General features: G+C 42.5%; 3 protein-coding genes and 1 long non-coding RNA gene across 4 annotated transcripts in view; 2 read left to right on the top strand and 2 right to left on the bottom strand.

Moving 5' to 3' along the window:
* fam151a (family with sequence similarity 151 member A) overlaps positions 1 to 9,094 on the bottom strand; it is a 21,042-nt gene extending 11,948 nt beyond the window's left edge. Inside the window, 10 exon segments of the mRNA XM_047342124.1 lie at positions 3,483 to 3,589; positions 3,849 to 4,013; positions 4,603 to 4,739; positions 4,989 to 5,065; positions 6,009 to 6,098; positions 6,521 to 6,578; positions 7,045 to 7,092; positions 7,202 to 7,439; positions 7,519 to 7,668; positions 9,058 to 9,094. Of these exon segments, the coding sequence (XP_047198080.1) occupies positions 3,483 to 3,589; positions 3,849 to 4,013; positions 4,603 to 4,739; positions 4,989 to 5,065; positions 6,009 to 6,098; positions 6,521 to 6,578; positions 7,045 to 7,092; positions 7,202 to 7,439; positions 7,519 to 7,668; positions 9,058 to 9,094 (1,107 nt within the window).
* A 32,176-nt stretch (positions 9,095 to 41,270) lies between these two features.
* On the top strand, positions 41,271 to 50,001 carry dnai4 (dynein axonemal intermediate chain 4). The gene is made up of 14 exons (XM_047342122.1): positions 41,271 to 41,376; positions 42,803 to 42,955; positions 43,236 to 43,392; positions 43,635 to 43,762; positions 44,208 to 44,372; positions 45,756 to 45,941; positions 46,071 to 46,225; positions 47,059 to 47,145; positions 47,267 to 47,421; positions 47,545 to 47,705; positions 48,177 to 48,295; positions 48,487 to 48,585; positions 49,527 to 49,753; positions 49,836 to 50,001. Exons 1-14 carry the CDS (start codon positions 41,271 to 41,273, stop codon positions 49,999 to 50,001), a joined length of 2,064 nt encoding a protein of 687 aa, XP_047198078.1.
* A 4,296-nt stretch (positions 50,002 to 54,297) lies between these two features.
* Positions 54,298 to 70,427, bottom strand: LOC118118291 (dual specificity protein phosphatase CDC14AB). The gene is made up of 14 exons (XM_035171348.1): positions 69,954 to 70,427; positions 68,812 to 68,902; positions 62,347 to 62,422; positions 62,104 to 62,196; positions 61,924 to 62,003; positions 61,518 to 61,584; positions 61,090 to 61,152; positions 59,075 to 59,162; positions 58,676 to 58,906; positions 58,341 to 58,479; positions 56,031 to 56,238; positions 55,821 to 55,903; positions 55,215 to 55,352; positions 54,298 to 55,129 (listed from the first exon to the last, which is right to left on the bottom strand). The coding sequence occupies exons 1-14, from the start codon at positions 69,997 to 69,999 to the stop codon at positions 55,081 to 55,083; spliced, it is 1,452 nt and encodes a 483-aa protein (XP_035027239.1). The 5' UTR covers positions 70,000 to 70,427; the 3' UTR covers positions 54,298 to 55,080.
* On the top strand, positions 56,913 to 60,310 carry LOC124854446. Its single transcript, XR_007034687.1, has 3 exons — positions 56,913 to 57,045; positions 59,520 to 59,711; positions 59,810 to 60,310. It is a non-coding gene; the product is annotated as an uncharacterized LOC124854446 (long non-coding RNA).
* Positions 70,428 to 72,089: the final 1,662 nt, after the last annotated feature.

The following is a 72,089-nucleotide window of genomic DNA, read 5'->3' as shown; positions in this document are numbered from 1 at the left end:
TCAGATCATACATGTAGGTGAGCATAAGTGGTTTACACTTTAATCTGCAAAACTTCTGCTTTGTAGAAATGGAGGAAGCGAGGCGGTGTGTAACGTACAGTGGAAGTGACAGCAGGAATAAAGACGAAAAGGACAAGAATACTTGTATTGTAAATTCATTATTATTTCTAACCCAAATGGTCGAAGCACGAGGGGAAATTAACTTTTGTGCTCAAAGGTTGCAGGAAAGCTTTACGAAAAATTAGAAAGTGGTGAAAATGTCTGTATTCTGGGTAATTTTGGAATGGGCGTGTAAATGTCACTCATGGCGCCTGGGCGCAACTAAGTTCCCTTTGACGATCTTCTAGCGTGGCTTAATTGTATTGTGGCCGGGTGCACAAAAGAACGCAAAGGAGCACGTATAAGAAAAACGCAACAGGAAGCCGCCATTTTTGCATTTAGTAGCCATTTGGCGCATGATACATTTTCACTTTGTGAACTTATCCCAGAGGCTTTGCCATCTGATCAGCTTCAAATTAGGAATATTAGTGTAAATACAACAGAGACGGAGATAAAGCTAACTCAAAGATCGATTTTTCGTCACGGATGTGACAAGTAGGCGTGGCGTCAAGGTTTGGTCTAGCAAAATAAAAATTTACAAAGGTTCTGTATCTCGGACTATTACAGCAAGTACAAATGAAGGTCAAACTAGACATGTAAGACAAGAGTCTGGCCTGATGACATCTACACAGAAATCATGTGCTTGTTTTTGCATGTCTTACCTTGAAATTATTCCTCCTCATACACTGTTCCACAACCATGTCAAACTTCACTTGTCAAATAGATTCTCCAAGACATTGATAATGAAGAGCATAAGATTACTGTGACTTTTAAATCTGACACCATAATAGTGTGATCTAGTGGAAATTCAATTCAACTTTCTTCCACTTGTAAACTTTACTAGTATAACGGTGTTCATGCTTCGGTCTCTACCTCAAACTTCACATTTGTGTATCAACATACCCCCTGAAAATATTCATATGGTTTAAGAATGAGGCATGAAAAATAACTGACTTCATACCTAAGTACAGCCCGTCCTCGGTTAGCTGACATGTTAAAAATGAAGTAGGGACATGTAATCGTTTCATAACAAACAAATAAGTCTCTTGGATAGATATGCTAGACCAAACAGGAAGTCGCCATTTGCATTTAGTGGCCATTTGTACATTTGGCCATATTCCCACATTTTACTTTGACGTACTTGTCCCAGGGCTTTTATCAGTCAGCCAAATTAGAGATAAGTGCTCTAAATCACAACAGACGGAGATAAAAACTAATGGTCGATGTGGCATTAAATCAAAGAAGTTTGATTACACGCCGTCAAAACCACGAGGTTCTGTTTCTCGGACATCATAGATTGTCAGTCCAAACTAAACATAAGGGCAAGTGTCGACCTGATCAAGCATCTGCACAGAGAATCATGACTTAAAATCACGGCTTTGCCTGCGCTTTGATGACATGTTTATGTACTGATGAACTGCACTCCTGTTTGCTTACAATAAAGCAGCTCAAATAAACTCCAGTCAAGAATCATTGGATCATAGTCAAATTATAACCATTTCCTCAAACACGTGTAAACATTGGGGAGTGCGGCGAAGATATCTTGCGCCCAAAGGAGTTTTGATGTTTTCATAACTCCATATGCATTGTCCTATCACTGCCAGCTTCTGTCTGTTGGTCAGGACAAGCCTAGACAACGCTCTGTCAATATTTCCTCAGTGTCATAAGCGCCACCTACTGGTCGCCATGAAACAGTACTGAAATCACTCTGCATTTATTCAACAAGCTAAGTGTGACTTTCCTGTCACAATCTGTTTGTTTCACATCCATAATAATGAAAATGATGGTTCGGTCTTCAGCATGCACCTACTGATCAGTGTGATAATTAAGTTTATTGAGTAACGTTGTCCAAATGACGCAAAATTGCTCACGCTTTCATCCCAGAACCTAACCGAACAGATATATATTAGTCATGAGTAATAATAATTAAACACCTACTGGCGGCGGCAGGAAGTGGCTTTGTTTTACAACTGCTCCTACGATTTATATAAAATTTACCGCAGTGTGATGTGCAGGTGATAGCATGAATGATAACGAGCAGTTGCTCAGGCAAGGATGCGACACATCGCGTGGCGGACGCTGAAGTGGCGTTTGTCCTTGCTGCAGTCATAAGCTGTACGAGCAGCGAACGTCGCCCGTCATTCGTAGCCCTAGTTATTATTATTATAGGGAGTTTTTTCTCTCTACAGTCGCTTGCTCTTTGTGGGAACTGTTGGGTTTTTCTATAAATTTTAAGGCACCTTACACCTTCTATGTAGAGTGCCTTGAGATAATGTATATTATTTGGCGCTATACAAATAAAATTGAATTCAATTGAAATAATTTACTATGTAATCCAAACGAAATGTCACAATCTATTCCATCTATCCATCATCTATGCTGCTTATCCTTTAAGGGTCTCAAGAAACCAATCCCAGCTGACATTTGGAAGAGGTGGGGACAGGGGGCCAGCTTATCACAAGACTGACATATAGAGACAAACAACCATTCAACATATCAGCTTAACACTTGGCATGTGTAGTCTTAGAGGTCCTGGGAAGTACAGTGTTGAATGTCATGTCAAGACATGTGATACGTTTAATAATAATGAAAACTGAATGAACAGACGAGCAGCGCTCTGTAGCAGTCAGTGGGGGAGGGGCAGTGTGCCGTCAATTGGACATGTCTTCTTTGCCCTTAGATAATCTACTGCAATGGCCAAAAATTAAGTCAAACTGCAGGTTAAAATCACAGCGAGATCATTTTGATAATTTGATTGTTTTTGATTCCACCATATCAGACTGACAGACTCACACGCAGCACAGGTGCTGATCTCCAAAAGCACAGGGTTTGTTTTGTTGCTGCAATGCTTAATATATCGACCTGAATTACAGAGCTTTTATTTGGAAAAGTTGTGAACTTGGGTCTGAAGATTGAAGATTTTGTTGATTGCTTAAGTCGTCTGAAATGGCCCACATGTAATATATAAAAATATAACACCAGTTAAGTCAATCATTCAAAATTATATAAAGGCTATACAATTTTTTTATGAAAAACATCCGCTATAAAATCTTCTTGGCAGATAAACCAGGTAGGATGAATGCAAATATTTCAAACTTCACTCTGCACCATAGACTGTTTATAAAAAGCTCTGCTCACAAAGTCCAGCACGCAAACAATAAAAAAGTGAAAGTGTATTGTAGAACTGTTTGAGGAGGAGTCACTAATGACAGTGAATAATTCTGGAGTAGCTCTAGAGCATTAACACAGGCCAAATAACCAGCTCATTCCGAAGAGACAGGTTTAGAACGGGCACTGCACTAGTTTATCTAAAAAACTAAAGAAATACAACAACAACAAAAACTTTGCTTTACCCGTCTTTACCATCTTTTGTGTGGATTTACCTGCAGTGTGAGGGGCTCTGAACTCTTTCCAGAACTCTCCACCAGAGGCACTCCCAGTTGGCTGCTGTCAGAACTCACCTGAACAACCAACATTCCCCCAGCCCCATCTAGACACAAACACACATTATAAACCAGACAGAAAGGGTGAACAGAATTACATCTTCATCACTGTCACATTAATGGAAATGTGATTCAACAGCAGCAGTCCACACAGGTTTAAACTTGAACATGCACTTAAGGTCATGTTAACAGAAGCTATGGGATGTTAGAGCATATCAGAGGCCAAAGCCACCCTTTCAAATTATGGTATTCTGATAACATATGTGTAAGTAACAATTTTTTCCATTAGAAATCTACCCACTGTACCTGAGAGCTGAGCCATCAGGGAGGTCTGGTCAGTGACAGTGAACCAGTGGACAGCCACGCTGCTGCATTGTGTGGACAGGAATTTGGTGTTTGAGTTGTGAGTTTGACAGAGGAAATCCATCAGGTTTCCCCCGGGGTAGAATCTCCTCAGACTGCCCTGCTGCCCTGTAAACACATTCAACACATCAGTTAGTAAACAGTAAACAAAAAAAGTAAGTTATTTCTCTTCTGATCAAAGCATTCATACTTTAATATTTCCACTCACTATTCATAGCTCACAATTTTTTTCTGCATTCTTTTATATTTTTTAGTCCAAATCTCGGCTTACATAATTTCTTTCAATATTTACTTAGTAATACTAAATTAATAAATAATTCATTATTCATTATTTTTCAAATTTTTATCCACACAAACCAGTCCCTTTTTAAGCTTTTTGCACATAAACAAAATGTAAATGCCACAAACAACGTAACTTATGTTTTATGAAAGTGCAGATATAATTATGTGAAATCTGTTTGGATGCCTTCATGATAAATGAAGAGACCACCTTGTGATTTTTAAATCCTGAGAGTAACACACAAGTAGTTAGGCCTACGTATGTTTAAATCGGTAAGTATAGGAGGAAGTTTTATTCATTAACAATTGTAACCCATAAAGAATGTTGACAGACATTCTTCTCTGTTCCAGCTCTTCATATCAAACTACATGTCCATTGAAAACTGGGTGACTGCTCCTGTCTTACTTCCTGTCTTACTTGCGGCTTGTTTAAATGCAGACAGTGTTGGTTCATATATATCATAGTAGACTCTGGCAGGGTGGGTGTTGTCGCGGATGAACAGCAGGTCACTGATGTTTGGATGGATTGAACCCTGCCACAAGGTCAGACTGAACCTAGAGACAAAGTCACAGCACCAACAACACAAGCTCAGTGTCACAGACCTGTGGACTGTCACTGGCAACTGAACATTCATAATTTGTTATGTCCTACCATCCATGAACATTTTTTGTTTACTTCTGAGAGTCAGAAGAACAAGTGTTGAAGCTTTCTTGAACAAAGAGCAATTTTTTCTTTATTTGAAAATGGAATCACTTTAAATGATTGATTTCAGACGTTGGCATACTACAGATTGAAACTGTTACCGTGGTGACTGGCTGAGGAGCCAGCTGATGTGCTGCCAGCCACTGCGGACCAACAAGGCATGGACTGGGAATGTCACCTGAAGAGAGTTCAGAGAACTATCACTGACTTTCAGCTGTACATACAGTGAGCCATTGTCACATATGATACCTTGTTGTTACTCCGGTGAACAAATCAGACCATGGTGCTGATGTTGCTACATGTCCTTCCTACCAGCGACCACTGGAAGAAACATCATCTTTATAATATAAACATTGTATATTGAACAGTTTTTCTTATATACAGTAGGTTTTTGTAACTACGTGTAATATGTATTAGTTTGTAATTAATTTGTGGTAATTCCATTCAGCACAGATTTATCTGTGAATGTGCATCATATAAGTACAATGCAAGCCAAAGGCCCCTCTACAAAACGAGACGTCTAGATTAGGAGATAATATAGGTGTTACCTATTGGCCTGTATCATTTTAGTTTATATCATGTTTAAGGGGTCCCCAAAAATATTAACAAACAAAACTGATAGTAATCAAACGACCACAACCTACTTGCCACACAGTGACACTGAAGTCTTAGGCCCCCTGAAGGTCTGGGGCCCATTTACCTTCCATCCACATGCTTTCAATCCACATGCAGAGGATGGCAGATGACAATTATTACTGTATGACACATACAGAAATGTGATGTGACAAGATTGTGTCTCTACTTGAATTCAGTGAGAATTTCTAAGTTTCTCTGTAAACAATATGTCCCCAACAGCAGAGGAATGTACACAGGTGAGCTCGGTCATTAGAATGAAAGTTCACATTGGCTGACAGAGGTCAAGCCTAGTTTTATAGAAATACTTGAATGAAGTATGGTAAAAAATATAGTAGTGAAGTTCATGTCTAAGTTAGCAAGCCCTGCAAGTAGCCACTACGTCTTTGTGGACATGCTCTCAGTGTCTGATCTGAAGGACTGACCAGGACTTCAGCAGCCTTTGATCGTTGATAATACTGGATGATCTCACTTCTATGCATCCTCACCTTTTGTGGGACTTCTCTCATCAAATTATTCATATCCTCCACCATGGACCTTGTGTAGGTTTCAGTGAAAAGTGGCGGACCATAGGCTACCTGTCAGAAACAATGTATCATAAGCTGTAAATCACAACCATTCATGTTAACTATACAGAAGAAAGAAACCTTGCTACTCTTAGGTTCACACCCCAAGTGGTGCAAAAGATGTTAAACTTGTGCTCTGAGGGTGGTGTGAACTTAAAGACCATATTGATGATGACATCAAACCAGTTTATCCTCTGGAGACTTGAGGTTGCCTATCAATAAAACCTAACTACGAGTCAGAGTGAGCTGCTGCACAGACAACTTTTCATCTCAGTTCTCCACCATGAAGTTGACATTTTGGAGTTTTAGTGAATATTTCAACAATTCAACAACCAGCCCATTCCACATTGGACTAACTCACTGACATCACAAGCTTGTCTAAGTTGGTCTAAGTAAATACGTTGAATTCTAATCAGATTGTGAACATGTGACACCTTCCATCCAGGAGACAAAGTCACGTCTGAAAACTTCTCCTCAATCAACTGCAGAAATCTGGAAAAGAAGGACGAAAAGAGATGAGAGGTGAGAAATGTACTGCAAGTTATGATGGGCTAGTGAATTAATGAAACCATCGAGCTTTATGTTGTTTGGCCCGTACACTGCTCACTACTTTAGACTCCATAATACTCGTTATTCCCTGCAGCATTACAGTAGATAATTAATACTCCACTTTTAATAATCTACAATTGAGAGTGTTTCTTATTTGGCAGTGTGGCAATAATTGATGTAATTTATGTACAAAGTTGTGAATAGCACAGTCCTGAAGATTACAAACAGATAAACAGCAGGCGTGGGGTTTCTGGTGTTTAGTACATACCACAAAACCACACCACATACCACATGTCACACGTTTCATGTCACCCTCCCCCTCCTCCTCTCTTTGCCAATGTTTCCTATATGAAACTGTTTACCATCAAATAGAGGTAATTGTGCCAAAAAAGAAAAAAAAATGTCTTACCTGGTTCCATTAACTGGAGGCGAAGCAGGTCTAATGACAAACCCACGCCTGCAGAAAGACTCTAAGCATCAAAACTGTACTTTCTACAGTTTTCAGTTGTAAATTAAACCACAGAGAGATTTATGGTATGTATCAAATCTGAAATGTATCAAACCACAGATTATTGAAATTATTTTTTATTCTAATCTAGAAGACTGAATGACTGGTTCTGGTCTACAGCACTCTGTGATATCTGAGTCCACAACCTTTTTTTGATGCCAACACCGCATCCAGTCATTGGTTAAGGGTGTTATCACTAAAGATGTCAGGGGGGTGGGCCATTATAGGGATTGGCTTTTCACTGGGTGTCCCATAACCCTCCAGAGTGACGTCAGCCTCCAGGATCATGGCATCATCTTAGGGGGTGAGATAAAATGTAAGATAAAATGGTACATTCTTTTCAAATCATGTATTTCATGTTGTGTGTGTGTTTACTTGCTCAAGCTTTGTTCATTTCCTCCTTGTTATTGGCTCTGTGAAACCAGGTGGCCATCAATCCGTCAGGTTTGCTAATTTCACCAGTCTGAACTAGAAATTCCAGCATGTCTCCACCAGTAGAAAAGGAGGGATGAAGAGCTGAGGAACCTGATTGGACACACATATGTGTATGAACTGTTCATCATTTGGCTTAGAGTCATTCATAAAAAATCTGATATATTTTCTACAAACAACATAGTCTGTAAATTAAAATAAGGGAATTTATACAATATGAAACTTTAAGCAACTACAGTTATATTTGTTGTTTTGATTTTGGTTTGTTTGTGTAGATCAGTTCTTAAGGGAATCCCATTTTGGAACAACTCAACCAACTAAAATAAGACTGTATTATTCGGGTTTCAGAAAAAGGTTTGAGAGTAGTGATTGCACAGTTTCTCTAGAGAGCATTTCATGTGTCATATAGCAGCTTCCACATTCCTTTCTGAGCTTCTTCAGAGGGATTCATTCTGCCATTGAACAATGCATACTGCAGGTCACATGGTTAGATAATTGCTATTGGACCCAGTGTGACCTTGATGAGTCTTAATTGATACCACAAGCTAAGAGATGGGTGCTTCTGTCCTACTAACTCTTTCTGTGCTGCATGTGAGACTCTTCTGTGAACAGGTTCATTTTAAATCAGATTTATTACTGTTATTATAGGAGTTTGTATTGTGAATTACTTTTACAGACATTTAGGCAATAAAAATGTCAGATAAATTAATAAACTGTGTTTATTGCTAGTGCACCATTGGAGAAATCAGCTGCTGTCAACAGTCCACAACTACTATTATGAGACCTGCTATGTCAGCATTGAGAAAGCGAGAGACCTCTCAACCGCTCATCTTTAAACAAAAAAATAAATACAACTCAACTCATTTCTATCTTATAACAGCTTTGAAATCTTTGTCATGTTCAAGGCCTCTTTGACAGACATCATTATGAGACATATGGCTAATTTCAATGTAAATGCAAATGAGTCCAATGTTATACAAAACCTGTTGCATTTAGTCATAGATCAAAGAGTGAACTATTAACCTATAATTAATAGCTATTTAGTAATTAGATCAAATGAATGTCGACATTTACAGTGTTTAGTCTTAACTAGTTAATATGAAATTACCTAAAATGCCAGAAATTTAACATAAGAAATAAAATAAACATAAGCAACCTTGGAAATGTTTATTGTAGCAGAACATGGTTAGGGTTTGGCGTCTTGGCTCCGACTTCATTATTCCCCCAGATATGATTACATAGACATAACTAATCATTGATCTAGTCACTTTGATTTGAATGATTATAGGCAATAACATCTTATCTCATTCTGCCATTTGCCTCAATGACTGCTAGTTCACACAGACACACACTCTCTCTCGCTTTCTTTCAATGTTTCTCTCCCTCTTTTATTTTCCTTTATTTGTTAATCGTTAATATCAATGCTGAGTTTTGTACAGTCAGTAGCTGTTGGTACACACTATCAGGGGCGGGTCTTCTAACCTTTCGAACCTAACTCTAACCAATCATCACTCTTCATGCTGTAATCTAATCAATCAGAGGTACAAAAGGGGCGGGTGTTCACACACCTCGGGTAGGGAAAGAAATCGGAAGTATCGTGTGGCCTCACGTTGTTATGGCAACGTAGTGGGGCAGATATTCAACACTACAACAATGTCTTCGTCGGTGGCAAACGAAGAAAGAAAGAAGAGACGCACTCTGGTGCTGAGGCCGTAAGTTGACATGTTTTCACAACAGGACAGTCATTGCAATCTAACGGTAGTTTTAATCAGTTATTTGAACGTGTTTCAGCTCTTCTCGAGCAGTAAATGTCTTCGCGTCGGGAATATATGGAGTCAACCAAGGTCCCAGACACACGAGCAGCGTGCTGGGTTCGTCCAGCAGGAGAAGTTTCAGTCTTGGCGGCGGAAGCAAAGTTCTGGAGAAAAGCGCCACCCACACTCCGAGACAAGATGCTCGGGTAAGTTCACACATGTTTGTAGCAGCAGGCTACTGTAGAGGCAGTGATGTCGGAGCTAACTGGGTGGCTAACTGTCTGCAGGTGTTGGATGAAGAGAACAATGATGTCACTCCTCAGCCACTGTACAAGGCTGATCCTGGAGCAGTTCAGGTTAAAGGCAGCAGGTTCTTTGTGGAGGAAATCTGTGCTGAATCAGCATCAGACCAGATAACAGCCACAGGCAGCTTCACCAGGCCCTTCTCCAGGTATCACAACAACATGATATGTGAATATTTATCACAGGCATCAACAATGAATCAATCAATGTGTAGTGGTCAAAAGTTTGGGGTGACAGTTGAATGCCAATCGGGTTCACCACATATATCCAGAATAAACGGGACAGGAGGCTGATGATTCCAGAATTAGACAATTTATTCAAGTCTGACACCTGATTTAAAAAGACTGATCAAACAGCACAGGATCATGTGCAAAGTATGGAGTACTGGCATGTACCTGATATAAATAACAGATTAAACAGAGAAGTTAAAGGCTCAAGATCCAATTTAACAAAGCTAAATTATCATGCATAAAACAAGCACAGCACACTTTAAGAATCCTAACACTGGTGTGATTGCGACAGTGGATTATCACTGCAAGCGATATTATACAATGAAATAACAGAAGAGGGCCTCTAGTTTACGGAGCCAATAACCAATATTCAAGCCATTACACCAGGATTGCACAGTACCCGTCAACCATATTGCACGTTGCCCATAAAACATGAACAGAATAAAATAAAACTAAGAAACCAGAAATCAAACAAATTAATCAGAAAGAAAACTAATTCTAAACAAGGCCAAATAATCTAAATGAAATCTTCAGGTGGGAAAAAACAGTGACCGTAAATATTCTGCCTGAAGGCAGCCCTACGAAACAAACATGTCGTATTAGGTCACACAATGTTATCAAAATGTTTCAAAACATTAACAAACATAAAACACATCATTATGCCATACCTTCAATTCATTACAATAAAGCAGAGACCCACACCGTCCTTATTGTCTTGACGACAAGTACTAAAGCAGGAAAAGAGAATTACACTCAATGTCACAGACATATAATAGTATAAACTCTAGATACATGTCCGGCGCATCACTTACAAGTATCATTCCCATTAGTTTGTGTGTACACGCTGACTGGAGGAGATTACAGCGTGCATGGATGGCGATGCTTATACCGTCTCTCAAACACACACACACACACACAGCTGTACTCTGGGCTCTATGAACAGAAATGCGCTTAATGTTTACAGAACGTTTTCTGCGTGATCTCCATTTACTTTAGTGACTCAAGTGACTTTGAGTTAACAAAACTTACCGCAACAAACAATTTGCGTCCACACCTGCTGTGCCCACGCTACACTTCCTCACTGGACCGGCAGTGGAGAGGGAGAGAGCTACTACGGTGTCCCTAAATAAACTTCGCCGACTCCCCGCATCCTATAGGCATCGCCGTCCTGTCAGGTAAATTAGAGCTGTGATTTTATATCTACAATGACATATTAGCATAACTGGGAAAGTAACACTGCTGAGACTATCCTGTTTTAGCTAAAGCTTTTTTTAAGGATTAACCTCATTACAATGGCTCCAATTTTAAAAGGTCACCGTCCCGGTGACAAATTACAACCAGGGTCTTAACACTGTCTCAACAACGTGATGATTTGCAGCGTGGCTCACCTGCAAGGTTCTAACTTAGGTATCAAACGTTTCATTTGCTGACCTCGGAAGGTTAAAGGGGTTAGTGTGACGCCCAACTGTGTTCCTTTTGGGCCTACTTTGTGATATGTTTGGCTGCCCTGTTGCCACTATATTAACATTGTTAGAGCCATTTTCTTGGCTGTGATCTGAACTGGATAGTGGGGTGCCAGAGCTATGTGATTCTGTGCCCATGGTTTGACCATTTAGCTCAAGGGGAGTGAGGGAGGGGGCCTGAACTCGGCACCACTCGGGTTCCATGGTGATTATGACCCCATCTGAGTTACTGTCTTCGTCGTCTTTATTAAAATCCGGTGGATCATCGAGCAGGCCTGGATCAGGTACCGGTTGGTTTTGGGTCATGGGCCTGTTGATGGTGGCGGTCGGTAAAACCCTAAGTTCTGACCTGTTAAGATTCTTTTCTGGGCCAGCACCATCTCTAGGGCATATTTTATATACCCTTCCTTCTTTATCCATGTTTTTCACCACCATATACACAGCTGGATCCCAGGGGTCCTGAATTTTGTGGCGTCCTATAGGGTGACTTTTCCTGTAGACCAGGGTTCCAGGAGTGATAAGGGAAGTTGTGTTTGGCTGATAGTGTCTGTTCCTCTGTTCTGCTGCTTGCCGGAGTCGTTCCTTAACATGAAGATAGACTGAACTCAGATGATTTTGATGTTCATCCATCCAATCCTCTGCCGACCTAGACGTGGGTTCCTCCTGTGATGCGCCCAACAGGAAATCCACAGGTAGTTGTGCCTTCTGACCAAACATAAGCTCATATGGTGAATAACCAGTTGATTGGTGGTCTGTGGTATTATATGCTAAAGAACCTGAGGTAGGTATTTTGGCAATTTTTTCTTCTTTTCCTGGGGGAGGGTGCGCAACAAGTCATGCAATGTTCGATTTTCCATTGCCCTCGGGGTGGTAAGGTGGGGTTCTAATTTTCTCTCTTCCATACAGTTGACACAGTCTTTTCAAAAGGTCCCCTTCAAAACACTTTCCCTGATCACTGTGGATGCGTTTGGGTACGCCATAAATGTAGAACCACTTTTCTGTCAACACCCGGGCCACTGTACTGGCCCGTTGGTCTGGTGTCGGGAATGCTTGGGAGAACTTTGAAAACACATCCGTGACCACCAGCACGTTCTCTCTTCCATCACTGGCTTTATCCAATACAGTGAAATCGATGGCAATGACTTCCAATGGTTTAGAGCAGGGGTCGGCAACCTTTTTGACAATAAGTGCCAATGTGAAATGTTCTTGTTAATTAGTGTGCCATATCAACATTTTTTTATATTAAGTTTTATTATTGAACCACATTAATATTTCCAACAGACGTCATTTTATTCCATCCATATTGGCTATATATAGAACAACACTTTAAAGAAACATGTTTATCTCATTATGATTGCAATAATAAGTTTGTCATTAACCCCACCAACCACAATCATATTCAGAATTGCAAAAGCTTGTTTCAGTCGCATGGTTTTTGGCAGTGGCAAAGACTTTGAGAGAGTTGGCTTCCCATACCTGGACGTTTGATTGATTCTCCCTTGTCTGCCTGATCTTTGAAACTTCTTTCGTACCTTGTTTCAAAGTGGCGCTTAACACTGGACGTTCGGCACGCAACATTTTCAAAACATAGCGTGCACACAGCACGGTCCTTATGAAAAACAAAGCCATAGTCTTCTGCCCATGAGGGCTGAAATGCCCGTGTCTTCGTTTTTTTAGCTAGCGGGCATGCCATCACCAATACACCTGAACGGCTGCACTTCACGGAGATTCATGTGGGAAAATGCGAGCAGCGCCAGCTGGGAGGCTTCTTATTATTATTATTATATAATGGCGATTGGCATCCAGCCTATGGCGCATTACTGGCACCTAGTGGCTGGGAGGTGTTAACATCAATCAAGCTAAATAATACAGGCTGCGTGACGGCAAAACCTTTGAACATTTCTTTAATAAGAAATCGCCTGTGTGCCAATGATAATGGCGCCGCGTGCCAATGATGGCTCGCGTGCCTTAGGTTGCTGACCCCTGGTTTAGAGGCTACCGGACTCCCCCTGAATGTACAGACTTTTGGTTGTACTACTTTGGCCAGTGTGCACCGGTTACACTCCCGACAGTATCTGTCAATGTCACTTCCCATAAATGGGCAAAAACACCTCTGCCTCACAAGACTGTTGGTACGCTCAATGCCTTGGTGGCCCTGGTCATCGTGAAGGCTTTTAAGGACCTCTCCATGCAGGCATTGAGGCAGCAGGAGTTGGAACACAACTTGTCCTTCCCTTGGTAGCTGTATTTGATGGTATAGGACACCATCCTTTGATTTTATTTTGGACCACTGCTGCACCAGCTTCTTTACGCCTCTACCAGCATTGGCCATTTCTTGTTTAGTTGGAGGTGTGCCCCTCTTCCAATATTGTAGGAAGGTACCAATTACTGGATCTGTGGCCTGTAGAGCAATTAGGTCAGCTTTGGGCCGTTATGGGAAAGCAGCTATAGCTTGGCAGGTTGCAGCCATGGCGTGGGCACTTTCAAGTAAGACTTTTGCTGGTTCATGGACTTCCGGCAGCACCTTCAAGCCGGGGAATAAAGTGATGTGCTCTGAGAGTGCAACTGGTGTGACAAAGCATCTGCATTGCGATTAGTTGGTCCTGGGCGGTACTTGATCTCAAAATCAAAAACTGCCAACTCCGATGCCCACCTTTGCTCCACCGTCCCCAGTTTAGCTTACTGCAGGTAGCTGAGGGGGTTGTTATCAGTGAACACTACAAATTGCTGTCCCAGCAGATACTCTCGAAATTTTTGGGTCACCACCCATTTAAGGGCCAGGAATTCTAGCTTTCTGGAGCTGTAGCTGTAGTCTTTCCGTGGGCCTAAGGCCTCTGCTTGCAAAAGCAATTGGTCGCCGTTTTTGATCATGGTCCTGGGATGACACAGCACCACATCCAGCATGGCTAGCATCGATTTCAAGGACAAAGGGTTTGGTGAAGTCAGCATATCCCAAAACTGGCGCTGTCACAAGCAGTCTCTTGAGTGTTTGGAAAGCATTTTCACACTCATTACTCCAACGGTTGCCTATAACGGCTTTCCCAAGGGTTCTGCGTTTCTTCTTGGTGCCATCCATTTCGGCCACCAAACGGTGGAGGGGAGCAGCATACCTCGCAAAACCTTCCACAAAGCCGCGATAATAGGATGCAAATCCCAAAAATGATTGAAGCTCTGTACAAGTAGTGGGTTGTGCCCATTCAACCACTGCACTAATCTTAAAAGGGTCAGTGGCAACGCCAGATGCTGAGATTACATGACCCAGGTATTTGACCTCAGATTGAAAAAAAAGTGACATTTACTTAGCTTCAATTTCAGATGGTGCTCTTTGAGACGAGTTAGTACCAACTCGAGACGTTGGAGATGCTGGTCAAAAGTTTGTGAAAAAATAACAATATCGTCCAGATATAAAAGCAAGGACTGAAAACTTTGGTCTCCAAAGATCCTCTCCTGTCAGAGTGCGCAAAATGGCAAACGTGAACCCAAAAGCACGACACTTGAGCAGTCTTAGGAATAGCAAGAGTTCTGGTTTAATGGATGATCAGGGGTCAAAAACCAGGCAGACAGTCAGAGATAGCAAACAAATCCAAAAGGGAGCAGGCAAAACGGGAATCCAGGGTCCAGAAGGTAGGTCAGAGCGGAGATCAGGCAGAGCAATGAAACAGGGGATAACGCTGGAAAGCTAGGAAAAACACACTAGACGATCTGGCAGAGAACAGAGGAAATGGGCCGGTATATATACTGGGTGACTAATGACTGATGGAAAGTAGGTGAGTCTGGGGGTGGGGCAGGTAATGGGATCCGTGAGAAGAGGTGATGCAGAGCAGGGGGGAGTGGTTGAATTCTGAAATGACATGAGAGTTAGTACATGAAAAATAAGATAACAGAAAATGAAAATGTTATGAGCTGACTGAAGTTGTGACATCTCCATCAACCTTTGAAACGTACTAGGGGCATTACATAACCCAAACGGCATCCGATTAAACTCAAAGAGTCCGAAAGGGCTGCAAAAAGCAGTCTTTGCTTTGTCCTTTTCTGCCATGGGTACTTGGTTGTACCCGCTTGCAAGATCCAATGTTGAAAACCACTGAGCGCCTGTGAGGGCATCCACAGATTCTTTGATTCAGGGCAACGGATAAGCATCCTTCCTTGTTTTGGCATTGAGCAACCTATAGTCCACACACAAGCAAATTTCTCCAGTTTTTTTTAAAACAACCATGATCGGCAAGGAGTATGGGCTGCAGCTTGCACGTACAACCCCTCTGTCCAACAACTCCTGAATGTGAGCTTTGACTTGCTCATACTGTGACGGCGGGAGCCTGCGATAGCGTTGCCTTACTGGGGCGTCATCCACTATAGGAATTTCATGCTCTACCAGTGTGGTACATAAAAACTGTGATATGCTTCTGCAAAAGCTCTATACATTGTTTCGTCTGCTCAGAGGAAAGGTTAGGCCATGACAGCCTACACAGATCAATGAATGGGGGGCTCACTGCAGTCACCTCCTGAATCACTGCTATCGTGTTCTGGTCGTCTATTTCCCTGATAAGGATAGAGCTCTTTGATTTTGGCAGGTCAACCATGTGCAGCTCACCCAGCTGTGTATGAGGTTGCAGCCAAACATCTTCAGTGCCCACATTGACTACAGGAACTTGCCCTGGTGGACAGAAAGAAGGGCTGCAGATACAAGGGCCCCTGCTGGGAGAGGATTTCCCTTTGCTAGGGACTCCAGGAGCACTGATGGGAGGGTGGTGTTGACAGTGCAGGGACAGGAAGTGCGTATCCATTTGAGGGAACCAGCAGGAACGCGAACAGCTCGACCATGGACTTTGGCTATACCCAAGCACCCCTGTGTGTTTAAAGCCTCAATGCGCTGACACATGGAAAGAGTTTCTTTCCACTCCTTACTAGCAGCTTGTAGGACAGGTGACTCAAAAAGACAAGGTCCATACTGTTCAAAAAGCAGACGGTAACAGTGGCGAATGATGTTCATTCCCAAGAGGCCAGATACTGCCTGCTGCTGTGGTGTGGGCTCATCTAGGGGGTCCTCTACAACTAGCACGCCCATTTGTGAGAGGGTTTTACCCAAAACAGTGACATTGAGCTCCATATATCCTATATAAGGGATTTTTAGTCCATTGGCTGCCTTAAGACGTAACCAGTGACATTTCTTTAGAAGCCCGACACCCTGTGACCTGAAGCGTTTCTCAAAGAAGCTTTCTCTGATCGTGGTTACCATTGACCCGGTATCCAAGAGGCAGGGCACCACCACACCCCCCATGTTGATTTTCACAACTGGGCAATCTCCTTTAAGTCGAGAGTGATCATCCATTTGGTCTTCAGGTGAGCCCACAAAACCCTTTTCTGATGCCTGGCTCTCTACACCAGAGGGGTCTAGTTTCCCGATGGGTGAGAGTCAGAACCCCCTCCCCCTACCTGTCTGTGCACCCCCACTTCAGAAACAGATCCTTCACGGGTTGTAGTAGCAGTTAGGTTTACCCTACAGAACCTGGCTATGTGGTCTGCTCTATTACAACGGTGACAAATTAGTTTGCCATCTGTTGGAAATCGTAACTGCTTAGCTGGGGTCAGGGCTACATCGCTCTGAGTAGGCTGAGAGGACTGGGCAGTGACATGCTTCATAATAGTATCTAATTGAGCTTGTTGTTTGCGAAGGCACTCTTTTATCTCTGCAATTTCATCATTAGAGCCAGCAGTGACCGCATTTGTGCTACCCTCAGAACTATCCACTGCCTGGGAGTATGTGTCACAAGAGTAGACCCGAGGTCTAATTTGACCTCCCTGTCTACTTGTTTCTGCCCACCTAATAGCAATAGCCCGAAGGTTTACGAAAGGAATACTTGGTTGTTGGACCACATGCTGCTTCAACTCTCTACGCAACATATCATCAAGCACATGTTCGACAAATTGATCACGCAACAGGACATCTGAGTTGGGGATACCACCAGGCGTTTTTCGTATCGCTAAATCCATTAAGGACTTAAGCCTTAATGGATACCCCATCTCTGAGTACGTTGGAAAAACTGTAACATAGAACTGACATAGTTTTCTCTTGAAATCCGAAAGATTTTTTCAGGAGTATCTCTGTCGGCACAAGGGTTAAAAATTATCTCTGACTTGGCACCTCCATCTAAATGGTCTGTGATAAACAGCAACAGTTCAGGTACAGGCATATGCCTAACCTCCAGACATCTACGTACCTTTTCAATCCATTGTTCAACTGTTAACAGATCAACTGACATTTTACCAGTGAACTTGGGACATTTACGCTCTCTAGGTACATACACATAATGGAGGTTGGTTGCATCACAGGCTAGGCTGCCTGCTGGAACCACATTAGGATAAGTAGTGGATGACCCTGGAACTGGTTCAGGTAACTGTGATTGGTTCTGCAACTGCTCTCTCAACTGTTCATTGGCTGTTTTCAGCTGTTGCAGCTGCTCCATAAGGGCCTGTACTTCTTCCATCCTCCCAATGGACAGTATGTTGAAGAAGATCTTCGAATCAGCCAGTGGCCCTCTTCACCTGTAGACCAGCCATTGTTTTTTCCCACTCTGGCCTAGTTTCTACTAATTAATAGGGCCAAAAAACAAAACACATATTCAGCCTCCGACCCTGCCAACAACACCAATTCTGTAGTGGTCTGCATGTCGAAGTGTCCATGGGCAAGATACTGAACCCCTCAATTGCCCCTCATAGATGTCGTATGCACTAATTGTAAGTCGCTTTGGATAAAAGCGTCCGCCAAATGACATGTAATGTAATGTAATGTCAAAAGTTTGGGGTGACAGTTGAATGCCAATCGGGTTCACCACATATATCCAGAATAAACGGGACGGGAGAATGATGATTCCAGAAATAGACAATTTATTCGAGTCTGACACATGATTTAAAAAGACTGATCAAACAGCACAGGATCATGTCCCGAGTTTCACCTATGTTACTCCATAGTAACTTAGACGTTACCCTGTACCGCTGCATGTAGAGCATTCAGTGTGCAGTGTGGAACAGCTGTGTCCTTGAGGAGTTGAGAGTTTGTGGTGAAATGAGCCGAGCACACCGACACGGCACGTCAGAAGAAATAAAGTGTAACCGCTGGTCTCGAATAGTAATGTTCTGAGGAGGAATGTGCACGGACACATTCTCTTCCTGGCATCCCTCCACGCTGCAGTGTTTCTTCAGTGTTGTTTGTTGTGGTTAGCCTGTGGTAGCTAACAAGCTGCTAGCTCATTAACATGTCTGCTTGGTGTCGGACAATGCACAGTGGAGTTAAAAACAACTTTATTTTCAAGCTGATCAGTAGGTGGCGCTATGACCCTGAGTTAATATTGACACAGGGAGCTGTTCAGGCCCGGACTCTAATCATGTGACAGACTTTTGGGGCTCATTGGACAATGCACAGTGGAGTTATGACAACTTTGTCTTCTTTGGCAAAGGATCAACCGTCACCGCACCTCAATGTTTGCATGGTTTTAGGAAATGTCACAATTCTGACCATGGTCTAATGACTCGTTTGAGCTCAATTTGAGCTGTATATTGTAAAGCAGTCAGGAGCAGTGTAAGTATAAAACATGTCACTTCCTGTCGCCAGCAGTTGGCGCTGTGTTGATGAGTCAATGCACAGAGGAGTTAGTAGTTATAGTTATCTTTTTTGCCGAATCATCAAACTTTGACACCTCGCCACGGTTAGACCGTGTAACGTACACAAAAAATTCAAGGTAGTTTTAATCTCCGTGGAGTTAAGAAGACACTCAGTCAATTTAGAGTTGATCTGATCAAAGCTCTAGGAGGAGTTCGTCAAAATACATAAATGTGTAAATGGTCAAAAATGGCCACTTAATAAAAAGATGGCCGACTTCCTGTTTGGTCTAGTATATTGATCCAAGTGGGTTTTTTGTTCGTAAACACGTCACTACCGATTTTTGTACATGTCGGTCAATTGTGGTGCTAGGGCTGCTCCTTAGGGGGCGCTATTCAGCTATTTGGCCACGCCCATCCCTTAAAGCCATATGAATGTCTTCAGGGGGGGCTGTTGTTACACACATGTAGTTTGAGTGAGATTGAACAAAGTACACTGAAGTTACAGCAATTTCGTGTGTCAGGGCGAATCGTTGAAATTTGAAGCCAAGCCACTAACACGGTGTTTGACAAAAACTCACAGTTTTCATATGACTTCATCATCAATGTCTTGAGGCCCTTCTGACAAAGTTTGACACGGTTGTGGTCAATGGACGAGTACATCAAAGTGTAAGACATTTCCTGTTGCCACCATGGGGCGCTGTGATTTAAATCATGATTTGGATAAAAGCGTCAGCTAAATGAAATGTAATGTAATGTAATGATTTCTGTGTTGATATCAGCAGGCCGAGACTCTTGTCATGCATGTCCAGTTTGGGGTCGATTGGACCATGTATGTCCGAGATACAACAACCTTGTGTTTTGATGGTGATTCATCAAAATTTGACACCACGCCAAGGTCACACCGAGTGACGAAAACTCAAACTTTTAAAAACTTCAAATCTCCATCTTTTTAAGATAACACTCATCGAATTTGAAGTTGATCTGAAGAAAGCTCTAGGAGGAGTTCGTCAAAATACAACATGTATAGTATGGCCAAAATGGCCACTAAATCCAAAATGGCAGACCTCCTGTTGGCGGTTAAACCAGACGGAATTGCTGCAATGTGATGGAGTAGAGCGCATTGATTCGCCGTCTACTATTGTTGGTCAGCAGATGGAGTTGGAACCTTCCTGTAGTGGCTGACATGAACCCAGGTCGCTCTCTCAGCGATTTTGATGGCAGTGTGCGTGGTCAGGAGCACCTGGAACGGTCCGTTCCACCTTTTCGACTCACAACCACGAAGTCACCTGGTTTCAGCGTGTGCAGAGGTTGATCAGCTGGTGTCGGGAAGTTGTCCTTCACCTGAGAATGAATCTGAGACAGGGTGGAGGACAAAACCTTGCAATATTCTAACATGTCATTTTCACAGATACAGTATATGTTTCAGGAAGAGGTCTTTCTGATGGAGACATTCCTAACCCGGTGGGTCTGCCAAAGAGGATCTCAAAAGGCCTAAGATTAGTGCACATTCTATTTGTATTGCACCAAATATCTTATTCAGCGTGGGACTCTTTTCTAAGATCTATGTTGTCTAGGGAGTGAGCCTTTGACCTTGGCCATGCTCTTGCACTCCCCAAACACGACAAGCAGCTGCACTGCGTTTCAAAGAGAGGAGGCAGTGTCTTCGAAAACAAGTGAATAAACCTACTAGATTAAACAACTTCAATCAAAATCAAAAACTTAATCACATTAACCATCATCATAATTAACATATTGCAGCTTCTTCAACCCATGTGCATTACGCACGTAGAGCATCACTCCAAATTTTTCTTCAGTGTAATAAGTATTTGTTTATTATTAATCAATTCCGATTCACAAGGTCTCATTTCGATTTGATTCAGCATCTATTTCAGTTAAGGATATATCATTGTACAGTACTAATTTTGCTTGGATTTGTGTAACTGTGGTGCACTATGCAAAATATTATAGTTGGCCTCGATAGCAAATTTTGTTTGGAGATATTGTCAGAACTCTCAAACCATTTTAAAACACAATAATAATATTATAACATAATCATGCAATCTCACCTTTTCAAAGAGCAATGAGCGTAACTTAATTGTACAGAACGTTTAATCCGATACTTGAATTTAATTTAGAAATATTGAAATATCCTTGATGAATAAAACATAAATAAAAAATACACCACTCATAAAATGGACTCTTTAGCCCCGTTAACAAAAATTGCTCTTGAATAAATATTAAACATTTGGCACAGGATATATGTTACCAGCTCAACTGGACGGGATGTATTATGTTAGTATTCAATCTTTTCCTCTATCGTGTGTTTGTGTTTATGAATTACCTCGCAGGTCGGATCAAACAGTCTTGCCGGACGTTCCCCACCCTTGCTCTAATTGAATCTTTAAAATCTAAACACTAATATTGTATAATTACAAAATTATTAGGACAATTACTAACTGACCCTTTAATAATCACGTCAAATAGGAACACTAAAAGTGATATTGAACAAAAGATATGCTCAAACCTAAATTTAAACTGCGAATTAAATATTTGAATTGAATACAAATTATTATATATAATTAATCACAAAAAGGGTAACAGTCCTGTAAATCATTTAGAATGTCTTAATTATCTATAGAATTAAAGAAACAGAAGCACTAAGTAGACTAAAAATTCACTGTCTGATTACTAGAAATCACACTTGTAACAGCAGTAGGGATTTGTCAACAGATAGAAACAGACATGGATGGCCCCACCCACAGGGGAGAAGTCATGCTATCTCCATCGTATTCTCAGAAAGATTCGCAACATCTGCTTGAGACAAGAAATGGTTCGATGAAGACATTAAAGGTACCAGATGAACGGTTTGCTGCGACGAAAAAAAACACATTTTTATATGCATGCAATTAGGGTGAATAGAGTATGGATTCATCTTTATTACATTTCCAATCAGTGACTTTTTTACCCTTTTTAGCAAAGAGACCTAAATTCTGCCTCTTTTTTTTTTCTTCTTTAGCGAGTGAGATGTGTGGCCTGGAGTCTGAGACTTCAATGTTTCAGACTGTTTTTCTGATAAGCGAACTAAACCCACACATTGGCGTGTATCCGAGCATAAATATGTTATCAAAAGTTTCTCACTTTTGCATTCATCCCTATACCATTGTTTTTCATATGCGATGTCAGGACCCATATAATGTGATGTTTCTCAAAGCATATGTGCTAGTAAGGTCATTTTTCATTTCTAAGCATGTGATTGCTTCTGATATTAGTGTGTGTGTGTGTGTGTGTGTGTGTGTGTGTCAGTGAAAGTGGTGTCATTATCATGTGTGTGTGGTATGTGTGATACCATGCTTAGGACCTAAGGCGTCAAGTGAGTCAGAGTTTTCACCGCTCTCTTTTTTTCATGGTGTAGGCAGATGGAGATGATTTGTGTGCGTATTGACGTGTCTGATGCATGTAATTGCAGCAATGTGGAGGTCTTTTCAGTTTTATCTTTTGTTGTGTCTTTGTTGGGCCTTGTAGTTTTCTTCAGCATGCAGGGCATGTCGTCGAACTTCATTCAGTTTTTCTTCGGACCAGGAGATGCAGCTGTGTCTGACAGCCTGTGCTATTTCAGGATGGAGCTCGATGAAGTTGTTTCTCAGGTGGGCCTCCCAGGCGGAGATTTCTTCGCCTGAATCTCCTGGTGATGGTCAACTACTGCCACCTGTTGCTGAGTTCGTGGAGTCTGGTTGATGGGCGGTTGTTGCTGGTGGGACACAGGGTGGTGGTGAACCGGCTGAGGCTGAAGCCACTTCAGGTCATTGCAGAGGGGCGCAGGTCGAGATTGAAGTCCACTCTGACACACTGAGGCACTGTAGGATACAAAGAAGAATTTTTCTGAGCAGAGTAATCTGTTCGTTCACATTCATTTGTCATTTTATCATCTTCATTTTGACCATACAGCAATTGTTTTGCATTATAGTTCGTTTTTCTATTTAAATCTCCAGTTCTATTTTATGGAAAAAAGAAAAAAAATCATAGAACAAAGAAAAACCATCAGTATAGTGTTGACAGCACATGTAAGGTATAGCAAGTTATCTTAACAGAGATGCATTGAAGGACAAATTGAAATGATAGTTATAATAATAGTAATATAAAATAAAAAAATGAAGGCATATAAAGATGTACCTAAAAGATATAAAGACACATTGATATGTAAGAATAGTCAGAAATTATCTGTATGTGAATAAAGAACTTTGCAAATCGAATGAAAAAGTTCCCAGTTCTATCTTTTCCTCCAACCTTGGAGGGTCAGGGTTAGGGTTCCCCTCTGGTGAAGCCAAATTCCTTTATCCATATTGGTGGTCTGCACTATATGTTTAGTCTGCATTATTTTCACATTTTGAGCCTCAAAATCTGGCAAATTATCCGGATTCAATTTAGTCCCTTTGTTTCCCATCTTGAAGTTTCTGATCCCAAAGGTCCCGGTCCTTAGTTTCCCATGGTGTACACTTCTTCTCTTTAAGACACCGTCGTCACCGCAAATTCAGATTGTTTAGGCTACAAGGCTGATAAAAGCAGTCAAACAGCGGTAAATATTTTTAAAGAAGATCCCTGATCTCTCTTTTTCGCATATGTTCCAAACATATAATATATCACTCTGCCCTGTTATGACAATATTGGCAATCAGATTTTACAGATGGAAACCAAAGGGATAATTTGTTTTCTAAATTAGGTTTGTACGTTATTTGACAAATTATTTCAGTTTATAGAATTATTTCAGAGTCTCACCGTAAGGACGACAAAGGTCCCATTGTGTGGAGATCCCAGTGGTGACTGTCCGGGGCCCCGACGGTCAGCCCTCTCCTGTTTCACTGAGCTAGAGGCTGAAGTATTTTTTTCTCTCAGGATGATCAGTCACCGTCCGTTTGTGGCTCCAGACGAGTCACACAAGGAATCCCACTTCTGACACCAAGTTTGTGATGGAAATTAGCATGCATAAACAGAGATAATCCCTAGTACAGATTGATTATATAATTTTCTATTACAATATAGACTCTGATATATTCTGAAAGATTCTTGATTATATTTCTAGATATATTCTTTTGTTATTAGGGCCCGAAATCTGGACTTGCAGCGAGAGCTTCAACCAAATTTGAGGCGAGCTCAGACTGTGAAAACATAATGATGAAATAGATCAGATAGAGAACGTATTTTATATAGCACAATGTGTCTCTTTTTTAGTCTTACCCTTGCTCCGGTTCATGGCGCCTGCCATTTGCCTCAGAGGTGTGACGACGACAGACAGTTTCCTATAAAGTAGAACATGACAAAAAAGTCACTTTTATGAAAAAACTTAACAAGAACAAACTCTTTATGTTTAAGCAGTTCGTACACATTTAAATGTAAACTAGTTCTGCTCAAGCAGTCATTGCTCTCTTTTTTTTTTACCAACTTTCTCGCTAATCCCACAATTTTTTACACGCTATTCAGATCTGCCTTTTACTTAGCTTAGAAGTTAGCAATGGCTTCTCTCTTTAGCTTAGCTCTTACTGTAATTTTGGGATTGTGGGTACCGTCTTTTCTGCTTCTAATCCTCCACACTGGGCACGCAGCTTTGCTTTCCAATGCAGTCATCCACTCTTCCAGGGAAAGAAGTGTGGTGTTCACTTCAGACAGTTTCTTCACACCGAAAACAGCGTCATTCATCGCCGGTATCTTCTTGTCTGCGGTAGCAGGACTTCAATCATGAGGCTGTGATTGGACAAGCCCTCTAATGTGATGGCGCTGACGACTGACGTGGCATCTTCATATATATGTATGTAACATGGACGTAGCTTCTGGCTCCAAACGAAGAAGTCTATGCGGAAGTGCTTAAAAGTGTAATACCGCCCGAGATCCAGCAGGGGCTGGCTCAACTGAAAATAATATAGTAATTAATTAGATATTAGAATATAAAAAGCCGTAGATTTAGGGGCGTGTCTGTTTGATTGACACACGGAGACTCCCGGATGATCGACAGGCACTAGCTGAGCGGGTCAGCCCAGAGAGAGACTCACTGGAGAAAAACAGGAGCTGTGTTTACACCGTGTTCACTCACTTCTCTCATATTTACTGTGATTCTGTCGGTATCAGTCGCTGGAGAAGGTTTTTACACCGCCGCATTTACTGTTAGTTTGTCTTTATTAGGGCCCGAGCACAGTGTGAGGACCCTGTTGCTATAGCTTCGGTTATTAGTTTTGAGTTCACAGTTTTGAGTTTAAGGCCTGCTCTTCAGTAACATCAGGCACAGAGGAGCCGATGTCTCCGGTTTGTTCGGTGAGTAAACTCTTGTTTTCTTAAAGTTTTATTTTTTATCTTCACGTGTTCTCTATGCTCAACAAAAGTTACTTTGTGTTTCTATGTGTTCTGACCGGAGAAGAGGAAACTGTTAGCATGCTAGTTACTGTTGCAGTTAAAGGGGACATAGTATGCCCATTTTACCACAAGTTGATATGGTTCCTTGGGGTCTTAATGAAATGTCTGTAACATACTTTGGTCAAAATACCACAAGGATCATTTAAAACAGCACCCTTTTTACCCTGTCTAAAACAGCCCTCCACAGAGTGACCTGTTTTGAGTGCCTGTTCCTTTAAATGCTAATGAGCCAGCTCCCCCCTCCCCCTCTCCCCCCATGATTTTAAACGATATAAATTACATATTTTTTGTTGTGCAATAGTAGATTGATGTTTTACATTTTCAATAATCATAAAATATGATTATTAAAATAAATAAATTATTTAATTAAAATAATAAAATAATTAATTAAAATGATAGAGTTATTTCAATTAAGAATAATGAAATAATTAATGAAAACAATAAAATTATCAATTAAGAATAATAAAGTTGTAATTATAATTTATCAAAGACGGGGCACCACCCGAATCAGGGACCAACAATCAGTCAATAAAGATCAGTTCCATAACTTGAAAAGTTCAATTAGAAATCTCAATATTTTCTATTAATGATTATATAATGAACAGTGAAGGTTTTAAGTTCGAGCACAGGCAGTCATAATCCAGCTGTATTCACATATATATATGCACAAAGAATCACAAAATACCGGTACTTTAAATATAAAAGGGGATTTATTTAGATAATGACATCAATGTAACTCAATGACTTATCACACAAACCCACTATATCAAAAGATGAAACACCACAAGCATCTATTACAATCGTGAACACATATGTAATGCCTCCAATGTGTCTACCCGGAGGCGCGAGTATGTGTGTGCGTGTGTGTCTGTGTGTGTGGGTGGTGTGTGTGTGTATATGTCCGGGGAAGATGGAGGCAAAATGGTGGTGCACCATGTGGTTTGACCACTCAGGAATGGTGGACAAAGGTTACTTGATCTATCTCGTATACTGACCATGCCGAGATGCGATCGCACTATCTAGATTCTAGGTATATAAGACGTGAAGTGCGGGGGATGCAGTTCGACGTGCGTGCAGGCGGATTTAGAGAGAAGAGAGAGAGTGAAGGAAAAGTTATACACCAATTTATCAGAGGACTAAACACCGCCAGAGACAGCTTTATGGATTCTACCACTGGGTACCAAGCGAATCTAACTAAGATCCGCCCCGCTGTGTACCGGCCTTTTTAATAGTTAGAATTTCGCAGTCGGAACGACGTACACAACGCGTGACGTAGAGCCGAAATGCCGGTCACGTCACGACGCACGCGGGCACAATGTGGACAAGATTAGACATGAGCGTCTCACACAAATGTACGCCAAATAGTAACACACTAATAATTAAACTAGTCTCTGCCCAGACATAACTTCCTTACTTGCCGATGTTCCGCTGTTATCTGTAGCCAGCGGGGCGCTGCTCCGGGAAGACGAGGATTTGGTTCGGTCAGCCGGAAACAGTGATCGCTGCTTGTGATGGCAGCGGGCAAGCGAAGGCCGAAAGTGGAGAGAATCGGCCCTGCTTCCGTGGCTAAAAGTCTCAATGCCTTGGCGAATATAAACTTGCTCTTCTGCAGGATGAATGGGCGGAGCAGCTATGATTTAGGAGCTGAGGAAAAGTCTGTGGATAACTCGGCTCATGAGTATTCGACTTTTGCTGCGTCCTTTCAGAGTATAAAGTTCATAACAAAATTAAAAGGAGTTGAATGAACTTAAAGGGGAAAAAATATAAAAACTACAAACGCTTGTGGTTGCTCCTTGCTAAGTCTGATCATCTGAGGAACCTGGAGAGGTCGGTCCTATCTTCAGTGCACGGGGAATGAGCAATGATTTGGGAGCTCTCGGTATTTATTACTCATGAATGTCCGGCCTCCTCCTGGAGAGGGCTGGGGTCTTGCTGGCTCTCGGCCATGAAGCCCAAGTTGACCTCAGGCCCCGGTCAAGACAACATGGCTGCTCTGTCGGTCTCTGGAGTGGCTGTCTCCTGAGAGAGAGCAAAACTCTAGAGAGGCTTTGAAAAGCACATGCGGGCCTCAAGCATCGATCCTTTGTTCAAGCTCGATCCCCAACATCCCCCTTGGTCGGGAGAGGCATTGGCCACAGTTTCCAGGGCAACCCTAGGGTCGAGGGTTCAATTATACCCACCGAGGCAATCCCTGAGTGAGGTTGAAGCAGTTAATGTTAGTTCATTTCATGAGGCATAATTCAGCAGAGAGACTGTAAATGTCTGGGCACAGAGAAACAAAATGTCTGGGCAGACAGAGGAGCAAGAAAATGTCTGGGCAGAGCAGTTATATAATATTTCTAACACGGCACACAATTTCACTTTCACATATGATTTTGTGTCATTGTCACATATCCATGAATTGGATATGAGCGTGAAATGAAAAGAAAGGGAAAAAGGAGCAGCAGGAAAAGTTTGGAGGTAGGCGAGTAGTGGTGGGTGTTTTGAAGGTGAAACATGTGTGTTATCCTACCAAAAACTCCAACCTTGAGAACGGAATTTAGAGGTACATGTTCTGTGGTTCTAATCGGTAAATCTATGATGAACTGCTTCTAGATTCTGCGGACCCACCGATAAATAATTTGCACTGCCAAGACTTAATGTATATCTGAGGGTTGGTAATCAGATGGTAGCAGACTTCACAATTCTCTCAACGAGGTCAAACATTAGGCTCGCTACCTGAACATACGCAAGTCGTCCCTAACGACATTGACAGAGCCTGTAAGGCATGCAACTATTGATGGTGTGAGTGATTCTACTGGTCTCCCTGTTGGAGTTGGGATTGCTCCCTTGGGCATCAGGTGTGGGGGCAGCATCCGTCCTGAGATTGGGGGAATACCATACGGTTTGATCTGGTTTGCATGGACCCATTTGTATGTGGGTGGTCTTCTTTCGGGATCCTGATTCGGTATGCTACCGGTGAGAGTTTTCCCACGATCTCAAGGGACCTATCCAGCTGGGGGAGGAATTTCTTGAAACCCCCACCTGGTCAAGTGAACTTGAAATAGAACACCTTGTCCTTCACTTGGTATTCACGGTGGGATGTTTTCCTATCATAGTAGGCCTTTCAAGCTTTCACACTGGCCTCCTCCAGGTTTTCCTGTGCCAAGGCAAATGTTGCCGAGGTGGTCACGCAGCTCTGCCTATTGGTGGGCAGTGTATGCGGTCATAACACTGAGGTCTTCAGCCTGTACAACAGGTGCAGGGGGAGAGTCATTTGCCTTCCTGTCATCATTTCAAGGGTGTGACCCTGTGGAGCGGTGCGGAGTGGACCTATCACATTAACACTAGGGGGAAGTTTTACATCCCAGTCTGCCATTACCTCCCACGTGATTTCTTTAACATGTGGATAATGGTCCGACAGCACGCTCAACTTGGCCCGATGATTGGGGGTGATGAGAGATGTGGAACTCGACTGACTCCCAGACGTCGCATAGGAGGTCATGACGTTTGAGGTGAAATGTTCCACGACTGAGTCAATGGAGAGTGGCAGGCCCCAGCGACTGAACACATGATTCAACAGTAGGACTGCTGTGGTGACGGCCGCGTCATTGGGCGCTGGGAGGTATTCCACCCATTTAGGAAGGCGAGGTAACCGTGGAGAAGGTACTTGTTACCTCGTGAGGATTTTGGGACTGGTCCAATCCAGTCGAATTGGAGGTGGGACCATGGAAATGTCACCCCTTTCCTTGGAAGTGGGCTCACTCAGTGTCGAAGGTTGGAACTGACAACAGGTGAGACACCCCTGCATATATGCCTGGGTGTTTGTTGCCATTGATGGCCAGTACACGACTCTTGCTGAGTGTAGCTAATGGCTTTGTAACCTCTGTGGCCTCCGACAGGGGAATCGTGAGCTGAGCTAACATTACCCCCTGGTCGGGTAGGGGACCCACCCACCGGTTTGGTTCTTGGTCGCCGCGGGCGATGAGTAAGCCTTTCTCCAGCCTTTTAAATGAGGTAATGCCAGTCGAATGATTTTGTCTCTCTGGATTCATTTCAGTTGAGGGCTGTGCTGCCTTGCTGAGGAGGGTTCATGATTATCTGCCGGATGGCGTTGATAACGGAGTCCTGCTCCTGCATAGCAACCAAGTCTGCTGCCCAGGTTTACGGCCTAGGTGCAGGTGGATTTGTCGCAGGCTTGGGGGTTCTCTGCCTCTCTCTCTTGCGCTTGTCGTCGGGTGATGGCGTTCACTGCACAGGTTTGGGGGACTTTGGAGTCCCCTCGCCCAGCCCTGTGCTCTTGTTCTGCGCCTAGCTTGGCTAGGCGGTCCGCTTGTTGGCTTCATCTTTTTTTCCTGCCCAGCTGATCTGGGAGTGACCCTTGACCTTCTTCCAGTAGACCGTCAGTCCTTTCCTTTGTCTGTTACCAGTTGATCGCAGGTTAGAAAAGCTCTGAGTGTTTGACCTCTTTATTCCTGGCATTTTCATTCCCTTTTCCTCTCATAAAGGAAAATGGGAGATGAAGTTGTGCCGAGCGTAGTTGAGTCTGTGCAGATCACTAACTGTGTTATAGCTAGCGCTTAGCGCTTGTTGCAGAGCAATGAGTATAATGGCAATTTCTGCGTACTGACTCGCCTTGGGCCCTAGTTGGTAGTGGTCTGGTTCGCTGCAGTTATAGTTGACCCAGGGCGATACCCACTCCGGCCCGGAGTTGAGTCTCGTGATGGAATGAGCAGCCATCAACGTAGACCTTGGGGAGATCTTGGCAGACGTTCTCCTCATAGTATCATCGGTGGTGGGAAGGCAGCGATGGAGTGGTTGTTAGAGAGACATGGGAGGCGGCTGCTCGTCCTCATCGCAATGGTGACAGTCAGCCAGGCCTTTACCCAGGGCCATCTTATTGTTTTGGGCGTACCACCTCAATGTCATATCTTTGCAGTGCCATCATCCAGCTATGCGGCTGTTTGTGACTCGCCTTCCCTCGCCTTGGCTGTTTAAGAAGGCTACAGGTTGGTGGCACGCCTCTATGATGACTTTCGTCCTCCAATGTAGCTGTGGAAGTGTTCTACCGCCCAGACTGTGGCCAGGGAGGGCTCTCTCACAGTCGGAGAATTTTATCTCCACACTGCTAAGGGGGTCGACTGGCGTAGGCAACAACACGTTTGTCGGTGTCGACTTCTGTGCCAGGGCCGCACTGAGACAGTGGGGATGAGAAACTTGCTTCAAGATGAAATTTTGTCTTTGTCTGGTGAAGCAGACAGGATGCCGAACAGAGTTTTGCCTTCATCTGACGGAAAGATTGTTCTTGGGGTTCTTCCCACTTGAAGGGTTTGTCTTTGCAAAGGAGTTCGCGAGAGGTCTGGCTATCTCTGCGTAGTCCTCTATGAACTGGCGGGCCACAGGACCCCGAGGAAGCTCCTGGAGCTCTGTCAGGGTTTACTCTGGAGCCTTGATATCCTGGATGGCTTGTATCCGCCCCTGCTTGGGGTTCAATGCCATCCGCGCCGACTGTCAGACCCACGCATTTCACTTTGGTGCGACACCACTGGCCTTTGGTGAGGGGCCAACTTGGCTCCTGCGGCAGACAGTTGAGTGAGCACATGTCGGATCTCAGTGAGGTGTTCCTCAAAGGTTTGCTCCTCATGAGGACGTCGCCCACATAATGAGGTTTCAAGCGGCTGCGGCACGCTTCATGGCCTTATGGAGGAAGATGTTAACCTCGATGGGGGAGTTTGAGTACCCAAACGGGCATCGGTTCCAGGTATACTGGCTGCTGCCGAAGAGAAAGCCAGTTTGTACTGGTCGGCTGGGTCCACTTTCATCGCCCAGAACCCGCTTTGCCACCGCCCACGGTGGGAGAAAACCATATTCTTTTACCTTGGCCAGTTCTTGATCCAGGAATCATGGGCCAGCGGGAAAGGGGAAACTTCTTGTTTGTTCAGGGACGTAATCAATGGTGAGGCGCCACTTCCGGTTGGTTTTAGCACCGGCCAAATGGGTGAATTGTGTTGAATTACACTCCCCTGATTATCCGCCAGCAGGGTGTCGAGGATGTCTTGAATGGACTCGTATGCTGCTAATGGGATTCTGTACTGCTGCATCAAGGTCGGGTAGCCGTTTGGGTCCGGGTGGGGACGCACAGTGTGGAGGCACAGTGACCCCACAGTCCGTAAGAAATCCTTCTCGAGAAGATTGGCTGGGAAGTCGAAACAATTTTCTTAGCATTTCTCTCTGTTCTTCTGATGTCAGAGCGTCTGCCTTTTCAAGCTGTTGCTGTATCTCAGCCTCAAAACCGGGATATAGTTCCTCTGGTTGCGAGTCCTCTGAGATATCCTGTTCTGGATTAGTCGTCAGAGCATATACCATCATGTCCCCTTCGGTTGTCAGAGAGGCTCCGCAAATGGCTTCGTTTTTCAGTGTCTCATGACGCATGACAGCAATCATGTTGGTCGGAAACGTGTAAAGGACTTGGTCCACGTCGTCATCCTTGACTAGAGATGGGGGAAGCTCCCCAATGACCGGTATGGTCAGTTCGAAGTCATGGAAGGAACTGTCTATCAACATTCCTAGCGCTTGGTGTGCTTTCACCTGGACGGGACATTGCGTGGGATTCTTGACCAGCACATATGTTGTTCGCTAATTATCTCCAGCATCGGCGTACTACAGATTTGCAGGTTGAGTTCCTGAAGGAGGGCAACGGTTGAAGAATGCTTGTTGTGTACTCTGTCCCTTGAGGATTTTGAGCCGGATTGAGCTCCTGTCCGCGTGGAGGAATGATTACGCCAATCTCACTGGCGACCTGACATGCCTGAGGGATGGTTTGAACCGAGAGCATCTGGGCTGGTTCAGAAGACAGAGAGCATCTCTCTGCACTGACCTGGGACCACAAGACTTGGTTGACAGGTGTCCAACTGTGTTCCGAAATGACGCGAGAAGATCCCCGCTCCCACCCAGAATGAGGAGTGAGTTGGGGAACCACGCTACTCTAAATGCCTGACTTGTCTTTTCCGATCTGTATGAAGATGGCGCATATTCGATCGCTTGAGGGGGAGTTTGTGGCAACTTCAAGGAGAGGAGGCATGTGACTACGCCGCACGAAAAGAGGGGAAGTTCGAGGCTGCACAAATCAGTGTATAAGTCCATACTGACTGCGGATTTCCGGACCAGAGAGCTGGCCAGGGCGTTGGAGGTTAGGACACTGTCTAGAGAGGATCCCTTCGGTGATAAAGGGGGACTGTACAATGACAGGTTCTCATTGTTGTTCACGAGGCAATAGAATGAACCATGATTTTTAAGCATGCTCTCCGAGTCCTGTAGTGGGGCTGGTCCACTTGCTGTGGTGCAGGTGGGATCCAAGTTGGAGTCGGTCTCGAGGAGAGGCATGTTCATCGGTGAAATTCTGCTGGGTGTCTGGATGACAGCGACTTGTCCGTCTAAGGTGGGAAGACTATCACCAGGTTCGAGAGGTTTGGGGTTTTTGATTTGAGCCCAAATGCGTCCCTGGTGGCAGTCGATGAGCGGAGCAAGTCGGTCCAGCAAGTCCTGACCGATGAGCAGTGGTTCTGTATCGATAGAACAAATGTACATAGGGTGGGCCAGACTCATCTCTTGAAGGTGATATCGATCCAGGCACGTTTAGTGACGGGGACTGTCCTGCGCTGGTGATGTTGATGTTACAGGTTTCTAAATCTGCAGGGTTTTTCCAAGGAGAGCATGGTTCTTCGACTTGGGAAAAGGTGTTGGAGCACATCAGTTGATTTCTCGAGCCTGAATCAAGTAGGCCAGATGAAGCAGCCTCCCATCACCACTGAGGTGTAGATGCGCCAGCGTTGCCTGCAGGACGAGGTCGCCCAAGAAGGTTAAGAAGGAGCGGTGTCTGTGGTGAAAATCTCTGGGGGGTTCTACAACGCTGATCCTTCCCATCCGACAAGGTAAACTCTGGAGATGGGGCGGAGGACACCGGTTCTAGTCACGTTGATGGGGACCAGTGTCTGGTCATGGGCCTGGGGTGTCGAGAGGAGCGGGCAGGGACTCAAGGTTTCTTACTGCCTCTGCCACATATCGGCGTACAAATCATCCATTTGTGGATGCATTTGTCGGTGGGTCTCCGGTTGCCCCCATATTGTCTCTCAGGTTGTATTCCATGAGGCCTTCCAGAGATTGGGGATATTGACCGCCATATTTTCGGGTACTGATGGGTTTCTTTCGTTCGGCCCAGTCCCTACCCCTCTGTTGGGGAATTACTTGATACCGAGGTCTTCCTGATTGTGGGCTGGTTTGAATCTTCACCCCGGCTCTGGGTGGCATTCTGTTGGAAGGGTCGACGCTCCTGGTTCCCGGCTCTGGGGTTCATCTGGCTGGGTATCTCGTTACCTTCCAGCCAGGTCCACATTCGGTTGGGACTTGATCCCAGAACTCTAGTCCTGTTCAGGTGCTCTGTTTGGGCGTGTTCGTCTCCCAGGCTAGCTGAGAATACCTCCTTATCTCCTGCATGAAGTCACCTGCTCTGCAGTGCATGGTGACATCATACCGCACACTCGTGGAGGTTATGCAGGAATAGGGATTTGAAGGCTGTCTCTTCTTCTAACCCAGGCGCCAAGGCGACCTGGAAGTACGCCGCCTCAGGCGTTCGTAATACCCTTCGGAGTGTTCATTCTTTTTAAGTACACCGTAAAGGCACCCAGGGTGGCAGAGGCCTTGTCAGGTGAAGAGTGAGTACTCTTTCTCGCAGGGCCCGACAGAGTGCGGAGTAGCGATCTCTGGTACCGGGGGAAGTGTTTCCATGAATGCGTGGATCGCCCTGGTTGTCGCTTTTCCACACCAGCTTCAAAGCTTCTTCTCTGAATGATGGGTTAGGCAACTAAGAGGCAACGCTCGATCTCCGCAGGTGTCACCATGTTGGACTCTTTGCTGTTTGGGTCGAAGCGCTCAACGCTTTTTGGACAGGGACTCCAGCTGTCGGGTGCGGGATTCCTTTCTCCGAGGGGGTGCGGGACCATCAGAGTCTTCTGACCCGTATTCACCACGGTATTTGATCATCGTAGTCACCATATTCGCCCCTGCACCGAATGGGGGACTCGCCAGGACGCGGTCGTGGAGCTACACGCGCGTACGCCCGAGCGGCAGACGGGGTTCACAGCCATCAGGTCTCTTGCCAACTGGAGAGTATCCTCCAGCCTCCAGGGCGGGAAAGTCCTTCTGTTGCCATAAATTGGAGCAGGGTGGCTCCGGGCTGGGTGTGCTGGAGGTGTTTGGTGTCCCAAGTCACTGCACTCCAGGGGCTGCCTCTTTTCTCCTCCCCTAGACGCTGCGTTGGTCGTGGAATGTGACTGCTCTGCTTGACGTGGGGCGGTTAAATCTCTCCAGAGCACAGCTTCCTCTGCCTGGGAGGGTCACGCAGCTGTGTTCGCAGCTGCCCTCCCAGTGTCTTACTTCTGCCGGGCTCCGTCTGGAAGCGGCGGTCAGCTCCGACCCTGTCGTCCAGGATATCGGTTCCCGGGAGGCCAGCCTCTTGGGCTCTTCCCCTTTCTCCTGATCCTGAGCTTGACTCATGACGAAACCTCGCACTCCCGCTCTGGATTGGCCAGGCCTTCTTCTTGGGTCTGCTCGCACCGTCTTTCGCACTCCTGTGTGTGCCGCAGGTGGGAATTTGACTCTGCTCCTTCCGACATACTGCCTGCATGACCATTAGCTCCTCCGCATGTTCCTGGGTTTGCAGCTTGGCTCTCTGGTTATACAGGAGGGCTTCAGTTGGACCTAGAACTTGGGGTATTGTCTGTGTTGGACCAACAAGTTATCATGTATCTCGCCAGTTCCTCGATCTTTCGACGCAGGTACTCATATCTAACCACTCAAATCACTCACATCATCAACCGACATCTGAGACCGCGACCATTTCTGACAGGTCGCCCTGCCCTGAAGGAGCCCTTGTCTCACGGTGATCTTTGTTACTCATCTTTGTGATTGCAACAAAACACTTGTGGACGTGGATTTAACTTCGCTTTTACACCGAGCGGGTAATGCGCACACGTTGTACAAAACACAGCCAAGGCACAGGTGAGCTTTACCCTGTGTTTTACTGTCTAGGATAGCTCAAGCACTAATCCTAGATAGTTGCAGTTTCCCGAAATCAAAAAAGCATGTAGAATCTCTCCAATAAAAGCTACTAAACGCTTGAACGCGCAGTCAGCAACCAACCACAGTTACAAAGGGTCTGCCTAGGCAAGGATTTTAAACAATACAAATTATCAAAGAAAATTAATTTAAAATTATGTCTTTTCTCTAAAATTAATATTATTTATCGGTCATCAAAATGACACAACCCCTACTATAGCAGTAAGCAGCCAACCACGGCTACACGAAGCACCACAGTATACCTGTTGGCAATGCGCATGGGGAAAAAGTTTTTTTCAAAAAATAAAAATAAAAATTAATTAATTAAATCAAACCAAATTAATCTAAATTAAAAAAATTTAGCAATAAAAATATTTTTAATTTCCAAATATTTTTATTGGATTTTATACAATAAATATTATGACACAGCTGGAATAAGATTGCCTCACACGGCACCAATTATGTTGTGCACAGTAGGTAGACTGGATGTTCTGGTTAATTTCAATAATCATAAAATATGATTAAGCTTAAAATAAATAAAATTATTTAATTAAAATAATAAAATAATTAATTAAAATGATAGAGTTATCAATTAAGAATAATGAATAATAATGAAAAACAATAAAATTATCAATTAAGAATAATAAAAGTTGTAATTACAACTTATCAAAGACGGGCACCACCCTGAATCAGGGATCAACAATCAGTCAATAAAGATCAGTCTCATAATCTGAAAAGTTCAATTAGAAATCTCAATATTTTCTATTAATGATTATATAATGAACAGTAAGGTTTTAAGTTCGAGCACAGGCAGTCATAATCCAGCTGTATTCACATATATATATGCACAAAGAATCACAAAATACCGGGTACTTTAAATATAAAAGGGATTTATTTAGGATAATGACATCAATAATCTCAATGACTTATCACAGCAAACCCACTATATCAAAGATGAAACACCACAAGCATCTATTACAATCGAACATTACATGTAATGCCTCCAATGTGTCTACCCGGAGGCGAGTATGTGTGTGTGTGTGTGTCTGTGTGTGTGTGGGTGGGTGTGTGTGTGTATATGTCCGGGGAAGATGGAGGCAAAATGGCGGTGCACCATGTGGTTTGACCACCAGGGAATGGTGGACAAAGGTTACTTGATCTATCTCGTGGTTCAAAGCGCCGAATGGCGTCAGAGATGCGATCGCACTATCTAGATTCTAGAAGGTATAAGATCGTGAAGTGCGGGGATGAAGTTCGGACGTGCGCGGCAGGCGGGATTTAGGAGAGAAGAGAGAGAGGAAGGAAAAGCGGTACCAATTTATCAGAGGAGATTGTAACACCGCCAGAGACAGCTTTGCGGGATGTTCTACCACTCTGCACCCAAGCGAACGAACTAAGATCCGTCTCCGCTTGTGTACCGATCTTTTAATAGGTTAGAATCTCCGCAAAGTCGGTTCCGACGGTAACACAACGCTGGTGACGTAGCCGGAAATGCCGATGTCACGACGCACGGGCACAATGTGGACAAGATTAGACACAGCGCCACAAATGTACTTTCAAATAGTAACATCACACACTAATAATTAAACTAGTCTCTGCCCAGACATAAGCCTCTTACTTGTCGATGTTCCGCTGGGTTGGTTCGCAGTGCCAGCGGTTGCTCCGGGAAGACGAGTGATTTGGTTCAGGTCGCCGGAAAACAGTGATCAGCTGCTTCTGTGTGATGGCAGCGGGCAAAGCTGCGGTCGTAAAGTGAGAGAATCGGTTCTGCTCTCCTGCGGCGAAAAAAGTCTCAATGCCTTGGCTTAATATAAACTTGCTCTTCTGCAGGGATGAATAGCGGCGGAGCAGCTATGATTTGTGGGGGATGAGGAAAGTCTGTGGATAACTCGGCCTGCGAGTATTCACCTTGCTGCGGTCCTTTCAGAGTAAAGTTCAAGTAACAAAAATTAAAAGGAGTTGAATGAACTTAAAGGGGAAAATATAAAAACTACAAACGCTTTGTGGTTGCTCCTTAAGTGTCTGATCATCTGGAGTGGAACCTGGAGAGGTTCTGGTCCTATCTTCAGTGCACGGGGAATGAGCAATGATTTGGGGAGCTCGCATTTATTACTCATGAATGTCCGGCCTCCTCCTGGAGAGGGTCAGTCTGTTGGCTCTCGGCCAATAGAAGGCCTCAAGTTGACCTCAGGCCCCGGTCAAGACAACATGGCTGCTCTGTCGACCTCTGGAGGGCTGTCTCCTGAGAGAGAGCAAAACTCTAGAGAGGCTTTGAAAAGCACATGCGGGCCTCGTTTACGATCCTTTGTCTAAGCTCGATCCCCATTTTATATGATATAAATTATCAAATATGCATCCCATACTTTGTATTCCCTTCTGTTGTCCTGGAGTTTTAATTTTCCCAATCACATAATTAAATGTCCCCTCTGCCCATCCACTACAAGCACACAAGCAGACAGAGAGAAAAGAGAGGGTGGGGGGGCTATGAAGACCATCATTTACCCCAACCCCGACATTCAACGGTACAACAACAAGCGGAGAAAGCAGAATCGCGGGCTGACCTTATATATACAGTCTGTGGGGCTGACCAGCGGAGAAATGCACGTCCCGTGTGAACAGCCAGGCGGCTGCGCGCTTGAGAACGGCGCTGCGCTGCCTCGCAGCCTCGCTGCGTCCGGTGTAAACCTGGCGTAACGAGTGGGGGGGGAAGAGGTGGGGGGGGTGAGGTGGGGGGTGGGCCAAGGCCATGTAGGGAGACTTCCAGTGCCTTGTTACGACACAAAACCCAGGAAGCTCAATCGAGTAGCTCAAGCATGACGTTTCTGACTTAGAGGAACCATAACAAAACGAGCGAGTGTTTTTTTTCCAGAGTTTTTGGGTTGGTAGACCTGCCAGATACCCACATTAACCTGTAGAAGCACTAACAAAGTGGAATTTGCATGCTATGTCCCCTTTAATGTGAATCACGATGCTAACCAAGCTAGCTAGTTAGCCAATTCCCTCAGGGCTGTTAATCAGGTAAAACGTTGTGTGTAAGTCTATGTAGTTATGCAGTGAAGCTGTCAGATTATACTGACTGTGTAGAAAAAACAGACAGTAAGTTAACTACATTAGATATGTATGATTACTTTCGGTTTTAATGATTTCTCCTGGGCTGTGGATGTTGGATTGGTGCCAGTGTCTTTATTTCCTCATTAATCTGATTATTTAATTCTGATGTGATAATGTCTGATTGTTACCAAATAATTCCTTAAAGGGGACATAGCATGCCCATTTTACCACAAGTTGATATGGTTCCTTGGGGTCTTAATGAAATGTCTGTAACATACTTTGGTCAAAATACCACAAGGATCATATAAAACAGCACCCTTTTTACCCTGTATAAAACAGCCCTCCACAGAGTGACCTGTTTTGAGTGCCTGTTCCTTTAAATGCTAATGAGCCAGCTCCCCCCTCCCCCCTCTCCCCCCACGATTTTAAACGATATAAATTACATATTTTATATGATATAAATTATCAAATTTGCATCCCATACTTTGTATTCCCCTTGTTGTCCTGGAGTTTTAATTTTCCCAATCACATAATTAAATGTCCCCCTCTGCCCATCCACTACAAGCACACAAGCAGACAGACAGAGAGAGAAAGAGAGGTGGGGGCTATGAAGACCATCATTTACCCCCGAACCCCGACATTCAACGGGTGCAACAACAACCGGAGAAAGCAGAATCGCGGGCTGACCTTATATATACAGTCTATGGGGCTGACCAGCGGAGAAATGCACGTCCCGTGTGAACAGCCAGGCGGCTGCGTGCTGGAAAACGGCGCTGCGCTGCTCGCAGCGCGCTCACGCCCGGTGTACCCCGGCGTAACTACTGTAACCCGGCGTAACTACTGTAACCCAGCGTAACTACTGTAACCCGGCATACAGTAGAGCTGAACACTGCGGAAGTCTTCCACACAGCTGGCAGTGTGGAAGATCACTGCGAGGCAGCGCAGCGCGTTTCTCCAGCGGGCAGCCGCCTGGCTGTTCACACGACGAGCATTTCTCCGCGCTGGTCAGCCCCATAGACTGTACATATAAGGTCAGCCCGCGATTCTGCTTTCTCCGCTTGTTGTTGTACCCGTTGAATGTCGGGGTTCGGGGGTTACAGTAGTGCTGAACACTGCGGAAGTCTTCCACACTGCTGGCTGTGTGGCGCTGACACAAATTCCAGCTCACGCACGGGAGAGCGAGCGGTCGCTCCCGAGCAGCTGCTGCAGCCTCCCAGTCCCAACGATCCAGACAAATGCCACATGTGAGTGAATCGCGGGCTGACCAGCGGAGAAATGCTCGTCCCGTGTGAACAGCCCGGCTGCGTGCTTGGGAACGGCGCTGCGCTGCCTCGCAGCCTCCGATGTAAACCCGGAAGTAACGAGTGGGGGGACGGGACGGGGGCCAAGACCATGTAGGAGACTTCCAGTTCCTTGTTACGACACAATACCCAGGAAGCGCAATCGAGTCGCTCAAGCATGACGTTTCTGACTTAGAGGAACTATAACAAAACGCGCGAGTGTTTTTTCCCCAGAGTTTTTGGGTTGGTAGACATGCCAGATACCCACATTAACCTGTAGAAGCACTAACAAAGTGGAATTTGCATGCTATGTCCCCTTTAATTATTTTTCTACTTCTCTCTGCTGACATGCTTTTGTATTTTTTTTTATCATCCATGAATCTACCAGAGGCTAAAGGACTTAAGCTTGAGTTGATGATAGTGACGTAAAACAACTGGACCTCATCCAATGATCACAATGACTAGTGTGAACAGAAGGAAGACCTCATGTATGGAGCAGCATATTGGGTGCCATTCTTCAGGATGTGGAGGAGAGAGACTGGATAACAACATCCTTAATTATTTAATAAGATGTGATGACAACGTCAATAAACCACCTTCAGTTTCCTCTGAAATGACAGACCAACATAACTTTGTGTTTGATTCTCTACATTCTCAGATTGAGTTTTTTACCCTTTACTTTATTTCTGCTGTTTTTAGAGGTGGTAGTAACGTTTTTAAAACATAACTTGCAATTTATTTACCTAGAATTAGTAAATGGATCAACTTTAGCATACACAACCTTCACAGGTAATTGTTTACCAATGTGACATGAAGAGTCCTTTTGGAACTGTACAACCTGAAGTTTACCGGGATTATTTGTGTCTTCTATAACAAATGTTTACTGCTGTTAACACTTTTAAGTATGTATTAGATATACATGATTAAGTCTTTACTTAACCTCTGATATTTATGATTAAACAGTACTGAGTACATTTTCCATTGACTACAGATGACTTGCCTGGTATTTGCACATTTAACCCTTATAATAAATCAAACAGGACTTGGTGGTGAATTAATTGGTGAATTAATGTTTTCATTGTCATAAAATGTTGTCATAAGACACATAATCAAAGTATTAACTCATATCCTAGCTATCAATGATTGATTTGATTAAAACCAAAATATAAAAGGCCTGTGATTAATTTTAAATTCCAACAACACATTCATCAAAGTTTTCTTGTATGATTACAATACTGTGCATGTAAAATAGTTTCATAGATAAATTTATTGCACATTAAACTAGATTAATACATTTATAATCCAACAAAAGATTAAATACAGTTGAGGATCAAGGTAAAGCTGATCGTCACTGTAGGAAGATTCATCTTTAGAGCTTAACATTTAGTGAGAAGAATTTACAGTAGAAAAGTTAGAATTGAGAGTCCAGGAGACATTATTCATCACAGTTCAGGGTTAGACCCAACTCCTCCCTTTGATCCAAATATTGTTATGTCCGCCTCAGCCTGGCTCCAAACTGCCAAGATGGCGCTGATCAAATTCGAAACTCTCGGCTTCAAAACGGGAGTTCACAAACCAATGGGTGATGTCACGCTAGGTTGCCACAACGTGAAGGTGTGTCTTCTTCAAGGCAAGGTCAAAGACATTGCCTTTAATCCATCAATCCACTAATACTTTAACCCCTTTAAGTCACTTCATATAGACTTAGATGGCTATATGGATATATCAAAGACACCGTGACGGTCTTTGATATGTCATTAAGAAAAACAGGGAATGAAGAAGAGGAAGAAGACACAGTAGATGGACATATTATTGGATCAGAGACTTTATATTTGATACGTTTATTGAGGTAAGAATTGGGACAGCTTTATCAGGAAGCTATATGGTGGAAAATGGTACTCCTCAGGGCAGTGTCATTAGTCTAATATTGTTTTCAAATATGATGAATGATGTGTTCTCTCAAGTTCAGGTTGATATTGGGCGGCCCTCTTTGCTGATGATGGAGCCTTGTGGAAAGGGGAAGGAATATTCATCATATTATGGGAGAAAATACAAGACAAAATTCATGTGGTAGAAAATGGTTATATTCCTGCGGTTTTAAGTTCTCAGTGTAAAAAACTAAATCATTAGTGTTCACTAGTAAGAGAGGGTTGATACACAGCTAGGTATGAAAACAGAATAGAGCGTTGCATGCGTTTCACGTACGGTCAACACCATCAAGTGTCATCATGACTCAATATTGACAAATTGATCTGATCAGGGCAGGACTGCGATCATGTGAAAGAGGTTTGAAGCTGATTGGACAATATAATAAATCCCTCTTTTTTGATTAATCATCAAAATTCGACGCCACGGTCAGACCGTGTGACGTACACAAAACATTCGAGGTAGTTTTTCTCTCCATGGAGTTAACATGACACTCACTGAATTTGAAGTTGATCTTCAAAAATATTCTTCAAAATACTTCCTGTTTGGTCTAGCATATCGACCGCAGAGGGTTTTTTGTTCGTAATGAAATGACACATGTCCCTACCAATTTTTGTACATGTTGGTCAATCATGTTGTTAGGGCTGCTCTTTAGGTGGCACTATTCAGCTATTTTGCCCCGCCCATTCCTTAAAATCATATGAATGTCTTCAGGGGGGGACTGTTGTTACACACATGTAGTAAGAGGGAGATTGAACAAAGTACACTGGAGTTTCGGCAATTTCGTGTGTCACGGCGACTTGTTGAAATTTGACGCCAACCCACTAAGATTGTGTTTGACGAAAACTCACAGTTCTAATAAGACTTCATCATCAATGTCTTGAGGCCCTTCTTACAAAGTTTAACATAGTTGCGGTCAAAGGCCGAGGAGAAGTACATCAAAGTTTACGATGTGCAAATAACAAGACATTTCCTGTTGCCACCATGGGGCGCTGTGATTTTAAGTCATGATTTCTGTGTAGACGTTGTCAGGCTGGGACTCTTGTCATACATGTTTAGTTTGGAGTCAATTGGATCACGTATGTCTGAGATACACCACCCTTTGTTTTGATGGCGAATAACAAAAACTTGACGCCACGCCACGGTCACACCTTGTTGTTTTTGTGTTTTTCTTAGGTCACTATTAGGAAGTAGCAGGATATCCAGCCAGTCTACAATAGACTCCATGAATGAGGACATTGAGGAAACATTTTCCAAACGAGACATGCCTATCAACTTCCCAGGTTCAACACAATAATCACCTTTGTCTACCACTAAAACAATTATACACACACAAACATGCATGCTTACAATTTCCTTGCTTTTGTTCTATTGTTTGTTGGTCTTGATTGCTATCACAATTTTTTTAGATTAACCTTTAAAATTGTTACATGACACTACGTTTATTTAAACTAAATGCAGTATAATACAGTTACATGTTATAATGACTGAGTGTCACAGCTATCTATGGAAGCTAGCTTTAACATGCTGTACTTTTTGTCCATGTGTTTTACCCCTTGCCAGATGTCCAAGGGAAGAAAGACACTGTGAAAGAATTGGTGACAGAAGAAATGTTAAAAGAAGTCATAGACGTCTACATCTCTGAGACGGACAGCATTTCACTGCTGGACATACCCTGCTATGTTGTGTCAGTGGATACTGATGATGCAGAAGTTATCATGTAAGCGAAGTAGTCCTTCTTATGAATTTCCTCACCACTTTAAATCTTTTTGGACTGAAGAAGAGAGTTTATACCATGGCCGCATACTAATGCAGTACTGCAGAGACTTATGTATTACAAAGTCCTGATTAGTGATGATTCTCCGGTGATGACACAGATAGCTGTGGCTATGTGAGTCGAATTGATCAGTTTTTATCTTTTGGTTTCAAAAAGTTGGTCTCATATTCACCTTGTTATTACAGAGAGAGAAACAATCAGTATGCTGAAGTTTGCAGGAACAGAATGGGCAATGATCGATCAATGCAGACACTGAATGAAGCAGTGAAAAACAAACATGTCCAGATCGATGGCATGGTAATGGTGGACACAGGTTAGGCTCATTATTTTTTCTCACAGCTTACAATCTTAATGTTATTGATTGTTAATATGATGTGTCTTGTCCAACGTATCACTGCTCTGGTTCACTCAGAGTTCAGTGCATGTCTAAAAGTAGCTATAGTCAGAGAGTAGCTGGTGAACAAAGTCCAACACCCTTTTTCCAGTGTCTAAGATACAGTCATTGCTTTGTACTAAACCCAAAGATCTTCAGTGATCTATAACAGAAAAGTATTAAATCTGTAAATATAAAAACATTTGAGAAGATGAAAGTAGTAAATAATACTCAAACTTATTCTTAAGCAATTACCCAATTATGAATCGAGATATTGAGTAATTGTTGCAGCTTAAGTTTGTGCCTACTAACTTACACTTACAAATAGAGGATGTTCATTGTTTCATCTGTACTGTATATAATCAACACTTTATTGTTTACACAGCCACGACTGTCAGCACCTGGGACATGTATGACACTCTGTGCAGCCCTGAGCAGGATGACACTGTGCGCAGTCCTGAACCAGAGAAACTTAACTATCCAGATGCTGTCTTGGGCATAAGCAGAGGTGCAGAGAGGGGCATGTCATTGGGCAGCACAGCCAGCATAGGTAACAATCAAAGACACTCTGCTTCTGTCTGGGGTTTTTCATGTATAATTCCAGTCCATATATTAATATTACTGTGGATTATTTACTGGTGTACATGTACAGAAAAATGTACACTATATCATTACAAAGCATTAATTAAATCAAATTGTATTTGTGAAATGCTAATTGACAATATAGATCATCTTAAGGCACTTTACATAGTAAGGTTGAGACCTTACAGAATTATAGAGAAACTCAACAGTTCCATTAACAAGGAAACTGTGGAGAGAAAAAAACAGGAAGAAACTTCTAGAACCTCTAGACCAGGGGTCGTCAATCCGCGGCTCTGGAGCCTTCTGCAGTGGCCCCCTGTACACTGTTCATATTTCGATGAACTGAACGAAACAGTTTTTGCATGCTGAACTTGATAGGAGTGACGTTCACTACAGCAACAGTAAACGTCACTCACAAATGTGTGTGTGTGTGTGTGTGTGTGTGTGTGTGCGTGCTCCCAGACAGCGCGCACACTCACAGGGCTCCTCCCCCCGCCCCCACTCACTCGCTCAGAGAGACACACGCAGTGAGATCAGAGCTCGTTCACGTGAATCAGCCTGTCAGTGACTTTGTTGAAGAACAGTGGAAACAGTGAAAACACAGAGTTTCTCTGGTCACAGCTTCTCAGTGATCAGAGCAGAAGCTGCAGGTGGTTTGTACCGAGCTGGAGTTTCTGTGTCCTCCTCCACTCTGCTCTCACTTGAACTAATAAACACTCGTCACTAGTTATCAGGACCTGATCAGTACATGAAGTAACTTAGTGTTTGTTTGATTCGCTCCAGAGTTTATGAGGCTGCATTTAAACACCATGAAAATGACTCGTCATCATTTTGTGCTCAGTACAACAGGACGCTCACAGTCAGGACTCAGTGTTAAAGTGAGCGGAGCGACACGCAGACATGATCCGACACCATCGATTCAGAACCAAACACATGACTGTACGTTTGTCACCTAAATCAGCCCAATAAAAAAAATGAACGTGAACTAGTTAATTTTTGGAAATGTGAAATTTGTTAAATATTTAAAAAAATTAACTATGAACATGAACTAGTTAATTTTCACCTGCATGAACTGAACTTTGAACTAGTTATTTTTAAGTGTGAACTGGCACAACACTGAGTATAGATATATATAAAACATTATAAGCTGTGTTATCAAATATGTTTTGCAGCTCCAGACAAATTTTATTTGGTGGAAGAAGGGGCAAAATGTCTCTTTTGATAGTAAAGGTTGCCAACCCCTGCTCTAGACTCAGTGCCGCCTCGACCAGTTGGAATAATTATCCTGTAATGATTCAGATTAGGATTTGCAACAACTGTTATGTATTCATTTTCTTAAATTTCTCTTCAGCCAGTGCTGCTAGCTCACTGAAGGATGTGGAAGTGTTTGGAAACACCTTGAATTCTGAGTCAGACCTGCAGCTCATCATGCATTCAGAGAAATTCCAATACTGCTTACTGGTAATGGAGAGAGGCATCCTTGGAAATATCTTTCAACCTAACCTGGCTGTATACAGACAGCTGCCTGCACTGGAAGGTAACACACATTTACATACATTCTTCCACTTTAGAATCACTGATGCACAAGCGTGTGTATACAGGTGGCAATGAAGGTAAATCAACCTGCTTAGTTGTCAGACCCATTTGTGATCACTGATTGTTTCAGACCCAGACAGTCCGGTGAAGCCTGGGACCATGGAGCAGAGGAAGGAGGATGCAGAAAGCTGTGGGTCTCCTGCTCTGCAGCGTCTGTGGACTTTCAGCTGTGAGCTCAGCAGAGGACGCAGTGTTAGCAGCATGGCCTGGAACAAGAAGAACCCGGTAAAGGCTAGCTAGCTGTGTAGGAGGATGATGTACCTGTTCTGAGTCCTGCCAGCTAAGCTTTGCTTGGTCAATTGTTTTTTATTCAAGGGCAAACAGCTTTCACTGAGCACAGCAGACCTATTTAATCAGTGAACTAACCTAATAACTGGGTTGTGATCATGTAGTATAGCTAAAGAGGGATGACGTGTCTCCACTTCCTACCACTGTCCAGAAAGATCAGAGTCTGCACAGTAGTAATCGGGGATGGAACGGTGGTAGGGAGGTCCTGTCAATACACATGCTCAACCATTCACGAGTTAGTCTCATGTACATTTTCCATTCATTAATATGGAGGAAGCAGGATTTATGACCTAAACTGCAGCCCGCTATAAGGCGGCGATAGATATGCTTTGGCTTGACTTTTGGGGAGCAGTTATGTCATCCCTCTTTCTATACTGTCTATGGTTGTGATTCCAAAAATATGGTAGCAGGGTAATCCAGCTGTGCAGATAATATGTTATAAATACATCCCACATACAGTGGAGGTAAATTTAATTTTCAATTGTGTTGCACGAAGGATGTAAAAAGTTAGATTTGACAACACTAATGAAATTTTGCAGACATAGTGTACTTGTCATAATTCCCAGAAAACGTTCTCAGTAGTTTTCATTGGATCTCATTGAGGTCTGTGCATTAGCCAGAGTAACTAAGACAGTTTTTCATCATCTGCAGAAACAGCATTCTGTTCAGATGCTATTAAAGAAAGTGAGACAGTAAATCGCATCTGTCCCTGGATGTTAAATATTTGTACTATTCTACTGATTAAGACATATCTTCTTGTGCTCTGTTAGGACCTCCTAGCTGTGGGTTATGGTGAATTGGTTTCCAGTGACCTGAAACCTGGCCTGGTGTGCTGCTGGTCCCTCAAAAACCCCACAGTAAGTGTTTCTTTTGACCTTTATTTACTTTCCATGACTTCCAGGCGTCACACTACCTCAGTCAGCCGCATACAATGTATAATAAATTGATGTGGGAGTTGTGATATGTGCTCATCCGCAGTGGCCGGAGCGTGTTGTCCACTGTGACAGCGCTGTGACCTCTCTGGACTTTTCAGCCAACAACCCCAGTCAGCTGGCTGTGGGGATGCATGATGGCAGCATCGCTATCTACGATGTACAGAGTCAAGACAAAAAGTGGCATGTGATCAGCAGCAGGTGAGAACCGTGTGTGTGTGTGTGTGTGTGTGAGACAGTGCAGCTCTGACATGACGCACAGATAATAAAGCTCTCTTTGATGCTAGGTACAATAGTCCTCTTTGTGTCTTTGTCTCTGTGCAGCGAGTGTCCCAAAAAGCACTTGGGTCCAGTGCGGCAGCTCAGATGGACTCAACAAAAGCTGAGTTTAACAGGAGAGGAGAAGGTGGAGGTGCTCTTCTCTGTGGCTGCTGATGGCAGGATCAGCATCTGGTTTGTCCTCAACAGTGGCCTCGACTGCATAGGTATGTGTAGTGAGCAGCAGGCGGTGATTTGAGCACTGTCAGTTCAGCTCAGGGTACATAGTGATAGACAATGAGACAATGAGTTTACATGAATTCAGATTTAACCCATTCACTAACCTGATGAAGGAGTTAATTTAGATCTCACTCTTTCATGTAGGAACTTTAGCTTTTCCATAAATACTTTAAACATTGATACACTTGCTCTATTTATGGTTAACACTGTCTTATCTCTTAAATGTTTTAAATATAGATGTGCTCAGTTACACTGGACAAAAAAACATCTTTGAAAGGTTGAAACTCTAATAAGAAAGGTTTTCCATGATTGAAAGTTTTGAAGCCTTGCATAATGTTTTGATAGGCTGAAATTTAGCTTCTCTGTAAAAAAAAAAAAAAACATATTTCAAATGATAAAAAATTTGGTGTATTGTTATTACATGATTATCCAAATCAGTGGTGCATCTTCTGTCGTAGACCTTATGAAGCTCAAGAGGATTCATAATATGAAGAAGAAGGCTGGAAGGAACAAAGACAAGACAGAAAGTGTTCTGTCAGCACTGACTCCTGGTCTGTGCTTTGACTTCCATCCAACAGTAAGTTTGTAGCAGAGATCCAGCAGATTATAGCCTTAGTGCAGACGAGCTTACAGTAGTTACTGTACTACAAAGATTGTTTCTGATTGCTGACATGTTTATGCAGTTCCAGTTATTAGTTGCACAGGATGTGTGTTTCTCCTACTCTGATAGATGAATGAATGATTTGACTGTTGTCATCATGTCATCAGGACTCCAGTCTCTACTTGGCTGGAACGTGGGATGGTCACATCCACAAGTGCTCCTGTTCCAACAGTCAGCAGTTTCTGGAGACTTTCAGGAAACACTTTGTGAGTCCTTCAGGGTTGAAAAGCTCTACTACCCAACCAACCGTTACAACCAAGCTTATATTTTATTTCCTGTGATTCTGTGCTCATAAAATCCATCAATGCTCTATAACACAGTGCTTTGTTTAGTTGGTGGCCCCTCATCTGTTTCCTGATGTTTTTGTTAGGTTTGTGTGCAGTTATTACCACTTTCTTTCCCTTTTGCATTTTAAAGCCAGTCAGACGCCTTATGAGACTACCAACATGCACATATTTATCATCTGATTACCGTGAGTTGATTTGCTTGCAGGTCCCGTTGCACAGATTAGGTGGATGAATGTTTGCATGTAGTCTAAATGCGTGTATATGAGGTGGTCTTACGTCCAGATCAAATCAAAAGTAGCTTAACGTATAGTAAGTAAAATGATGTACGAGTTCAAAGTAGCAAAACAACAAACAGTAATTAAAGATAATCAACCAATTTAGGAGCATGCGGCTGAAAACTGTTTCTCTGCGGCATCTTTGTCCTTTGTTGCACACCTGGTTCAATTAACCTCTTGCCGGCCGTCTGCTACGTCATTGGCTGGTATTAGTCCCAGCCCATCAGCAACAGCCAAAACATGTTCATTAAATATAATGGCTCCAACACCACTACTGTGGGTTGTTCAATTCACAAATGTTTTTGATGAGGCACTTTGTGCACAACTATAACACAAATATGTCTGCACTGGTTTGTCCTGGCTTCTCTGATGTGTAAGCACCTGTCACTCATACTACTACAAAAGTTTAAGTGAGTCCGTTTTCGTTTGTGTTGTGGCAGACAAGAAGAGCCACTGGGAGGATGCTAAAGTTGTCCACTTGTTGCTGATGTTGTTATTGCTGTGGCTTTATGCTCTATATCCTGGGCCACAGGGTTGAGTATTGACAGAGAAGCTCAGTAACGTTGATATCTTTCTCCCTATCAGTGTCCTGTGAACTGTGTCGCATGGTGTCCACTCAGTCCTGACGTTTTTCTGAGCTGCTCCTCTGACTGGACCATCCAGCTGTGGAAGCAGGACCACCTTCACCCCGTGTTAGGTTTTACTTCTACCCAGAGGGCAGTGTACGACATCAAGTGGTCCCCAAAGTGGGCCACTGTATTTGGAGCTGTTAATGAGGGACAGCTCGAGATCTGGGACCTGAATTCAAGCGTGTGAGTCAGACCGAAATGACAACCAGTCTCATTAACTTTAAGCCTTTTTGTTTCTGTGACATATCCTGTGTCTCTCCTTCAGCCTCGACCCAGTTGCTGTGCAACCTGCTGCCACTAGTGTGATGATGAGGTCCCTGCTGTTTGCCTCACACACAGATTGTGTCCTGGTAGGAGACAGCGATGGACAAGTGACAGTTTACCAGCTCAAGAACCTCAGTGTGGGAGAGAGCAGCCAGGTAAAACTCTAGCACAAGTGACCAGGCACACTGGTAAATTCTCAGGGTTGCCCAGTACACACAGTGAGTAGAGGTTTGTTTCTCACCAAGATGTATCATAATCATCAGATTGACATCATAACAACTTTCAGTTACACTGAATCTGTTTAATAACTGTAGTTTATACCGCAATAGATGTTACTTGTCCTCTGAAATTTCCAGGATTATATTGACAATGTGGCAGTTACACACTGACATATCCGACTTGAGGCTAAAATTAATTCCCAAGCCCAACCTTTTGAATTTTACATGGTGTAATTTTTTTTTTTACATACCAATATCCTTCAGCACCTCTTTCTGATGAACACGATCAAAGACACCATACCCCACAGGCATTGTGGCTACATTTATCAGTAAACATAAACTCAACTTCTTATCCTGAACACATAAACATAGAAATCACACAAACCAAGACAGAACATTAATTCATTACTAAAATAACATCCAACTAAATTTAACCAGGACACTTAACAGTCCCATAAGCCTTTGCACCCATGCTGTCCAATCAGAGTGACTGGCTCACCTATCACTACAATATAATTTGATCATCAAAATTTACCAATAAATGATGATGTCTGATCAGCTGATATAGATTCTATAGATCTGTGATCTGTGATCTTTGTGCTGAATTGAGTCCAGTATCACACAGATCGACCGACGGAACCGAACCATCCCAGTACAAACACAAGCATATAATGATAATTCTGTTAAATTCTATAGATTGAGGACATCACAGCTGTCTCTGAATTTAATAATCCTGCAGTTTTGGATGATTAAAACACGAACATGAGATACAACAAGTTCCCCTACATTATTTGTTTTGCCTCCACCTTTGAATCGGATTTTTTCTTATTTCAGGCTCCGTTTTCTCTATCGTCTTCACTCTCACTCACAGTATTAACAGCAGCAGCAGCAGTGTATCCATCTATTTTATTTATTAATGACATCACTGCTGCCCCTCTCTTCACCTCCACCTCACTAACAAACACCTCGATGTCAGTCTCAGAAAGTTTTGCTTCCTCTTCTCATCGCTTGATGCCGTAACTGTCATGACTCACCATGGGTAACCCATGGGTCAGCAGCATAATTTAATATTCATGAGGTGCTTTACATTGACCATTCATGGATGAATGTGGGCGTGTAGAGGGCGGAGTATGAGGCAGATCCAAGTACGAACGTTTCCAGGTGGACTGTGATTTATAAAGTGAACATTGCGTGCATGTGTGCATGTGCATGGTTTTATAAATCTGAATTTTCTTTTAATATGAATCCCACGCATTGTTTTATGAATGAGACCCCAGAACTGATACTACATACTCTATGGTTGGACAGTGGGACAAATGCATTACCTTTATGAAACATACATTTAAATGGGCCACTTCTCTGGCAATTTACAATGAATGTCAGGGTATGTGGCAGCTGTGGCTCAGGAGATTGTGTGAATGTGACTTATATTGTAAAGAGCTTTGAGTGGGTGATAAGACTGGATATACAAGCTCTGGAAAAAATTAAGAGACCACTTCAAAATGATCAGTTTCTCTGGTTTTGCTATTTATTGGTATGTGTTTGAGTAAAATGAAAATGTTTGTTTTATTCTATAAACTACTGACAACATTTCTCCCAAATTTCAAATAAAAATATTGTCATTTAGAGCATTTATTTGCAGAAAATGACGACTGGTCAAAATAACAAAAAAGATGCAGTGTTTTCAGATCTCGAATAATGCAAAGAAAACAAGTTTATATTCATGTTTAAACAATACTAATGTTTTAACTCAGGAAGAGTTCAGAAATCAATATTTGGTGGAATAACCTTGATTTACAATCACAGCTTTCATGCGTCTTGGCATGCTCTCCACCAGTCTTTCACATTGCTGTTGGGTGACTTTATGCCACTCCTGGCGCAAAAATTCAAGCAGCTCGGCTTTGTTTGATGGCTTGTGACCATCCATCTTCCTCTTGATCACATTCCAGAGGTTTTCAATGGGATTCAGGTCTGGAGATTGGGCTGGCCATGACAGGGTCCTGATCTGGTGGTCCTTCATCCACACCTTCACTGACCTGGCTGTGTGGCATGGAGCACTGTCCTGCTGGAAAAAACACTCCTCAGAGTTGGGGAACATTGTCATAGCAGAAGGAAGCAAGTTTTCTTCCAGAACAACTTTGTACTTGGCTTGATTCATGCATCCTTCACAAAGACAAATCTGCCCAATTCCAGCCTTGCTGAAGCACCCCCAGATCATCACCGCTCCTCCACCAAATTTCACAGTAGGTGCGAGACACTGTGGGTTGTAGGCCTCTCCAGGTCTCCGTCTAACCATTAGACGACCAGGTGTTGGGCAAAGCTGAAAACTGGACTCATCAGAGAAGATGACCTTACTCCAGTCCTCTATGGTCCAATCCTTATGGTCTTTTGCAAACCTCAGCCTGGCTCTTCTTTGCTTCTCGTTGATGAAGGGCTTTTTTCTAGCTTTGCACGACTTCAGCCCTGCCCCTAGGAGCCTGTTTCTAACCGTCCGCGCCATGCACTTCACCCCAGCTGCCATTTGCCATTCTTTTTGGAGGTCACTTGATGTCATACTACGGTTGTTGAGTGACATTTGAATGAGTTGGCGGTCATCCCGGTGAGTGGAGAGTCTTTTTCGTCCTCTGCCGGCCTGTAGCTTTGTTGTCCCTAATGTCTGCTGCTTGACCTTGTTCTTATGAACCGCCATCTTTGACATTTTAAGGATGGAAGCAACCTGACGCTCACTGTATACCACTGCCAGTAAAACCAGAATTGAACCCTTTTCCTCACTCAAAACTTTTCGTTTTAACTCTTTTGGCATGGTTAATAGTCACTTTTTTTTATTCCAATTGCTTTTGAGGTACTACTAGCACTGTTTCTGCCATCCAGCTGGTCCTATTGCAAGAGGATAGTGATGACGACAGCACTGGTTTTTATACTTTTCTTCATTGAATAAGATTTGGTTCAGGTGATCACCTAATCAGTACCTCATTAGGTAGAATCAGGTCTGCCTGTATTGGAATTCAACAGACACTGGAATGTCTGCCAAACACGTAGAGATGCTGATTTAAGAAAAATTTGGAGTGGTCTCTTCATTTTTTTCAGAGCTGTATAAACACTGTCCATTTATTCGTGACACATCTGCATTTTAAACTATGTAATCCTTGACTATTATTGACATGCTACCACGCTTCTTTGTGTGTTAATGTGCATTAGTTAGCGGTGAGACATTAAATGCAGTTTAGAAGTCAGTCAGAGACACAGATATCTGATGACAACCGAAGGTGTCTCTGCATCTTTTCTTTCAGGTGGATATTCTAGAAGACCTCATCCGCTCTGCAGCTTCCAGATAGGAAGAAACCATATGGCTCTCTCACTGGAATAGATGTATAAATACCATACACGTGCACACATAGACATCAAAGGGGGCTTGAGCCCCTGCCCTTTTTCTGGGATTTTCTTTCTTTTTCTTTCTTTTATTTTTTTAAATCAATCCTCCTGTTTTTACACAGCTTCCCTGTCAACAAAAAATCCCAATATGAGGTCGTGAGATTAGACCTCCCCTCCCTCCCCCCACGTCTCCCGCACAGTGGTGAGCACTAGAGCTGTGGACATTTCTTGATTCTTAGATGCATCGCGACGCGGACGACTCTGCATCCATGCAGAGACAGAACATAATGGATTCATGTTGTTTTTGGTGATGTCCCTCCGCTGAATAATTATAACACCGCTGCTTCAGCACCAGGACAGACGCTCATTAAAGATCCGGTGTGTCAGAGTCTCTGTTCCTCCTCACTCCTGCACTCACTTTACAATTTAACAATAAACACCAGCACTGACGTTTACTTTGTGTTTGTGTGAGTCGCTCTAGAGTTTATAACACACATGTTTAAACCTGCTACACAACACAAGACGTAAGGGTTAGACGTAACGCGGTGTTTTAACTTCATTGTTGCAGAAGAAGCGACGCCCCGTTTATCCAGGAACATAAATATGAATTCAGCAGTTTTTTTATGAAGATCAGTTCTAAGTGTGATGATTAGAAAACATCAGAGGAGCAGAGTCACTTGTTGACCAGCGGAGTAATGCGCCTCAGTGCAGTGGAGCTGCTAAGGGGGCCAGGTGGGGACAGGCGGGGACACCTTGATACAGTAAAGTTAGTATTCTAAAAACATATGTGACAGAAAAAAATATTATAATTATATTGTTTCTGTGCTTTGTTTGATTAATTAGATTTGAATGTAAACTGTGCACACTCTGCAATTAGCTGATAAACAATTTATTGTTATTTTTTTGTTGAGAAACATTTACTGCATTAAACTTCTAAAAATAAGTGCAGTTGCAGTTGAGAGTCACATGACCTTGTTCCACTGCACTGCTGATGTTATTGTTCCATTGTTTGAACAAGGTGTTACATTAATGGAGGAATTGTTTACTATTGTAATGATGCTGTTCTTTGAGGGAGCTCTCAAGAAATCCAAGGAGCAAAGAAAAATTATTATGAATGAACATTTCAACAGTATTAGGAAAAAGTTTCTTGCTATAGGGGCCACACTGTGCACTTGAACATATATGACTGGATGTTGCCAAGCTAACTGAGTAGTAGGTTGATAAACTAGTGATAATGAAGCGTGTATGTATGAACTATGAAGCAACTGATGTGAAAAATTCAAAGTTTGTCTGTTTTCTCCTTCCTGACAGTTAAGTTGTTATCATGTTTTTATGTTCTCATTTTAAAGCTTGCAATACTTTCATGTAATTACATAACAGACATCATCCTCAGGCTCAAGTTTTTTTTTATAGATAAGAGGATATGGTGCCAGTCCTTTAATCACATGGTTAAAATGAATAATGACCCACAACCATGATGTCACCCATTCACCATCTTGAAGTTGACTGTTTTCTGTGAATCCCTGCATTAATAAATACACTGTTACCGTGACAGACAAATAAGTGAGGCATGTCACGACTGATACGATTTTTAAGGCCTGGACAGCCACAGCATGTTGGTGGAGAACTGGTGTGGTTTCTGACATGAGTCATCTGTCAGTGAATTACAGCCGGCCTGGTGCTGAACAGACGGAGGCTGAAGGGGCTGGGGAGAGAGACGCAGACAGAGGGTAAGTGTCACACTGTGCACTTTTGATCTAGATGACTAAGTTGGAAAAAAAGACACTGACCTCTTGAAATGTGTGACAGAGGAGGAGGAGCTTCGCTCAAGCTTCTTTGAGGAGGATGAAGAGGAGAAGGAGAGGGGGACTTTAGGGGATTTAGGTGGTGGGAGGATGGAGCAATGAGAGGCCTTTGACAGGTTTAACCTGAATAAGAAACACAATCATGAATAATGGCTTAATAGTATAATAAAATACGATGACACACACAAAACACAGATGCTTACTGACTAACGAAAGCAGACATTTTTTATTCACAATAGCATACACACAAAACATAAATAAAATACTCATATTAAATATATCTGATGCTATAGAAGCATCCACGCTAACAGCCTGAAGAGATGGATTCTCACTTGAGAGAAATCCAGCTGCCTTACAAGGTTAGTAAATAAGAGGACAGAAAAATTAGCTATCATTACAAACGAATGTGAATCCCCGCCTTTTTCCAGTCTCAAGCTGTGAGATGACCCCAAAATATGATAACATGAACCGATAATTTTGTACCCACAATATAGTATGAACACAATACTACTGTTTGATACAGTTGAGACAGTGGAGAGTAAGAGGAAACCAGAAGAGAGAGACGACACACACACACACACAGCAGTGTACCTTGAGAAGGAAGAAACTGATCTCTTTCCCTTCAGTTCTCTCAGTTTGTCTCCCTGCGTCAGACTACTTTCTTTGCAGTTATTCTACACACACAAACAGAGAGAGGGGTGGGGGGAGAGTATTATCAATTCATGATAAAATGATAAATATACTGCAAATCAAATGTCTATTTATAAGTTTAAATGTGTGCAATAATAGAAATCCCCTGACTTCATCCATGCTGTATGATTTGAAGAGGGTGTTGTTGATTGACAGGTCATCCATGCTTGATACGAGGCGGGACATGGTTTCCTGTTTCCCTTCCTCAGAGTCAGGGCTGTGAGTCTGCTGACGCTGCTGCCGCCGACTCAGCCTCTGCTGAACCAGTTTCTGTTTGGAGCGATGGACGTCACCCTGGACCCACAAACTGTGCTGTTTCCTACACACATACAGAAAAGAGACAACGGCCCATTCAACCTGACAAACTCTTGTCTTCCAACATAGCAGCAAATAACATTTTATCACCATTTTAGCAGCACCACGACAAATCAACTAGAAAACAAGCAAATAACCTGCAACGCACTTGCTTCCCTTGTCATAAGATGAACACTATTTAAGATTTTAAACTGAAGATTTAAAACTAAGAATTTTAACCATGTAATTGAACTTTTTGTTAAAACACACACACACACACACACACACACACACAACCTTTCTAGAAGGAACCTTGGACCATTCGTGTTGAAGAGACCCTTATTATGGAGCCAGAGAAAGGTCGACGTTTTTTCCTACATCAGAAAGAATTTATAAGATACATTGACAATGCCTAAATGTAGATGCTTGCATGTTAACATGCCAGTGGTGATCATGCTGTCATGCACTTTACTATCACTTAGACACTGGGGATATCTAGAAAGCTGCTTTAACAACAGCTAAATGTGAGATATAACACCCACGCTGTGGAATATCCCTTGGTTTATTTATAATATTTTTGTTATCGTCATGTTTTGTTATTACAAATCCAACAAAAAGATCAAAAGTAAAAATGATTGTGGAGCAAATACCATCAAAGGTCAAGTGACGTTGATGCTAGTGACACTGATGATGAATGGCTGCCAGAAAAAGAAGGATTGGCAAATAGCAGTAGTGACAGTGAAGCTGATGATTCTGAGGGAGCTGAGGATGCAGAGAGAGCTGAGGATGCAGAGAGCTAAGGATGCAGAGAGCTGAAGATGCAGGAGGCTGAGTGAGTTGAGTATGAGGGAGATGAGAATGCAAAAAGAGCTGAGGATGCTAAGACAGTTAAGGATGCAGAGAGAGCTGAGGATGGAAAGACAGCTAAGGATGCAGAGAGAGCTGAGGATGCTAAGACAGTTAAGGATGCAGAGAGAGCTGAGGATGGAAAGACAGCTAAGGATGCAGAGAGAGCTGAGGATGGAAAGACAGCTAAGGATGCAGAGAGAGCTGAGGATGGAAAGACAGCTAAGGATGCAGAGAGAGCTGAGGATGGAAAGACAGCTAAGGATGCAGAGAGAGCAGAGGATGCAGTGGGAGCTAAAAATGAGGGAGCTGAGGATGTGCCATATATGAGAGCTTAGGGGAAAAAGCAGAAAACAAAACAGAAATATCTGCCTACCAAAGACAACCATTTGAGGGAAACTTCTCTATTTTTTTAGAAGAGTAGAAAGTGAATGTTGAGGAAAGGGAACCATGAGATTTCTTATGTATTTGAATATTGTTAACATGTGTTTTTGATATGTTTGCAATAATTCAAGCTGTATTATAATTTCTGTTTATATAATTTTATAGTTTTCATATCATTATATTTATATATCATAACCAGTTTTCTTCTCAAGAGGACATGAGAAAATATCTTTGGAAAAGCTGTGTTGAAATTTTTTTAATATTAAATCTTGTCTTCGTATCCAGATTGTATCCAGATATAATTTTACGCTGATTGCATTTACACATGGTATTAATGTCTCCAGTGTCCACATTGAGATCTGACTGAAACATGCTCGCTCTGTCTAGCTCACGTTAGATCTGTCAATATACTTTTATCAGACCAAGTAAAAAGCAGATACTTGGTCTTGTCTTCACTCCTTCCTTATGTGTTTTGATTGAAGAATAGCTCCTGCTTTATCATTGATTTGAAACAGTAGCTCGGAATTTTTTTTCCACCCATGTAGTTATTGTATGTGGATTGACACCATGTTTAGACTTGTGACTTGTCACAATCCCTCCTCAATGCATTTACACGTGTGGTCCAGTGAGATATTGTCCATATCTCAATACCCTGGACTTCCCTGTCTTGTCAGTGTCACTCAGATTCACGCCTAGTGGTTCCTAATTTAGTCATGAATCCTTAAAACACCATACATATGTATACTTTTATAGTTGTATATTGCTGAACTGCTGAACTAACTCAAATATCAGTAATGGATGGATACGTGCCTGAATTTGTATTTTCCATAGCTCATTTTCTGAAGATGTGGCTAAAATTGGCGACACATTTAAATGGAGACCTGACTTGAGACTCACTCCTCTAAGAAGTTCTGTTGTGGGCCAATGATGGATCCAGGCCGGCAGATTCTGATCCAAGCAATGGCTTCAGCTGCAGTGAACCGGAAGTGCTTCATCAGGTGGCAGCCAATGAGAGTGCCTGTACGGCCCAGGCCAGCTGTGTTTTGACGGAGTGTTTAAAGAGAGAAGGTTGAAGTTAAAAGTTATGGTCGAATAAAAAATGCTTTAACACCAAAAGTTACAACACACTATTCTATATTTTGTAAGACTTTCCATCTTTTATGCAGGAGAACTTTCTTTAATTGTCTAAATAAATAAGAAATAAAAAAATACACGCACAAATCCACTCCTACCTTTACAGTGCACGGCCACAGCCCCTTCATTGTTTTCACACACATGCAGAAAGCGCCTGATGATGAGATCAGAGGGTGTGGTCCCATCCAGGAAGAAGAGATCATGGTGTTCAAATCCTGCATGTTCAAACCGCCTGCTGTCATACAAGTTCTTGTTTAAACGGACCACGGATGTGATGTAGTTTTGCTTAAAGTATGCAAAGTATGCTTCTGGTGCATGGAGAGGATAACCTGGAAAAACAATCAAGGTGGACTGTGATTTACTGGCACTCAGTTACAGTTGTATTGATTAATAGCATGGGACATTTCCATTCAAATACTTTGTATCAGACTGATCCTGGGTGGACAGTGTATATACCTGTGCTTTAGAGGGAAGGTGTTTCAAGGGCTCAAACTCACCATTATCTATCTTACTGCGAGGGTGTGGGCTGCTGAATGCCAAAATCTTCCCTGGTATGATCCAGTTCATATCCCCGTTCTCTACACGCTAAAGACATGGGGACAACAGAGGGAGACATGGTGGGTGAGAGAATTACGCCAACATTTTAAAACATTCAATACAGGTATAACTAAAACTTGTAATGATAGGTTGATATTATTTCTAACAATCAATAAAACTGTGCTCGAGTCATGTAAGACACATATATTTTTGTAAAGGACCAGTGGTAAGATTTAGCGTCGTCAAGTTTTAATACCAGCAATGACATTTTAAAAAGTAGTGTGCTTGGCATGTACGCTGCACAACAATACCACAGCGAAATTCTTGATATGATTTTACAGATGCAAAAATTACCTATTGTATAAAATTGCATTGACACAAAATGATTTCCCCTCCCCTCTGTAGGTGTGTCTCATAGCATTCAGGTTGCTCAGCGGAGGCGTGGCCAGGAACAGCTCACCACTTCACCTGCAGCTCATTCTGCCACCACCTGCAAACTATTGGTCATCACTTGCAGTATATCTACCCTGGTCACTCCAGATGCCCACTGATCGCCAGATCGTTGCCTACAATCTGGCTTGGACTACTGTCATAGTGGTAGCCTCTCGCGCTCAGCCGCTCTACATAGTGCATTCAGAGTTTTTTCTGTATGTTATATGATCACTTGTACTCACCGTGTCTTCTTGTGCCTACAGTGGATAACTACACTCCGGTTTGACTTCCTACCTACCTCACCTGCCAAATCTCCGAGCTAATCCTTAGCCTCAACCCTGCCTTATTCCACTCCCTGCTTCGGTAGAACAATAAACTCCTTGCACAGAAGAACTGTGTTGTGGTGTGTCTCAGCTCTGGGATGCAAATACAACAACGTAACAATACAGAGCACCAAGAAAGAGTGACGTGGGAGTCATTTTTTAAGCATATGGCCGAAGATTTGACATAAAATATATGTCATAATTTTTTTTTATTTGCAGTAAGGAAAGCTTAATTACAGGATTTTTTATGTAATGAATTATTTTATCGTGTGCCATTGCTACAGTGTTTTTACTTGATAAATGTTTTGAATGTCATCCACCACTGAAAACAGACATAACATGAAATGATAATTTCACAATAATGTGGTACCACAACATCAAGATGATTTCAGGATGTGCTCATGAAGATTTTGTTCATTAAAACTGTGGATTCTGCATGTAAATGACAGCGTTCTCCTTACGAGTCCCACTCACTCTGAGAAAAACAGCTGAATGATGTCTTGTGTCTCTGACGGAGCTTTGTCAAGTCTAAAAAAATAACCCTGGCCATACTTATGCAATCAGAGTTGGACTTGGAAATGATATATTGATAAATAAGTATGCACACAAACTGGAAGTGTAGAGTGTGAAAGACATGGTTGTGTACCAGACAGGGAGCGTCAAACCAAATATTGGTTGGATATAATGGCAAATGTAGGCTCTAGCATTTTTTAGAGCTTTATCCATATTAGGAAATAAAATCATTAATTTTCATTCTATGTTCAGTGCATGTGTGTGTATGCGTGCGTGCGTGTGGCTTGATTGTATCTTTTAAGAGCTGGCAAATAACTGTTCCAATATCACAACTTGTCACTGAGGGTGACCTGGCGTTTGCTGTTCTGGCCCCTCAGCTGTGGAACTCCCTGCCAGGAGATCTCAGGTATAGGCAAACCCAATATCTCCTTATGGATCTCTTTATCAGACTCACTTTTATTGTAAGGCCTACTCTATTTATATTATTTTATCTATTATCTATCTATTTAATTTATTGCATATGTTTTGTTGTAAAGCACTTAACTAACTTAATTTTTTTTTGAGAATTAACTAAATAACATTTGTTATGAATATATCATATGTAATATTAATACAATATATGGTAAATTGTTATTATTACTGTTGTTGCACACAGTTACTTGGATGTTTTTATGGGCTCTGTCAGTTTATGATATCATCCTCCTCACCTCGTAGTGTTCATAATCCTCAACATCAAAGCTGTCAAAGTCCAGGAAACCATACTGTAACGCCTGGAGAGATAGAGAGAGAGAGACTGGAGGTAGTTAATGAAGTGTGATACTGGGATGTAACTTCTCTCTGTATGACCTGTGTTTTTTTCTCTTTAAACTTTTGTATGAGCAAAGGATTTAGAAAAAGCACATAATAGTGAACAAGAAAGTATTTAGCCTTTGACCTCCATGCGAACAGAGATTACTTTTTCAGGTCAGCTGTTGTTTTTTCTCTGATAAAGTCTTTTAAATTTATCTTACATCAGTTTAATATGATGTAACAAAAGTGGGCTATAGTTCATTTGGTTAGAGTCAGTGTTTGTTGGGGTTGCATGCTTCTCAATGTACTAACTGATCTAGTGTGGTCATACATCATTGTTGTTTACCTTGCGAATTGCTTGTAAGCAGTCGAGCACAGAGAGGTTGAAGGAGCACTCTCCTACTGCTGCATCCCTGTTGGGCACATATATATACACACACAAACAAAAAAACAAACAAACAAACAAACAAAGACCATTATTTATGTGTGATCTATAATTCTGATGATTGACATCAAATGTTTGCAAAGAGAGAAAATCTCAGGTTTCATATTTTTCAGAAAGATTTTGAGAGTCAAATAACTCCCTGTTTTACATATGGTGTCCAAGCTGTAAGTATACCACAAAAGACCAATATCCTTTTACAGTCCAGTCATAGTGTGTGTGTGTGTGTGTGTGTGTGTGTGTGTGTGTGTGTGTGTGTGTGTGTGTGTGTGTGTGTGTGTGTGTGTGTGTGTGTGTGTGTGTGTGTTACCTGAATGGCAGATATGCTGTGTTGTTTCCTGAGATAAGAGTCCTGTAGGCTTCTTCTGGACTTCTTTTCAAATAGATAACCTGCAGGGAAGAGGTTATACTGTAAAACAAATAATTGGCAGATGGACACACAGAGAGATGGATGGAGTGATTATTGATGGATAAATGGAGATATATTTACACCGTAGGCACCAATAAGGACAGCAGCATTGGCTCTTTTCTTCTGGTCATAACAAGTAAAATGAACCAGCTTCTTCCTGGACATTGTGAAAGACTGATGTGATAGAACAAAGTCATTGCCAAATCAATAATCAGTAACAACATCACTATGTACATGTCACTGCTCGACATATTACATGAGACAAATATGCAGACTGCATAGATTGCCTGAATAAATGGTGTGCATGGGAAGGTTCTGTGTTACCTTAAGCTTCTTGTTAAGTTTGCAGCAGTATCTGTACAGCATGGCCAGGTTGAGGGGCCCAAAATCAGTGTAGAAACTGCAACATAAAGACACACATTATTCACTCAGCTGTATAGGCCGATAGTATCAAATGGTGTACAGTTACCTTCACATCTATAGGGCAGGATAATCATGAGAGAAGAAGAAAACTGGTCACTTAGTTTCTATTTTCTGTATTTCAATCTCACACTATGATCACAGTGAACAACATGGGTTGTTAAATTCATTTTTCAGTATATCTTTTTGAATGTTTTTTTTAGTTTTTAGACAAAAGTTATCCACCACAATAGCATAGCAAAAGTAGGAAATGTCAGGTATGTGTGGGGATACAAAAAACAAAACATATAATAATACTTGAAATGCTGACAGTTTTTTAAATGTCCAAAAGTCATTGACACAGCTGGATCCTGGGAATGAATAACCAGTGTGTACACTTAACAGATACTGTACATTTTGTGTAATACGGCAAAACCTCCGCTAGATGTCTCTGTCACTTACTCTACTAGAATTCCTGGAAGCATATTCAGAGCTTTTGGAGTCAAATCAAGGAGAAAAAAGGTGGATAGTAACTAAATACATTTACTCAAATAGGTAAAAGTGTTATGTATGATACTGTGACTCTACTCCATGACATTTCTGAAGGAAATGTCATGGAGTAGAGTTTGATGAAAATGAAGATGAAAACAGAGGCTTGGGGCTTGTGAACTCTTGTATCTGGAAGTGAAATTATCAATATTTCACAGAAAAGCAAAGAGAAAAAGAAAAAACATCAATACAAATCTGTGCAGCAGTAAGTAATTAAAGCAAGCGTCCGCTATAACAGCTACATCTAACAGCTGTCATGTGAAACAGGACTGATGGAGTGTTTTACCTCCAGTAAAGGATCTGAATATTTCTTCCATATGTGCTTCTACAATCACAAATAAACATCTAGTTTACTGGTGATTGTTACAGGACAGTGGAGCACACGCCCTGGTGTATTCTCATAATCTGCTGCTGCTAAGGTCATTAAAGACCTGAATGAATTTGACGCATTGATAAATAATTAATGAATCAATCCGAACTGTAACTCTTTTGCATATTTCACCAGTGACAAGATGCAAGGACACAATGTGATTTAGTTATGCATACTTTAGGCTTAACTATCCAATAGGATGCATGTAATTTATAGAGTGACAGCTATTGTAGCCATTCATGGATGTGCTGTTAGAATGGGTGACGCAAGTAGAGGAAGATATACTGGGATTCTGTGGGAGACATCTTCAGACTTTGGGTGACAATTGCTGTTACTCTGTTAGCGTTTGTATATTGTTCCACCTTCTGGTCTCCTTGATGCATCAAGTCTACATTCAAACCTTCTGCATAAGACATCAGCTGCTGCCTGAGTTCTCCTTCCACCAGCTTCCAGAAAAGTTCCATAACAATGAGTATACACATACTTTATAAACAGAAAGAATAAACTGCCTCCTGCTTTCATGTAAACCTTGTGCTTCCATGTAGATATATCCCATAATTTATCAATGGTTAAGTGTGTTCCTGATAAAAACGGATCTCTCTATTTGATCCGACTGGCACACTCAGCTGATAAGTCTAAAGCCTACAGCAGCTTTAAATGCACAGAAATAGGAAAATAGACAGTCATGGATTTTAAGCTATTAAAACCAAAGCACTAGGCTTTCATGTTTTCTCAAATATAAAAACATCACTTTTCCGTGCATTGTCAATTTGATGCTAATGGATTAAGTACCAGGTCAAACACTATGTGCTGCAGACCCTGCAGGTAAAAATGGCAGACTGCAATGATTAAGTGTCCAGTCTGACTGCGTCATTCTGTGTTTGTCCTAAATCCCTTTCCATCATGGGGCCACAGCCACTGATCTCATCTTGACCTACATCTTTCAATGTGATCATACGCTGGCTGTACATGCCTGGAGCTCAATGGGCTTCCGTCACAGGCTCATACTTAAATGAACAAATCTCCCTTTCCTTATTAGCCTGCGTTTATTTAAGTGAATTCATCCAATTTAGGGTACAAGGTACTGTAATGTACTGATTCATTCAGAGAGAGTGGCTTACTTCCCACACAAGCAAAGTTCTTGTTTTAACAACAAGAATAGTATTACTCTGAATGAACTACAGATGCAGTAGTTGGGTCATATCATTAAGGATGGGGAAAAAAGAGAAAAGGGGGGAAAGTACACTAATTGGCCAAAACATTATGATCACCTGCCTATATGCTGTTGGTCTGACCCACTGAGGCAAGGAAACTTCCTCTGAAAGTTCCCTGTGGTATCATTAACAACCCTTCAGTTCTAACCACTTGTCCCAGGTTTTGGGTAAAACATCTGAGAGTGTACCAGTGACAGGCGTAATAAACACATGGGTTAACATTGTCGAATGGTCACAGTTTGGTTAGGTTTAGGTTGAAAAACTACTTGATTAGGATTAGGGAAAAATTGTATCCTTCCAATCTTAGGGACCCTCATCATCACAGTGACAATAATACATGTGTGGTTGAAGCTGGGTAATGGCTTGGAGCAAAACAGGAAACTTGTCGGTTCAAAGATGCTCCGACCAGTTGTCAGTCAAGGGCCCTTTGACCTTGGTCTTTACAACTGCCTATTTCTCCCAATTCCACCATTTTGACTATGAGAACCAGCTACTCACTTACCACCTTATACATAACTAGACCTTTCACAAGACGATCAACATTATTCAATTCAATTCATATGAGTGGTCATGATGTTGAGGCTCACTTGTGTGAGGAAGATATTTGAGAACGACAGAAGAGAGGAAGAGTAGGATTAACCATGAATGGACTAAATCCTTGGCCTGCTGTACATGACACTCTTAAGTGTCAGGAGTTAGACACAGAGTAGGATGCCCCTAGTTCTTCAGAGACAGATAGGCAGATATGGTGTCTATTAACACCATCTTCATCCAATGAGCCCCATGGTGCACTGTGTTGAAGAATCTGCATCTTATATATTTCTCCACTCATTTCTCCACTCCCTAAAAATATAATTGTTGATAATGAATGATAATGTTATTATCATTTATTATTATATAAATTAGAGCTGTGGTGATGAATCATTTTAGAACATAGGGCAAAATGGTGAATATCCCTTGTATGTTTGAAGGTCTTTTCGTCAATTTAAGTTAGCAGGTGTTAGCGGCCACCAATGGATTTTAGGGATATAACCTCAGTTGTGAACCTGAGTGTCATCAAGTGTTATGGCCTTTTAACCACAAAACACCCTCTTCTAAGGCAGGCTCACCACAGGTTGATCAGACCTGGGTCCATGTCCCTAGCATATTGGGGCCTAGTTGGGATCTTTCGTCCTGATCCAGAACCATTGGCTGCAGCATTCTGCAGTGTGTGATGTTTCTTTTATGGTCCGGCAAAGGGCTTGTCCGTGGATCCCCAGATCTTTGAGCAGCCTGATGGTGGATGTTGCAAGGAAACCCCTGCAGACAACCTCCACAGGGAAAAACTATCTTTCCAGCCACGTTCCTCTGCCTCAAAGTGGTTGAATTTTATTACAATTCTGTCAAGGGCTAAGTTGTATTTTACTTTCTACCTGTGAGGTAAATAGACTTTGTCCTTAGTCAGTTTTTGGTAAATTAGGAGTTTTTGTTAAACTCACCTCTTCACCGATTAAGATAACCCCAAGTCTCTCTTGCTGTTGAGCTCTGCTGAGTTTCTATTCCTAGGCCATTACCACCTGGTGCTTGATTTGACTCATTAGCAGGGGGTGTGGTCAGCAGAGCTGTAGCCAACCATTGTCGAGTGAAAACTCATCAGATGAAGACTGATATAAAAGTATAACGTTGATCCGTTTCCTTTTATTTGAATATGTGTTTACTTTCCATCCCTGTTCGCATATCTACTCGTAGATACTATAGGCCTCGCACTTGTTTACAACATTACGGTAATCTTTCCTCTCTTATCTATCCCACCCGTTCCACACATACCCAACACCTTGTCACATCTACTTCATCTTCAACTTCATCCACTTTGCTTTTCTCTTTCACCCCCCTGTCTCCCAATCAAGTTCTTGCCCTGGTTTATTTCTGCCCGCCCAACCACCTCCCCCCTTGACCCCATCTCACATTCTCGTGTCTATTGCTCCCGACCTTCTTCCTTTTCTCACCCATCTTATCAACACTTCCCTGTCAACTGGCTGTTTCCCAAACTCTCTGAAGGACGCAAGAGTAAACCCTCTCCTGAAGAAATCCACCCTCAACCCGTCTGAAGTAAACAACTACAGACCTGTCTCTCTTCTTCCCTTTCTTTCCAAAGCTCTCGAGTGAGTTATCTTTAATCAACTCTACTCCTATCTTCACCATAACAAGCTTCCTGATCCTCACCAGTCTGGTTTCAAGGCAGGTCACTCAACTGAGACTGCCCTCCTTGCTGTCACTGAGCAACTTCACACTGAGCAGCCTCTCTCTCCTCTGTCCTTATCCTTCTAGACCTTTCTACTGCATTTGACACAGTGAACCACCAGATACTTATTTCCTCCCTTCACGATCTGGGTGTCTGAGGCTCTGCTTGCTCCCTGCTCTCATCCTACCTCACCAGGTAACTTGGAGAGGATCTGTGTCCGAACCTTGTCCTCTCACTACTGTGGTCCCTCAAGGTTCCGTCCTGGGTCCCCTCCTCTTCTCTCTGTACACCAACTCTCTCGGTTCTGTCATTCACTCACATGGCTTTTCCTTCCACAGCTACGCTGATCACACCAAACTGATCCTCTCTTTTCCCCAATCTGAAACACAGGTAGCAGCACAAATCTCTGCCTGTCTGACTGACATCTCTCAGTGGATGTCTGCACACCCCCTTAAAATCAACCTTGACAAGACCGAACTACTTTTACTTCCAGGTAAAGGCTCTCCCACCCACGACCTGACTATCACCTTTGACAACTCCGTGTTAACCCCCACTCAGACTGCTAGGAACCTGGGTGTGACACTCGACGGTCAACTCTCCCTTACTGTCAATATCACTGCAACAACCCGTTCCTGTAGATTCATGCAGCACAACATCAGGAGAATACGCCCCCTTCTCACTCAGAAGGCGGTGCAGGTTCTGGTCCAGGCCCTGGTCATCTCACGCCTAGACAATTGCAACTCCCTCCTGGCAGGTCTACCTGCTAGTGCCATCCGACCTCTGCAGCTCATTCAGAAAGCAGCAGCTCGACTGGTTTTTAACCTAAATTCACTCACACTACTCTGCTCCTCCGCTCCCTTCACTGGTTACCAGTGGCTGCCCACATACGTTTCAAAACACTAGTACTTGCGTAACGTGCTGCGAACGGATTGGGCCCAGCTTACATCCAGGACATGGTCAAACCTTTCACCCCAGCCCGTTCACTCTGCTCTGCATCTGCCAATGGGCTTCGTTTTGCGCATTCACGTGTAGGGGTAAGCTAGCCCAATACATGTTGGGACGGAGGGGTAGGGCCAAGTGTTAGGGCTTCAAACCAAGGGGTACCCAGAATGCCTTGCGAATCACCGGCAAGCTGGGAGAGAGACCCACAAATGTAGTATTTTCACCATTAATAAGGATTTAACAATTATGATAATGATTGTAATATCTTAGTGTAATATAATTTCAATGTTTTATGGTCATTTTTTTCACAACAACCTTAAAAAAAAGAACACGTAACTTCATGTCGCATCCACCCACTTTGAAGATACACAATGCACTTGATTGAACCCGCGTAAAGCAGCAGGGTTGCCTAGAGACCCCTGCTAGCAAACTGAAGCTGTGTGCTTTTGATTCATATGTGAAATAATGCAGAGCATCCAAGCTTTTCAATTTCAAATGTCATTGATTCACCTGCATTAGCATAGATGTTATTTGGATATTATAGGTTTGTCACTTTAGTAACTGCAAGCAATAGCATTGGTTTATTTAAGATCTCAACAATGTTATTACAATGACATCTCTGGCAAAACTTTTTGTCTCGTCTGTTTACATTGACGACTACTGATGATGTGTCTGGTTTTCGCAACGACTATTGATCATGTAACAGCTTCTTGAAGGGCTGTCCCAATCCGTAGCTGAAGTTTTCAACCAACCTTGTGACTCCGTTTCAAGGGGCAAGATAACCCTCGAAAACAAGGGGTAGGGGTAGGGCCAAGGGGTGAAATGGTATTGGGCCAAGTCTAAAGGATAAGTGTCTTAAGATGCCCCCTGCTTTATAATTTGATGTGTCATTTTTTGCATGTATAGTTTTGTATTTCTCTCAAAAAGGCCACTCATTTTACAAAATATTTAGCATTATTAAGAGTGGTTGGCTGAAATAACCTGATGATTCTCAGTCAGGTTTCTATGAAGGATGTAATAATGCTGCATAACCACAACGTCTGAGCTGACTGACAAGCATTAATGTGATCCAGCTGCTTAACACAGACCCTTACCTCTCATATATGAACTCGTCATCCGTGCTGAAGTAGTGTGCGTTGGCTGTGTTCTTTGGTTTGACGTGAAGAGTAGCAAAATACAGCCGATCTGTGGCACAGACAGACAGACAGAAAGGGGAAATTGCATTATTGACAGGTTTTGTAAGTTCAGCTGCGTGTAGAGTGACATAACTGGTGACTGGTTCAGCTCCGCTGCCACAAATGACAGATACAGTCTTTCCTGTCCACAGCAATAAGACTGTACAATTCTCACCTCTTATAGTTTCTATCAACACCAAAACTCTCGGAGTAATCCTGCAATAACTGTGAACATGTTTTTTCTTTTTACACATATTATTCCTGGTAAGCATATGATTCACAGTTCATGTATTAACTTTACAATAGAAGATTTGATCAACTGCCACACAAACATTTTGCTTATGACATTTGATCATTTAAAACAGAAATACTGGCCTCGCCCTTCCCTTCAAACCATGTAGTGGATCAGCCATAGTAGACTTTAGGCAACACAAAGATGTGAAAGCTCATTTCTGGAGCCAGTGTTTAATTTGGGCTACTATAGGAACATGGTGGACTCCTTTACTTCCCATTTCTGTTGATAGTGCCACCTAAATCTCAACCTTTTAAAATAGATAAATGAAAAATAAAATACCTCTTGCTTACTGAGTTGTATTCAGTTATACCCTCTGAGTTATTTCAAAGTCTGAGTCCCCCACAAAGTCAACAAATCACCTGATAGTTGTGGAGTACCTTAAGTTAAGGTTTGGGCAAACTGAACTCATTAAATATAAGCAGAATCAGTATTGTATCAGTATATGTATACCCATCATGTACTGTGTGCATGGATGTACAAACAATCATTACTGTTATATTTATATTGAGAGTTGTTTTCTATGGCTCATGTGTGGAATTACAGTTTTTATTCATAATGACATCCTTGTGTAAACTTGTGAAACAGTGTAAATACCATTAATCTTGACATGTTATCCCTCTGTGTTTAGATTTGACTGAGTTTAGACTCTAAGAAGAAGTGTGATTATTGAGTACTAAATAAAATATATTAGTAATATCTCAGTAGAATGTTCATACAGTTAATGTGATGTTCATTATAAGATACCATAAATGTGTGTGTCACTTACCTTTAATAAATTCTGACGCACAGGAAATCTCATATTCCTCTGCCATTTGACTCACTGCCTCCTCCACTGTTCAGATTAAATTTAGTTACAAATAGTCCTATCCCAATCTATATGGAAGTGAAACCGTTTTTTGGGGGGTTGTCTGAGGCCATATAATACCAGGTCCACTATCCAACTTCAGTGCGTCTGTCATAAAATTATGATAAAATAAAGTCAAAATAAGTCGTTAACAGACAAACTCCAGTCCCGTGTCCACAGCTGAGCAGGCTGTACACTTGTGTAAAAAAGTCTCCAAAGTGAAATCCAGCCCACGCCCTCCAGCTCCCCTCCCTCAGTCGTCTAGAGACTCTGCCTCAACTCAATCAGTCCCTTCACGTCTGCATTAAAACGTTTCTCGAAACATTCCTGCACACTGTGGGAGAGCTGAGGGGACGGAGCAGGCTGCAGAGTCGGAGAGCATGTTAATCTCTCTGTTGCACATGCTCTGTCTGTGGCCACACACACACACACACACACACAACCATAGACATGTAACTATAGACGCTAATCCCCCATTTCACGTTATGGTTATTTATATAATACATTTGAATGTTGCTATCAAAACATACTATTTCCATCTTTGTGGTTACATTTGTAGTGTTTCCTCTGTTATTATTTTTCCATAAAAGTCTATGAATGAATTCTTGCTCCTGTAAGCTATTTGAAGTAAATTAAGACCATACCTAAAGAGTATGGTATGGCACACCACAGTAATTCTTTTAAATGCCTTACTGTGAAGGCTGATTCGTTTGTCCGAAGGAATGTAGCTTGCCCCTGTCATCCAATCATCCAAGGGTGTGGAGCCAAAGGCCCATGTGTCAAAAGTCTGAGCTCCCCGATAGCCTGACTGAGCAATGAGTTTCAGCTAAATCTGCAGTTACATCACACGGTTGTGAGATGGTGATTATACAATAAGTGTGAAACAAAAGTCACTTATCTGTAGAGACACTAATGCGCCTAGAATTTTGTCAGTGAAGTGGTACAATGTGGTAGAAATTATCAAGTTGGGCAGGGTCTCAACAGTCAGTATGCTGTAGTCATTTAATATATACTATGTATGTTGTAAAACCATTTTGATAGTCTTCCATTATTTCAAATAGACATATTTAAGGACAGCAGACATAATGGTTGGAGTTCTCTTTTCATTAGTGTTAGCAAGATGGCTCTAGGGATGCATTATTCTGTATACATACATTTACAACACACATTCATGGTTCCAAGATGATGAATTTTAACGACTCTGGTGATCACCTGGCCTTTCCTCTGCCACCACCAGGTTTACATTTATTTTGACATTATTTTGATATCTTGTCATGAATCTTAGTCCAGACATCGTGGCCCACAGAATGAAGTGTCAAAGCTGTGAAGATTCTGTTACCTTCAGTCTGCCAGCACCAACGGGTCAAACTTTTATTTTGACCAGTACCCTGGCTAATGACCCAAAAAATGGCTAATCCATTGACATACCCATCTGCCTCATCTGGAGTTTGTGTTTAGTGCTACTGAGCAAAATAGTGAACACTTTACCTGTGCATTGTACATATTTTAGTGTGTGCGTACTTTAGCACACTGATGTTAGCATTTAACTCAAATTACCAGTGTCATACAGCCTTAAAAGCTGCCAACTTACTTATTTAATAACACCTCAAATGGTCAATCAGTGTAACTTTATACGGCAGAAGAGAGCACCAGGAGACATTTATAAAGCTTTTGTAAAACCAGACCACACCCGATTTTCTCCATTTCAGTCATTCCTTTGGTTTCACAGCAGCCTTATGGTCTGATCTGCAATAGGAAGGATAAGTAAGATAAGGTGTGTGTTAGTGAGGACTTAAGATACTGAAGTAGTCCCTTTTTTACCCCAAATGAAACTAAAAATGTCCGTGTAGATGAAAATGGTTTTTGGTTTCATGTTTATTTCGTACTTCCTGAATTAATGGATCAACATGAGATAAAAACTTTGTGTCGCTCAAGATAATATATTGACTTCAACTTTAACGCAGCAACCTTACATTCTGTCTTACTTCAAACATGAACTCAGATCTTTGTCTGTAGGATGCAGTTCTATTCCCGGATTTAGCCTTATCTCTTCTGGTT

Source organism: Hippoglossus stenolepis, chromosome 11 (genome assembly GCF_022539355.2).
Source record: "Hippoglossus stenolepis isolate QCI-W04-F060 chromosome 11, HSTE1.2, whole genome shotgun sequence".
Classification (NCBI taxonomy): domain Eukaryota; kingdom Metazoa; phylum Chordata; class Actinopteri; order Pleuronectiformes; family Pleuronectidae; genus Hippoglossus; species Hippoglossus stenolepis.
The sequence above is the reverse complement of the archived record's forward strand: the minus strand, read 5'-3'. Positions and strand labels throughout refer to the sequence as shown.

Bases quoted from the DNA above. Each gene is read 5' to 3' on its own strand.
- dnai4 (XM_047342122.1), top strand. From the start codon at position 41,271: ATGGCGCTGATCAAATTCGAAACTCTCGGCTTCAAAACGGGAGTTCAC. The intron at 42,956-43,235 runs GTTCAACACAAT...ACCCCTTGCCAG, and splicing joins CATGCCTATCAACTTCCCAG to ATGTCCAAGGGAAGAAAGAC. The intron at 43,763-44,207 runs GTTAGGCTCATT...TTGTTTACACAG, and splicing joins CATGGTAATGGTGGACACAG to CCACGACTGTCAGCACCTGG.
- LOC118118291 (XM_035171348.1), bottom strand. From the start codon at position 69,999: ATGGCAGAGGAATATGAGATTTCCTGTGCGTCAGAATTTATTAAAG. The intron at 62,423-68,811 runs GTAAGGGTCTGT...TTTATGTTGCAG, and splicing joins GACGAGTTCATATATGAGAG to TTTCTACACTGATTTTGGGC. The intron at 61,585-61,923 runs GTAACACACACA...TGTGCCCAACAG, and splicing joins ACAGCATATCTGCCATTCAG to GGATGCAGCAGTAGGAGAGT.